The following is a 72,089-nucleotide window of genomic DNA, read 5'->3' as shown; positions in this document are numbered from 1 at the left end:
AATAAACACGCTAAAAGAGCAATAATATAACATTAAAAATATACTATCCAATAATTTAAAATATTTATTAAATCATACAAGAAATGACAATCAAGAAATACATTGAATCATCATGGCAAATGAACAACAAAGAAATAAAAATAAAAACTGTAAACATATATATATATATATATATTTTTGTAATCACTATCATGAATCGAAAACCACAAATTAATTCAATGAAATCACACCATAATTCTGATCTTGATCATCAAATCCATCCTCATAATCAAAGCTTATGGCTCATCAGATATCAATATAATTATCCATGGATAGATGATGATGATTTACAAATCCACAAATTAACTTCTACATTAATCGTCATCCATCCTGATTCCCACTGTCTTCCAAAACCCCATCAAAGTTAATAAAATCCGACCCATAAAATTGGCCTGAAAAATTAGTGCCATATTGCTGCTGCGCCGCCGCCGGAGCGGCGCAATCCGGCGCCGTCGGTGTGGCGGCGCCCCCGCCGTAAAGAGCTGAGGTCAAGAAAGGGAACTCAGCGTCGTTGCTAGAAGATAATAGCTTGGCATACTGCTGAATCCCTGGAAATGTGTTGTGCATCAATGGATCTAATTGGGAAGACATCGACGGCGACGGCGACGACAATCGGGTTTGATGATGACTCGTCGATGACTCGCTGGTGCTGATGTAGCGAAGCTCGGTCCTGCCTTGGACGCGTTCGGGGAAATTGAGTTTGGCTTTGGCGCCTTTGAAGTTGAGGGCGGCTTTGTCGTAGGCTAGGGCGGCGTCCTCGGCTGTATCGAATGTGCCGAGCCAGACGCGGGCCGCCTTTTTCGGGTCCCGAATCTCGGCGGCCCATTTGCCCCATGGCCTTTGTCTCACTCCTCTATAGTGTCTCTTCATAGTTCCTTTGATCATCGAAAGTTATTAGTGCTTAAATAAGACAATGCATTGTATATTGATAGACAACATATGATATAATTATAAACATCTTGTGAACTAATATAGTGCTGATTTGACTGGATCAAAATATATAATATACATAACCGGTATATATATTCACACATAGTACAATATATTGTTGAGTTATAATATAACATATATTGTATTATAAATATGCTGAAATATATATCAATATATTTTAATTATTGTATAGTATACATTGATCCGGTCAAATCAGCACCATGTTGACTTGATCGGATCAGCGGTTGATCCATGTCCATTATAAACAATATAATATTTATAATAATATAATACAAATACAATATATGAAGTAATAACATATGATATAATTTTATACAATACAAACTATCATTGATTTCAACATATAACAAAGTCTCAGAGCAGACAACACATACTGTGTAAAATAAAAATATGTGATGTATACTTATTTTATATGTAATAACGGAAAAACTAGGATAATATTGATATGTTCTTACTAGTATAGTAATTGTTTTCATTTAAATAATATTGTTGTGTTAAATTGTAAAAGTAATTTATAAAATAAATAGTACAAAAACAAAGTCGAAACGGGGACAAAAACTCCTTATATTATGATTTTGACATATCATCAATAATGTGGGTAAGATTTCGTCCAAGAAATCATATGTTTGTATGTAATCAATTTGATAGCTACGAGGGTTTTCATATATATTCTCAATGACTACATGAACAGCATTGTGAAAACGAAATCCACTTAGAAATAACACACCAAAATTGTAACATCAATAAAGGGTGAACACAATTTCAGATCTTGTAAAAAAAAAAAAAAAAAACCCTTGAAGATGAATGATCAATTTATGAGCAAGACATGACAAAAGTATGAATTACTACAGCAAATTATTTCAAAAAAAAAAACCACACACATTTATAAATGTGTATATATATATATATACACATCAAATAATTTCATAGTAGACGTGTTAGGATTGAGTAAATCAGCAAAGAAATTATATTTAAAGAGGCAATTGATGGTGTGTAAACAAGTGTAAGATTCTCACATGTGAGAAAATTGTCCAATTCTTGTCTGAGAGAAAGATCTAGAGTGAGAGTGAGAGAGAGAGAGAGAGAGAGAGAGAGTTGGACAGTCCTTTACGGAAAGTAACATTCATACAATTCATACTACATTCAATGAATTTGGCTAATTTAACCACAAAAATGTTTGCCTCTATTATCACTTCTACATTTTTTTTCTTACATAGTCTACACTTTCACAACTACTCCCCCTAATCTAAACCAAAATTAAAGACAATATAGACATATATAGATACACATATACATACATATATATATACATATGAACACTATTCAGCGATGATGAAATCAAGAATTTTTGGTAGGTTTGAAAGTCGATCCATTTTGTTTCACTTCTTAAAATAGAAGAAATTTTCAAGTTACAAAAAAAGGGTTTTCTTCACATATTGTATATACATACAAATATTTTTTTGTATGCTTGTGTATATATATGTATGTATACCTTGATGTTGTTGAGCTTCTTGAGCAGTCTCCGCCGCCGCCGCCGGCGGCGGCAGCGGCGGAGCAGCAGCATCTTCAAAAGTGTTGCCGGCGCCGGTAATTCTAGTGAGGCTAGGGAACATGGCGGCGGCGGAAGCATCGCCGCCATATGCTCCGCCTAGCGCCGCCGTCGCTTCCATCGGAAGTGCCCTCTTTCCATGCCGCCGATCCACCTTGCAATTCTTTTGTTTTTTTTTTTTTTGAATTTCTAACACCCTTTTTGTAGCAAATCTATTTTCTGAGATTAAATATTTATTTCCCAAAAAACAATCTTGGCAGCAACCCTAGCTAGCTCGATCGATCGATCGATCTATCAATTTTTCTGTTGGCGATTCACATACGGCTGTGGCAAGTCGACATCAAGGAGGAGAATTTAAGGGCAAGAATTGGTGTGGCTAAATGGAAGCTAAGGTGTCTCTATCCACACACGAAAAAAACAAAAGAATAACAAAAAGGGGAGAAATAAAAATAAATTATAGGGTTTGGAATGAGATTTGTGTGTTTGGTTTATCTTTCAAAACACAAATCTATTAAAAATAGACTCCTTTCGTCCCAATTCAAAATTCACTGTATCATTTTTATTATTTTCGTTCATTCTATTTCAAAGTATTCCTATATATTTTAGAAAATTAATGATACACTAATACTAAAATATCTTTGACTTTTATTTAAATTACAAATATATCATTACACATACAATTACTTTATACATAAAATGAAACAGCAAAAATGTCAAAAAATTATTACATATGCTAATAAAATACTATTATTTTTTAATTTACTGGAAAACTCCAAAAAACTCTTTGATTTGGGACGAAGATAGTATTATTTTATCTTACAAAATATCACGTCAAATAGTATAATCAAAACTCAAATCAAACACTCAATTTTAAACCAAATTCAAACAAACTTCCTTGGTGGCATGTGGGCTTTTGTTTTTTTGCTCCCCTCTCACTATTACAAGCCAAATTATAGACTTTCTTGGGATGGGATTATTTCAAGAACTAGAAAAAAGCAAAAAGGGCTCATGGGAAAATATAATTTAAAAATGAATTAAACTCGAAAACACATATGCATACATACATATATATATATATATGTATATAAGATATAGAACATAGAAGTCCTGAGTAGCTAGAGGTGTAGGGATTGTTACACAGATCTGCTTTTGAACTTGGAGATATGTTTGATTTCAGACAAAAGTGTGTGATGACAGAAGAAGACAAGATGGAGGTGATAAGAATACATACATAATACATTCATACATATATATATATATATATAATGTAAATTTTTGACTCGATCTGGTGAGAACACATTCAGGCAGGCAATTATATTATATATATATATCTTTGGACTTTGGTTTTGGTCATTTGTCATGATTCTGAGATGCATGCATTTTATGTATTGTGATAATGAATTGGCATTTGGCCAGTTTTCTGTTTTGTTTTTTTTTTTTTTTTATATAATGTGTGAACATGTGCAAACGTTATTTTTCGATTGCGTTTTGGATAGATTTTTGTTTGAACATGTCCGAATAAATAACAAAAAGAATTTGTGGCAAATTGGAAGTTGAATTGTTCCTCAGTTATAATATACTCATTCCGTTTACAAATTAATGTCTTATTTTTTTATTTGGAACGTTCAATAACTATTGTCCTATTTTTCTTTTTAAACACAACTTTTACTTCATTTACCATTTTTAATCTCTATCTTACCCTAAAGGATAAATTTGTCAATTCACAAGAGAAAAATAATTACTAAAAAATTGCACAAATATATTTTAGAATAATAGAAATTAATAATGATAGTTAATAATTAACTTGGATGGTATATATGCCGCTATATATAGTTTAGATTTTTATTATTATTTTTTTTTACATGGAACTTGTAAGCACTATTTTTAGTGTGCGTTAGGTAAATTTTCGACTAATTGCAATAGCCTGGAAATTGTCGACAATGTAAAATACACTTAGGCAAGTCTTGTAGGGTAGGTAAGACTATTTTTAAACCCATGACTTCAATTCTTTAGAGCATTGGATTATTGTTTTCGATTTTGTTGTAATGTTACTACAATTATTTGTGTTACTTTACATTCAATTTTATACTTCATCCGTCCAACTAAAAAGTATACATATTTCTATTTTGAGACGTTCAATTATAAAATAATATTTCATAAAATACCTTACTTTTTTCACAAATACTCTTACTTTACATCACATTATTACTTTTACACCAAAAAACAAGGGCAAAAATGTCATTACACTACTTTTAACTACTCACTATAATTAAAATATTATTATTTTTTAAACACCGCGCTAAAAGTAATTGTATACTTTATGAGTGGACGGAGGGAGCATTTTTTTTAAATAACGTAAGAATTCACAGCCGCTATTCGTCACACTAATACCCTGCAAACTAGGTCCGATAAGGTAAATTAGACTAGATGAACTATATGTGGCAGGTAGACCAGACATGTGAAAATTTTGCATATTTGATTGTAGGTTTCTTAGGTTGTGTTTGCTTGTAGCGTTTTGAATTTAAGTTTTGAATATTAAAATTTTAGATTGAAATAGTTATTTGATTATGTATTAATATGATATTTTGAATATAAAACTAAAATTTAATGTAATATAATAAATAAAAATTATATATTTTATTGATTTTTGGAAGGATTTTAAAATAATAAAAAAATCCAACTCAAAACCCAACAAACAAACACAACATTGATTGTCAGTATTCTTTTTATTTTCACACACATCAAATTATATATATTTTCTATTTCTATATTAAATTAAAAATTAGTTTTAGATCAAATAATTATTATAATTCAAATGATCATGCTAACTAAACTTACATCCAAACACACCCATCCAATGACTTTTTTTTCCCATCCAATGACTTTGGAAGGGAGTGATGTGTTTCTGCCCTTTTTAAGGTTCTGTTTTTGTGCGAGTTTTTACCATATATTTTTACTATTCAATTTTTTATTTTTATTTTTAAAAAAATATCATATCAAATAAGTTTTTTTTATATTATACTACTAATTTATTTTATATTCAAAACATCACATCAATCTTTATTTATATCGCGTCAAACAACTATTCAAATTCAATTTTTTACTATTAAAAAATTCAAACCCAAAAACTAAAACTCACGCACAAAGAAACCCTAATTGTTTTTTGGATATTGAATTGTTTTATAATAATGTTGCATTTAAATAAATATTGGAAGTATTTTGAAATATTTGTTGTTTGGAAAATTAGTAACAAGTTGAATAGAAGATAGATATTTGCAGACAACTAAATATATGTTATGTAATATTTCGATGAAACTTATACTCACTCGGTCTCATATTACGTTTTTTACGAAGTTTAAGAAATATTAGTATTATATTGAGATATAGTAGAAATAAAGATAAAAAGATTAAACTACTTTTATTGACATTGTATGATATAAAAATAATAGTATTTTTGTAATATATTGTAAATTTAAATGATATTTGTAATGTTAGGTAGATAGCAGAGTTATTAAAAAAAATAGAAATTGATATTTTGTTATGGAACTGACCAAAATAAAAAAAATGAATAAATTGTTAAGGGATGAGGAAGTATTTAGAATGTAATATTTATTGGAGAGATTTTTTTGTTAATAATGAGAAAATAATTACAATACATCAATATAAGAGTATTCTATAATTAAAAGAACGATAGCCTTAATTAGAAAACTTTATTTAGATATAAATACGCGCATGAATCAGCATGACTAATATATATTTATATATATATGTCAATATATTTATAATACAATATATATTATATTATAGCATTATCATATGTTATCTTATGATTATATCTTTATTATGTATAAATATACGTTGATCATTCGTATAATATATGTTGATTCAATCAAATCAACACCATGCTCACTTTACCGGATCAACGAGAGATCCACAGCCTATAAATACATATTATTTCTTATAAATTAAAATAAAGAATTTCCGCTTTACAAATAACACATTTGAATTTTTATTTTTTTATTTAATTTGCACTTTTACTTTGAATATTGTTAATGTGAAATAATTTTTGTGCAATATTTCCAATGAAGGCTAATTCTTAAATATAACACTATTATACAATATATATATATATATTGTAAAATTAAAAATAATATAAGAAAAAACAAATAAACAAACAAGTTAGCAGACCTTAGTCTAATGTACAAAATCTTCAAAACTATATGCCGTGCTTTTATTACATTTTAAAAATATTTTTTTTTTTAATACTATTCTTTGATATAACTTATACTCCTTAATTTCCTCTGGAGAATTTGTGTACTATTAGGTGGGCACAAAAACTAAAAAATTACTTCATTTGTCCCGGTTAAAATATTCCTTTTAGTTTAAGTACGGAGTTGTAGGTATTGTGTAATTAATAAGTAATTAAAAAATATATTAGTGAAAATAATTATAATTTAATAAAAATAATAATAGATTAAGATTAAGATGATAAATAATTTAATTAAAATATAAAAAAATTTAAATTATGAATTTTAAAATATGATAAAAGCATATATATATATAATTATATTTCCAAAAAAGAGCTGACAAATTATGTGGAACACACGGAAATAAAAAAAAAATTGAAAAATTAAGTGGGACGGAAGGAGTATAATCTTATAATATTAAAGTAATATAGGTCAAAAAAATAAAGTAAAAATATATAAAAAAAATTATTAAGGAAAAAAATGGTAAGTAAGTAGAAAAAATAATGAAAATTTTTTTGATTATTTGTTAAAGTATGAATAATAAAATTGTAAGTAAATAAATATTTTTTTTATAAATAGAGTATACATAAGTTTAGTTGACAACTAAAAAATGAATATTGACATAATTTCAGCGGACGGAGGAGATGCTATTTACATATAAAGTATATAATTAAAAAACACACACATTGAATATACAATATTTGAATTTCGATTTAAAATAATAATATATTTGAATTTAAATAATTATATGATATAATATAAATAAGTATTAATATAAAATTTTAATATAAATAAATTAATTTTTAATATAATATAAAAATTAAAAATGATAAATATTTTATCTAATTTATTTTTGGAGGGGAGAGAGAGTAATTAGTATTCTTTCCCTCTCACTTAATTTGTCCAATATAGCTTAGCCACAGAGTTTTAGATATTATGTAATTAGTAGGTAATTAAAAAGTATATTGATAAAAATAATGATAGATTAAGATGACTAAATAGTTTAATTAAAATTAGAAAATTATACATTAGAAATTTTAAAATGTGATTAAAGTGTATAATTATATTTCCAAAAAATAATAACAAATGATGTGGAACTGACAAAGATAGAAAGAGTAGACAAATTAAGTGGTACGGAGGGAGTATATTTTTTTTTGTAAAAAAAAAGGTTGTGAGTATTAACTTTTTTATATAACATATATATGAAAATTACCTTTTAAATATGATGTTTTTCGAAGTAATTAAACAACAACAACAACACCACCACCAACAACAACAACAACAACAATAATAATAATAATAATAATACAAAAAACTCATAGTTAAAATTGATCTAATAGAACCATAATGTGTTTCTTTATCTCAAAACTATGAGGTTTTTACTATTTGGACTCTGCATTTTCATAAAAAAATAAATGTGTAAAATATATTTTGACAGCGAGATAAATAAAAGACAAAAGTAATAATTAGGTATACGTGGAGGATATTTTTTGCAATTTTCCCCGATTATTATCGTCATATAGAGTTTTGAAAATATATATTCCCTCGGTCTAGTTTAAAGTATTATTTTTATTATTTTCGTCTGTCTTATTCGAAAATTATTTTTTCTCACTATAGTAAAAATAATTATACAATAATACCAAAATATTATTTAATTTTCACGTAAATATTTACAACATACTACTATTATACACATGATCAATTTATATATAAAATACAAAGAATAAAAAATATCAAAAATATCATACATAAAATATTATTATTTTTTTAATTTAATGTAAAACCACAAATAACACATTTAAATTGGGACCGAGAGAGTATATGTTTTATTTATTTATATTTTTTCTAATTTAATAAGATTTCGATTACTTATCACCCTCTTTGAATCACTTAGGTGTGGTCATTTTTCTCTTAATTAAACATTAATTTGAGGTTGTTATTGTTCATTTCTTCCTTTGGGTTTTTATGAATTTGTCTTTTAACATTTTGTAAATTTTTTCTATCCAATTTTGGGTTTCACTAATTCGATATAGAGAAATTGTTTTTGTAGGTTAAAATGAAGTTGGGATATTTCAAGTCGCAATTTTGTTACTCTCTCTATTATCAATATGTTCATTTGATCGGGCATGCATTTTAAAAAAAATATATAAAATATAATTATTTTTTTTTTCAAGGCAAAGAAAAAGTAAAAAAAAAAAAATGTATTTTTTAAAAATGAATAAATAAATAACAATAAATTTAAATGATAAAAAAAATAAAAAATGAATGTAATAGTTTACGTACAACTAAAAATTAACGTGGTCAGTAAAATTTAAAAATGAAGGGCAAATGTGCAATATTTCCTTGAACCATAAGTAAATAATATAAAATTTTAAATATTTTAGGTCATGTGCTGATTTGATTAATTTTTTTAGCATGTGTTGAACTACATTCTAACCTTTCAATAATTTTAATTAATTAAAAATTATTTAATTTGTTTAATTTTAACATTCAGCATATAATCTTATCCGGATTTTAAAACATAAAAATTTTCAGCAAATTACGAAATTTACATGGAAATTTTATACTTCTTCTATCCTATGAGAAGAACATCATTTTTTATTTTTGTGCGTCCCAAAATAAGGATATTATTTTCTTATTTAGTAATTGTACTATCTATCTATATAATTACTCCCTCCGTCCCACATAATTTGTCCATATTTTCTATTTTCGTCCGTCCCACATAATTTGTCATTTTCTTTTTTGAAAGTTAATTATACACTTTAATCATATTTTAAATTTTAAATTTTAATTTTTTTAAAATTTTAATTAAATTATTTTGTTATTTTAATCTTAATCTATAATTATTTTTACTAAATAATAATTATTTTTACTAATACATTTCTTAATTGCTTACTAATTATACTTTACCTAAATTCTCGTGTCTACAGTAATAAACTCATATTACATAAGACGGAGGGAGTAATACTCTTACCACTTCCAATATATTACACGAATATTATTACTTTTATATCACATAATTTAATAGGACCATTTGTGTCTTTTTCATTATTAAAAAATATAATACCAATATTTAAAAATTTACGTACAAAAAATAAACGCTACTATTTCTTCGGGACAGAGGTAGTATTATATCGTGTTTAATATAAAAAAATTTAAACAAGACCCTAATAACTTATAAGAGACAAATTAATTAAATTCATAATTAATGACGTGGAGAAACCCTGCTCTCAATCCCTATCCAGTCTATCTGTAGTATGTATGTCTACGTACATGCTGACGCTGCCTCTTCATATCTATATTGTGCACATGGACGAAGCCTTCGACTTTGACTTTGACGATTTTTATATATATTGCTTGTTTATGAATAATATTGTTTCCGTTCCGCCTACTATGTCCATATTGTCGTTTCTGTCCATCCCATATTTCATGTCATTTTTTTTAAAAAAAAATTAGTATAAATTTTAATCTCATTTTAAACTTTTTAATTTAATTTTTAAAATTTTAATTAAATTAATTATCTTAACTTTAATTTATAATTATTTATATTATAGAATAATTATTTTCATTAATATATTTTTAATTATCTATTATTATATTTATCATAATTTTTTGTATCTATAGTGACCCAGACATGTGGAATGTGGAACAGAGGGAGGGAGTAATAATGAATGGACTCTCAAAGACGGTGGATATAATATTATATCACATCAATGGACCATACGCAAAACTTTTGGACTTCGTTTTCGATATGGGCTCAGTAAACATGAACATTTTTTTGTGTTTCTTTTTATTGGCTTGAGATTAAGTTTTATTTGAATTTGGTATTAAAATAATATTTGATTAGATGTTTTATATACTCTCTCCGTCTCTGCAAAAAGAGCATTATTTGTTTTTTGCACGTAAATTTTTTAATATTAATATTATATTATTTTTAGTAAAAAGACGAAAATACCCCTATTAGTATGGTATGTTATCAAAGTGATGACATTTGTGTAATATATTGTAAATTGTAAGGGTATTTTTTAGGTTAGATAAATAGTACAGTTACTAAATTAGGAAATGGTACCCTTGTTTTGAAACGGACAAAAATAAAAAATAGTATCTTTCTCATGAGATGGAAGAAGTATTTTTTAAATAAAATACAAAATTTAAATAATAAAAATTCGAAGCTAATAAAAAAGAAACATACAACAATTTTATTTTATAAAATAATAATATTTTATTTGTCCTACAAATTTAATGATACTTCATTTATAATTATTTAGTAACATTTTTTTTTTTAATAACAAAGAACGTGTCCGTAAATTTGTAGGACGTGGGACTATCCAATCTGTCTCAACTGAGAGTATTCATGTAATTATTTTTATACGTTTCATTCAAAAGTTTACAATTTTTATTATTGTAAGAGTAATAACATTCTAATAAAATATTTTAGTATATAAATTACAAATATATTATTACATGTACAATTAATTTATATATAGATAAAAATATTAAAATTATTTTACATATTTTACTAATTAATAAAATATTATTATTTTTTAATTTATTAAAATAACTCAAAATTGGTTGTTTGAAGTGAGGACTAAAGAATATTGAATAATTATAGTTATATAATATTATACTCCCTCCGTCCCACAACCACAACCAGGCCGGTCATGGGCTAAGAGCCCATAAGGGCCCATATATATATATATATATATATACTCCTATGTATTAATATATTATTATTATTATTAATTTTTTTATAGAATATATAGAATAAAATCTTAAATAAAAAATTTATTTTATAATTATTTATTAAATAAATTATTTCTATATTAATTTTTAAATTATTTATTATCTTTTAGTGTGTTTATTTAATGGTATGATTTTATATATTTTTTTGTAAATTATGTAAAATTAGGAAGATATAATAGAGCAATATTTTATGTGTTATTGTTATTTTTACTTTTATCTTTATATGTTTAAATTTGTATATTTTATTATATTTTTTATAGTATTTTTAAAAATTTGTGTATTATATAAACACGGGGTGTGTTTTCTTAATCTAAACTTTTTAATTTTTTACTATTAAGACTATATATTTCTTGAAAAAATACATTTTTTCTCTTACAAATATTTCATCAAACATTATTTAAAGATCAAACTCAACTCAAACTTTTACCTAAACCAATCAAAATACATAAATTCTTAATAAATATTTTTGTTTGAAAATTTTCTTTTAAAACTTTTGACTGTTTACAAAAATATTCTTTGAAAAATATTAAATAAAATATTTTTTTTATTTTTATATTATACTAAAAATATCATATTAATTTTATATTTATGTTTTAATCTTTTAATATATAAAAAAGTATTTTATTGACACATTTACATTAAATAAATAAATAAAATTTTTATATTATTATTATATAATATAAAAAATATATTTAAGAGCTCAATATTCTAATTTTTGCCCCGGGCCTAATAAAGATCAGGAACGGACTTGTTCAGAACTATAGTCTGGATTGTGTTTGGCACGAAATTTAAAGAATATTGATATTATATTGGCAGTTGGTAAAAAATATAGGTAAAAGATTTTTTTGCCCTTATGAGTGTATTAGTGTAAAAAATAGTGACAATTGTGTAATAATAATGAAAAAGTAATGGTAGTTTTATAGTTATATGATTATTTATAGAAATAAGACTATTATTTTGGGATCGACAAAAATGGTAAACATGACTATTGTATTGGGACGGAGGGAGTATCAGTTATTCAAATATTTAATACTCCCTCCGTCCCGGTGAAAGGTTGTCGTTTACTTTTTGCACGTAAATTTTTTAATATTAGTATTATAATGGATTGTAGTGAAAAAGGCGAAAATACCCCTATTAGTATTGTGTAATATAAAAGTAATGGCAGTTGTGTAATATAGTGTAAGTTGGAATGGTATTTATTATGTTAGGTAGGTAGTACAATTACTAAATTAGAAAATGGTAACCTTATTTTGGGACGGACGAAAATGGAATATGGTAACCTTTCAATAGGACGGAGAGAGTATGATACTTATATGACAATAAATAAAATTTTAATGTTATTATTTTTTAAAAAAATATTACAGATAAAAAATAGTATCATAAATATTAATTTTTAATTTAATTAAACAAAATATTTACTACTTTCCTATATGCAAATGGCAATAATATAATTTGGGGTCATAATTAAACACACCCATGGGTTTTATATGAAATTTTGAAATGAATTGAAAGAATGCTAGGTTGTGTTTAGAAATATTTGGGAAATGCTTTTTAGTTTTGGATAATTTTGAAAATAATAAAAATTTAAATAAAAATATGTATCTGATATAATTTAAACAAATACTAAATGTATATTTTATACTTCTTACATTCGCCTCCAAGGGTTACATCTATTTTTTGTGTTATTGTACTTGATATTATAAATATCTTTATATTTGTATTATTTGTTTTTTACAAATATTTTTTTATTAGTATTATAAGACATTAATTGAAGTATTTGTGCAATTTTTTCTTAATCTGTACTATATTTTGATATAACAATTAGTATTCAAATATCAACACGTAAAACGTAAATAAGACCTTTAGAGTCGAACGGAAGTAGTATATTAATCTATAACTATTTTTAATTTGGGGTCATAATTAAACACACCCTTGTAGTTATTTACAATGTTACTTTATCTCCATTTATGAAGTGGAATTTTAGTGGTATTTTACAGTGTTATGTGTGTTTTTGTTATTTTTTGAGATGTATTGTGTAATTTTTATTTTTTTTAGAAGATAATATATAATTTTATATTTTAAAAAGTTATATGTAATTTTATTGTTTTGAAAAATAATGTATAATTTTATTTTTTAAAAGTGATATATAATTTATTTTTTGGAAAATGATATATAATTTTTTTTTAAAAAAAATACAGTATAAATTACATATGTATTGATTATAATGTAAAAAAAAAAAAAATTAAAGCTGAAGTGTAATTTATAGATATGAAAAGTTATACTATTAAATAATATAAGAAAAAGAATATATAGATAATATAATTTTTATTATAAAAATTGAAATTTATGATTTGAGTAAGATTACTATAAATCAATTGCATTTTATAGTGAAAAATGAATGGTTGGAGATCGCCTAATTACAAAATTCCATATTTACAATACATAAAATCAATTACATGAGATGGAAAAAGTATCAAAAGTGATTCAATAAGATAAATAACACTTTCACAAAACACACATATATTTCTAATAAAAATATATTGTACTCCGTCTGTCCTATAACTATGGATTCATTTGCTTTTTATACGGAGTTTTAAAAATATTAGTATTATATTGGGATATAGTAAAAATAAAGTAGAAATGACTAAAATGACCTTATTAGTATTGTGTGATTTAAAGGTAATAATTTTTGTGTAATATATTGAAAGTTGTAAGAATATTTGTAATATTAGGTAGATAGTACATTTATTTAAAAAAAACGAAATGGATACTTTGTTATGGGACAGACCAAAATGAAAAATAAATACTTTGTTACAGGACGGAGGGAGTATATTATTTCAAAAATTATTTAACAACAACAAAAATAAGTATTTAATACTATTTTCATGTTTTTCTACTAACTAAAGGTAAAAATAGTGGTGGTTTTGATGCCGATTAAATCAACACAATACTAATAGCATAATCATATATGCTAAACAACATATTAGATATATATAACACATATAAAATAAAATTCATATTACATATTAATATTTTTATAGTATGTATTGTATTGATTGATTTTTTATATGTAGTATAGAAAATTGTGTCAAAAATATGAAAAATATTTTATTTTTTTAAAAAAATCGAATACTCGTTACAAAAAGTAAAAAAAAATCAAATATTCTATTTAAAAAAATTAAGATGAATTTTATTTTTTTGGGAATCACAATTCCATATTTCGTCCGCTAAATATTTCATATTTTTTAATATTTTTTATTAAATTTATCTTATTACTAATTTTGTAAAAAAAATAAATAAGTAAAAAATATAGTAACATTTAATTATTACATTATATTCAACATTTATGTAAATTATCTTTTCATTTTCTTCGGTTACTACCTAAATATTTAAAAATATCTCAAATTATTTTTTTATTTATTATTTTTTAATAAAATATTTTTTTTTCACTTCCATGCCTCAAATGTGTTAATGTTGGGAACCCGCAACCGCTATGCGCATTAGGTAAACCTTCCGTCGATCCTAACTGTGGAAAGAGTGTTTTTGGATAAAATTGAAAATTTTCATTAAAAAATGGGGGAAAAAATCTGAAAATAGACTAAGCTCAAATATTGATGTTTTTATTTTTGATTTTTTTTATTTGTTTTATTTGAATTTTTTACATAAAAATAAATATTTTATTAAATATAATAACTTTTGAATAATAATTAAAAAAAAAAAAAACGAGTATAGAACAAAGTAAAACAAACAAACCAAAAAAAAAAAATTAACTTGCAGCAAACTAATGGGCTCGTTGGAATGGGCTGAATGGGCCAACTCATGTTTTCTTGGGCGATTATTCCTTTAATTTAATTATAATTAAGATAATTACTAATTTACTCCTCAATTATTATTATTATTACTATACAATTATTACTCATTTTGTTCAATTAATAAATATTTATTTATTTATTTATTTGTGCTAAGATTAAAAAATACTCATTCCGTCTCACTCATCTTGTCCACCTTTCCATTTCGTATGTCACATTTATTTTTATTTTGTCACTTTCTTTTTTTAAAAGTATTATACACTTTATCTCATTTAAAAAATTTTAATTTAATTTTTGTTTTTAATTTTAATTATATTAATTAGTTATTTTAATCTTAATTTTAAATTATTTTTATTAAATAATAATTATTATTTTTATTAATATATTATTAATTATTTATTAACTACCAGAATACCCGTGCTATGGACGGTGAAATCAACGAAAAAACTATAATTATATTTTTTTTGTTTAATAATAGTTTCTTTATATATTATATATATATAATTTTTAATCAATATAAAAAAAATAAAATAAAATCAATGAATTATACTGTCTCCGTGAATATTAAATTTTGTAGCATTTTATTTTATTTTTTAATTAAATATAAGATATAATAGTATTATTTAAAATAATTTTAAATGCAAAATAAATTACATTTTAAAATTTTAATATATATTTTTTTATATCTTCTTTATTAATTACAAATAAAAATTATTTATCAATATATACGTTGTAATTTTAGAATAAATTTAAAACATAAGTCTATGTTTTTTTTAAAACATATATATGTGTTTATATAATTATTTTAAAAATTAGTAAAATATATGCATTTAACTTTGGATAGTACTATTCATTTATTTGCCGCCGGATTTCTGCAAACTCGAACTAAAAACATCATCATCTACCATCATCCACTAATTCTCGGCCAAACACATGCACCAAATAGAGCCAGCATCTGTCCACCTCTTCATAAACTTTTCCCAAAAAAAATATGTAATATAAATTATGATTTACATTATATATTTGGAATAAAATATACAATATAACTAAAATAATTTAATATTATAATAACAATTTAATTTATTATAAACAAAATCAATTAAAATAATTTAATGTTAAAATCAATTTAATTTGGATGTGTTTATAACTTAATTGATTATGAAAATAAAATTATTATTTATATACATATTACAATTTTTGTTTTTTACAACTTAAAATATAAAATCAATTCCCAAGATAACTTAATATAAATTATGATCAATTGCTAATAAGAATTTAAATTACACTTAATATATAATAAAATAATTTTTATATATTACAAATTAAAAAATCACATAACCTATAGCTAACAACTTCCGATATAAACAATTTAGAAAAAACAAAAAAAATCTAAAAAATTATAAATATATATATAATATTATCAATAAAAAAAATTATCAAAAAATTATTTGAAATTTCAACTTTATGACTACACAAAAAAATACAATAAAATAAACAATTTAGAAAAAACAAAAAAATTTAAAAATTATAAAAATATATATATAAAGAATAGCAAAACAACTCAATATTATCAATAAAAAAATATTATCAATAAAAAAAAATTATCAAAAAAGCAATAATTGTAAATGCATCAATGATAATAAATTTCAATATTCTTATTCTCACCTCTAGTCGTATCATCATTCTCTCACATGTCTATATATATCAAAAAAAAAAAAAAAATCAGTTAAAAAAAAAAATCAGTTTTTTTTCCACTAACATTGAAACCACACCATCCCACTATTTCAAAACTGCCATTTACACCCTCTATCATTTATTTTGATAATTAAAAAATAAAAAATAAACTCTAAATCTAAAAATAAAAATTAAAAAACTGTAATTTAAAAAGTATAAAAATATATATATAAAAAAATATTATCAATAAAAAAGAATAACAAAACAATTTAATATTATCAATAAAAAAAATATTATCAATAAAAAAATTTATCAACAAAGTATTTGGGATTCCAACTTTATGGATGCGCAGACAAAATACAACAAAATAAACAATTTTAAAAAAATAAAAAAAATCTAAAAATTATAAATATATATATATATAAATATTATTAATAAAGAAGAATAGCAAAACAACTTAATATTATTGATAAAAAAATATTATCAATAAAAAAATTATCAAAAAAGTATCTACAGAAAGAATACAAAAAAATAAATAATTTAGAAAAAATCTAAAAATTATAAAAAAATATATATATAAAAAAATATAAAGAAGAATAGCAAAATAACTCAATATTATCAATAAAAAAATTTTATCAAAAAAGTATTTGGGATTCCAACTTTATGGTTGCGCAAAAAAAAACAAATTAAACAATTTAGAAAAAAACTAAAAGAATCTAAAATTATAAAATATATATATAAAAAATATTATTAATAAAGAAGAATAGCAAAACAACTCAATATTATCAATAAAAAAAATATTATCAATAAAAAAAAATTATCAAAAAAGTATATTCCAACTTTATGGCTGCGTAGAAAAAATACAACAAAATAAACAATTAAAAATCTAAAAATTATAAAAATATTATTAATAAAAAAGAATAGCAAAACAATTCAATATTATCAATAAAAAAAATTATCAAAAAAGTATTTGAGATTCTTATCAAGAAGAATAGCAAAACAACTCAATATCTTCAATAAAAAAAAATATTATCAATAAAAAAAAAATTATAAAAAAAGTATTTGAGACTCCAACTTTATGGCTGCGCAGAAAAAAATACAACAATTTTGAAAAAATAAAAAAATCTAAAAATTATAAAAACATATATATATATATAAATATTATTAGTAAAAAAGAATAGCAAAACAACTCAATATTATCAATAAAAAATATTATCAATAAAAAAAATTATCAAAAAAGTATTTGAGATTCCAACTTTATGGCTGCGCACAAAAATACATTAGAAAAAACCATAAAAATCTAAAAATTATACAAAAATATATATAAAAAAATATTATCAAGAATAATAGCAAAACAACTCAATATTATCAATAAAAAAAAAATATTATCAATAAAAAATTTTTATAAAAAAGCAACAATTTATTGTAAGTGTATCAATGATAATAAATTTTCACCGTATTACCCTTCCCTCACATGTCTATATATATAGAAAAAAAAAAAATCAGTTTCCTCCACTAACATTGAAACCGCTGCCATCCCACTGTTTCAAAACTGTCACCATCTATCATTTATTTTGATAATTAAAAAAAACAATAAACTCAAAATCTAAGAATAAAAATTATAAAACTGTAATTAAAAAAAATCCAAAAAATCTCAAAATTCTGAGATTGCAGAATTGCATAAATTTACAAAATATGGGATCCACCTTTTGAGTTGTTTTATATATATATATGATTATACTTTTTCTAAATTTTTGTGTTTACTGTAAATGAGACATCATACGGACAAAGGGCATAATACTTTTTCATCCCAAGATAAATGATTTTTATCATTAGTAATAAGGTATTTAAGAAAATATTAGTATTTAATTAGTTAATAATAGTTATTTATGATACTCTCTCAGTCCAGCTAAAAAGTATACATATTTCTATTTAGGGATATCTAATTATAAAATTTACATTTCATTAAATACCATACTTTTTTTCCACAAATACGTTTATTTTACATCACATCGTTACTTTTACACAAAAAAAGTAAGAGAAAAATGTCATTACACTATTTTTAACAACTTACTATAATTAAAATACTATTATTTCTTAAACATCGCGTCAAAAGTAAATGTAAACATTGTAAGTGGACGGAGAGAATATTATTTTATTATTTTTTATTTAATTAATAATATTGATGATTTCAACTTAAAAATAATTAAAAAAATATATTTAAATATTTTAAAATTATATCGCAATAAAAAAATACATACAATATGAATATCAATTTTTTTAGAAAATAAAATTTTTAATAATAAAAATAAATTAATAATATTTAATTTATTTAGAATTAATATAAATTAATTTTGTAAAAGACAAGAATTTTAAATATAGACAAAAATATTTATTTTTTCTAAGAAAGAGATATAAATAAATGAATTTGGAATAGTCTTATATGTAGTTAATTAAATTTATTTATATTTATTAAGTATATTTTGATTTAATAAATTTTACCTAAAATACAAAAATAAGATTGAGGGAGTAGTATTTTAATTGTAACGTTGGTTAAAAATAGTGTAAAAATTATCTTTATCTTTTAGTATAAAAGTAATTATATCATAATACAATATGAGTATTTAAAAAAAAATGATATTTTTGAAATAGTTACTACTGAAGTAGTATTATTTTGCAACTTTTTACTTGGAGGGCGTTTCTGAACTCACAAAAAAATCAGAGGACTAATGTGCAAAACTCGCTCCATCTGAACTGAGCATTTATATTTATTGCTCAACAGTCGGTTTTCTCTCACTTTTGTTACTGTTGAGAGACGAAAGCAACGTGACTCTGAGAATCTCTTTCACAGGCAGCGTCTCTGAAGATCCACTCCTCTGTATCCATTGCAGGTCGGTTCAGTTGGTTTTTTCTGCTTCTAGGATTTTATGAATATGCAGAAATTTGGTGGTGTTGTTTGATTAAAATCCTTCGGTGTTGAGTGTATTTGCGTAGGAATTTTCTCTTGTTTCGGTGCTTTTGCCTTTTGTTTTGCGGTTTCGCTCACCAGGCGTTTTCGCGTTCCAAGTTTATTGATGAATGAGAGTTGCTTGCCTGTGGATTGCGATAACAAGAAACATTTTATGTTTTAGTTCGTCGTTTCTATTAGTTTTCTGAACTTTAGTGTATTGCTGCACATTATGCCGATAGTTTTCGGTGCATTCATCGAAATTTTGTTGTTAATGTGGATTGTGTGCTAGGTTAAAATGAATTTCCTCCTGGATGTCTATTTATTTCCTTTGGAATATTGCAACGTCAATGATATCAATGAATAAACATGACAATGACATTTCTGAGGGAAAAAACGCTAAAATAGAGCTCTGAATTCTGATAGATTGTTTTTTTTTATTTGTTGGTATCTACGGATTGTTAAAAACTTAATCGTAACTGAATACTTGAAAATGAGAATTAAGATGGCATGGATACTCCAGATAGTCTTTTCCACACTCGGCCAAACTTACAACACTTGATTGTTTCTTGGTTAAGAACGCCTTCCTTGGTTAAGAACGCCTTCCTTGGGTAAGAGTTATTGGTTCTGATTTGGAGCATTGGCTTTGTTATGTAGTAAAACTGCAAATAAACATCCTACAGTTTTCAGTCCCAATGATTCTGTTAGATTGAAGAACTGCACTATGAGTTTGTGAGAGTTGAAATTATGGTTGTCGTCACAGTGGCTATCATAGAGATCAATTTCCGTTCTCCACTGTAATGATGTGGAGAGGTAGTCAATGATTTGAATATTTGTGTTGCTAGGCGCATTTCTCATTTCTTCAATACACAGACAGATTGAACTATCTATAGTAGACACAGTGTGTTATGTTATGCACACTGTGATGATAACCGATATAACCTCCCGTGATGGCGGTGGTAAGAATCGGTCAGACGAGGGCAAAATGAAACTTACACCTGCAGCTAGTGTTCACACAAGATCTTTGCTCTGATGCTATGTAGATTGGAAGGAAATTACTTGTTTATTAATCTCAATCAAGAATATATATATATATATATATACATACACAACTGAAGACCTAACCAAATTTGGGAAACTAGAATAATCAGAGTCTCTTCTCTCCCTAAATCTCTAAATCTGATGTAGCAAAAGCAATGCCATTTACACAGCCAACACTATGCAATCAAATTGATAGACACCATTTGCTTCTTTTCTGTTGTCTATATTTGCTATGAGTTATTATACTTCATACAAATTTCTTGTACTATCCATGCTTTCTGAAAATTCTACGTGTTTTCTGGTTCTAATGCTGGTATTCTAGCGAAGTATTTTCAACCACTGCACTGAACATGGAAGCTGACAATTGGGGTGTGGCGGGATCTGAAACAGATGTCATGACATCCAGCAATAAGTCACCTGAAGTTAATAGCTGGACAGATGTTAGAGATGATGAGATTATGCAGCAACAATATTCCATTCGTGACGAGGAAGCTAAAAAAACTCCATTTGTTGGTGACAAGGCAAGAAAACTTTCTAATGTTTGGACATGAAGTTTTACTAGAAACCTGCATGCTATGTCGAATATATTTTAAGTTTATGGTTGCCTCCAGTTATCAGATTTTGGGTGATGACAAATAGTTTATCTTCTTTCGACAGTGGATTTATAAGTTCTGCCTGTGAATATCATATAATCTGCACCTTATCATCTGTATTCTTTTAAGGTACGAAGATGTTTTTGTGTTCACAAATAGTAGAAATCTCACCGGCCAAGATTCTGATTCATTCAGCACTTCTTGAAGAATTTCTATCAAATAGATGATACATTTCTTTATACTATGGTGAACTAATTATAAAACAAACTACCCTTCGTTGACTATAGGTTTTCAGTTCAAATTTGGTCATGTCTCAATTCTTAAAATGAAAGCTGGGACCCTTTTAAGCTTATGCTTTTGAACTTGCTAGCTGAACCTTTTAGAGACAGCAATTTGTTATGTATTCATGGAAAACTGGATAACAGATTTGCTAACTTGAAACATCCAAATATTTTAGCTCGTCATATATTTGAGAATGCCTTGAATATTTGCAATTTCTTTTGGTTGTTCGTTTTGAAATTATAAATGATCTTGGGAGTATGTCTGCAGGAGCTGCTTTCCTCATTAGCTGCTGAGTACGAATCTGGAAATCCAATTTTACTGGAAAAAGTCAAGGTCTGCTGAAACTCTTAGACAGCAATCTGAATTATGATAATATATGATGTGGGTAACTTCTAATTGTCATTACACCTGCAGATCCTGGCTGAACAATATGATGCAATTAGGCGAACTCGTGGAGATGGGAATTGCTTCTTCCGTGGCTTCATGTTTGCTTACCTGGTCTGTTTGATTATTTGCATCTTCAAATCTTGCATTTTTTTGTCTTGTGCATTTCTTGTCATTATCCTGTGGTCACTTAAAATCGATTGTTCAATCCCACAATTTAGGAGCATATTATGGAATCACAAGACCATGATGAAGTTGCGCGCATCACTGCAAAGATAGAGGAATCTAGAAAGAAACTTATCAGCTTGGGCTATATCGACTTTACATTTGAAGATTATTTGACGGTAATGATATAGTTGCCTCTGTATACTAGTGCCGACATCTTTTACACATTATTGGGTTATCATTCTGTACAATCATAGGACATAGTATCGATGCTAAACTAATGGGTATAACTCATATTTCGTATTTTGTAATTTAGTGATGAATCACTTTGTTTAATTTTATTTTACCCCGGTTGTCTTAATTTTTACGACACCCTCTAAAGTTTTATTTTCATGCCCTGTGTTGCTTCAGGTAACTCTCGAACTACTTCAAAGTGTGATTTCTGGGAATGAAGCTTCCATAAGGTTCAAAATCTCCTTCCCCTATTCTTTTCTTTTGTAGTTGTCATTCTCTCTTCGATTTTGTCCGTTTTACTTCTTCCATCAGTGTGGCTAATATGTTACATCACGGTGACAGCCACGATGAACTACTACAGAAAAGTCGAGATCCGGTCATATCTGATTCTGGTGAGTAGCACAGATGGAGCATTATATATACCCTTGACATAATCCAATACGGTATTTTAATTTTAAATTTTTAATATCCCGTGCATGTATATATATCTCAACTAATGATATTTGTTCGACAGTTGTAATGTTCTTCAGATTCATCACCTCCGGAGAACTGAAAACACGCTCGGACTTCTACGAACCATTTGTTCAAGGATTAACAAGTACCTCTGTACAGCAGGTTGGTCTCCTACCATCTGCAGACATTGCTACTCCTAATGACGAATTTATGATTCGAAATTTTCGTAACACATTTATGATTTCGCTGCTTCTATGTATAACATGCATTTGGTGTGCAGTTCTGCAAGTCTTCAGTGGAGCCAATGGGCGAAGAGAGCGATCATGTTCACATTACTGCATTATCCGATGCATTGGGCATCCCGATGCGCATAGTATATCTTGACAGAAGCTGCGACGATAAAGGCAATGCTGTGGTAAACCATCATGACTTCACTCCTGTCGTCGGCGGCGACGAGTCTGATTCTACCAATGCTGATAGCGGTGGTGGCGCCACCGGGGAGGTGGTCAAGCCATTCATCACCTTGCTGTACCGACCTGGCCATTACGACATTCTCTATCCGAAGTGACTTGTTTTCGGATGGAAAAGTTGGTTCGTTCCATTTCTTGGGACGACGCTGATGACTGAACCTTCGAGGTATGTTGCTCGATTCTTCTTTACTTTGGCCTCGTCGTTAAAAAGTAAAATTTGGGGACCTAAGATAGAAGTTTGTGCACAGTTTGCGTAATCGTAGTCGAAGTAAACTTCAGAGTTGTGGCGTTTTTTTGAATATGAAGATAAAACTTTACGTAATATCAACAGCCCTGCTCTATAGCTTGCAAAATTAGGGTGCGTTTGTGTGGTGTTTTACACTTTTTACTTTTTACATCAATTAGGTCAGGAGTCTGTAAGTAAGTAGTTATGATATATTTGTAGATTATGTGTAATGTTGAAAGATATAAATTTTAAAAGATTATAAAAGTTATTTGATTAAAATGAAAAGTACATTCAAATAAAATAAATATAAATTTGATGGGACAAACAAAATTTTATTTTTTTTTATAAAGATTTATAGTAAAGAATTAAAATTTAAATTATTATTTCTATTTGTTAGCTCCTGCTTGATTAGTTGAGATTATTAAATAATACTCCCTTCGTCTGTACTATTTGGAGTTGAAATTTAGTATTTGGAATGAAATACGAGTTTTAAAATTTTAAACATTCAGTCGGATTATAAGTTTAATAAACGAGTCCATCCCAAACCTTATTAAATTAATATTTTTAAAAATTAATATTACATGTTTATTAAGGTTAAGTTTCTTTTGATAGTTTTGAGAAAGTTTTGGTTTGAGTTTGATATTAAAATAATATTTTATGAGATAAAAAAAATATATATATATTTTTTAAACGTAGAATCATGCTTTGAATAAATCTCACACTTTGGTCAAATTTAATACTTCCTCCGTCCCATCAAGTAGTTTTAAAAATATTAGTATTATATTGGGCATTTGTGTAATATATTGTAAATTGTAAAGGTATTTGTAATACTTGATTTGAACACATAATCATAGTCTTATAGCTTTACCCTACCAGATCAGTATTATATTTTTTTATCAGAGCTATTTTATCTTACTTTTGTTTTTGTTATCTTACTTGTAAGTTGTATAATTATGTCATATGGAGACAGGTAAGATTCCACTGTTCCATCGAATAAGATGATTAAATTTGTAACAATAAATAGGAGAGAAAATATATATATAGTAATTAGTTAGATTTAGATATATTTTTTGAATTCTATCTTCATTATTTTTAATCTTTTCATTTTATTTTAAAATTAAAAATCAAATAAAATTTATATTCTATTTTAATTTTTATTATCACTAATTTATATATTTTGTATATATATATTTTTTACAAAATACCACACTATAAAAAAAATTAATACAAAGTAAATTCTTAAAAATATATATACATATATATATTTAAATTTATTTTTATCTAATATTATAAAAATCTATGTTTTTATATTTTCTCCCATACTAGGAATGTCATTTACTTTTGGCATAAATTTTTTTGTATATTAGTATTATTTTGTTTATAATACAAATTGATATAAAATGATTTATACCCTAAATAAAATATTTCTACTAGAAGAAATATTTGATCTTTAATGATTTATGCAAATTGTGAAATAAAACTAACAAAATAAAAATTATACTAAAATGAGGTATAATTTTATTATGCTATTTTACAATTTAAAATGACTAATATACCATAGTAAAAATTGATATAAAATAATTTTATTGTGCTATTTTACTATTTTTTTTTAATAAAATATTATAACTATGTAAGTAAAAAATATATATATCCTTAAAGTATTATACTTCCTTCGTCCCCGCAACTTTAGTCTTGGTTGTATTGAGCACAAAATTTAAGGAATGTTGATATTATTATGTTGACAGTGGATAAAAAATATAGATTAAAGACATTTTTGTCCTTATGAGTGTATTAGTGTAAAATGCAGTGACAAATTGTGTAATAATAATGAAAGAATAAGGGTAGTTATACAGTGATATAGTTATTTACGGAAATAAGGCTATTGTTTTGGGTCGGAAAAAAATAGTAAACAAGACTATTGTATTAGGACGGAAGGAGTATAAAAAATTGAATGTATTTAATTTTTATATAGTTTTGCATGTGATATTTTGTATAAAAATAAATAATTTTTACAGAAATGGTAAAGTAACATGAAAAAATTAAAATTAAAATTAGATATAATATTCGTTATATTTTTATAAACTTTTGAAAACTGAATATGCAAAATAACAGAAATTGAATTTAAAAAATATATCTAAATGTAACTAAATGCTACACTATACTCTCTCTTATTTATTATTACAGTTGCAATTATTTTATTGGTGGAAATAAGGGGAATAGACAAAATTTTGGAGTAGAAGATTCGATCCCTCCTATTGTCTTATATTTTGCATTTCTTTTAATCAAATTATGTGATGTATACAACAAACGATTTTTTATTTTATAAATCAGTACAACAAATCATTATTTAAATTCAAATACAAGCCAAATATTAAGAATGCATGTTATAAGAAAATCCATTTCAAGGCCAATAAAGAGTGCATAAAACCACTGCCGGGAGTACGCATTTTCGGGGTAGTGATTGCAAATTCGTACATCATTCAAAAAAAAAAAAAAGAAAAGAAAAGAAAAAAGCATAAAACCAAAAATGGGAATATCAACAAACAGCCATAGAGTCAAGTCAAGAAATCAGCTCCTCCCCAACATAACTTATAAAAAGGTTTCATAAGAGATTCATACAAAATAACAGCCATCATCCATTCATCATCAATCACAGCAAAAATTCCTCCTAAAAGAGTTCGCCACTTCTCTTACCAAATCCTAAAAACGACGACACAATCGAAACCCGGGAAAAATGGAGAAACAAAAACAGCGCCACGAGAGCCAAAAAAGAAAAACAGAGCAATGCCGCGGAATCGCCACTTTCCACAGCAAAATTTACCATCAAAAACTCTATACAGACCACCAGCAAAGACAATGTTCAAAATTTCGAAGCTCCTCAAACTGCTCCCTTTACCTTCACAACAAAATCGACAATTCACCTTCTGCTTTGGGTCAGATAAACATCGATCCATTTCCCATTGGTCCTCAAAATTCGCCAGAGCATATTATTTGAACTACGCCACCGTCACCTTCATCAGCCAACCACAAAATATACAGCAATGACAAAGAAAGACATTTAAGTAAATTTCTAGGCTGAGCTTTTAGTCTAGGAGGTTAGTGAAAAAAAAAAAATAATCCGAAGGCTACTACAACTCAATCTGAATCTTTTCCCGAACCAGAAGAAGAATCTCCGTTGCAATTTTCCTCTCCGGAGAGAGAATTTGGGAGGATTTCTTGATTGCTTTCCTCCAGGGTGCCGCTTCGAGTTTTCCCTGGCCTTGGTCGGATATTAGACCCCATTGGGAAGGGAACCTGCATTTCAGCGAGTACGTAAAGTTAAGACATCCTTATACGAGCGTATTTTCCTGAAGTATCCGGAATGTAATAAAATTGGTACCTGATCGCCCGCGTTAGGACCATCAGTATGGAAGAGAATAGGACGGCAGCGCTTGTCTTCGTTCATTAAGCTTGAATTCTGAAAGTGTGCAATGAGCGCAGACTTTCCCTGAATGCGAGCATATGCCAAAGATGCCACTTTCTCGCTGTTGAACTTCTCCCATTTCTTTCCGTTGAATGTCTGCAAAAATTTGAAAAAAAAATAAATCAGATGTGTGCAATAAGCTATATTCGAAGGATACTGTAGGGCAATATGTACCTGATAAAAAGGAACTATGAACGAAGGATCTGTCATGTTTATAAATGCATAGCCCACATTGCATTTGTTCTGCAACGAAAAGAAATATATGATGATAAAAAGGATAGATGCATGCAAATAACTTCCTACTGTAAAATCAAACTAACCTTAAAATCAATAGGCAAGTAGATGAAATCATAGGTTCCTTTATGGCGTTCGTCAATTGCAGCCAAAAGCATCTTTGAAGTGTACCTAATATTGAAAGAACGACTAAATTGAATTTCAAATAGGAGAAAAGCATAATACTACTGAGTTATTTCTTCAATTATAGATATGCCTGAAATCACAAAATATTTATAAACCTCAAAAGAACAATAGATTAGCACATACTTGTTAGGAATGTTCTTAATCATAAGAGTCGTGCGCTTATCTTCTCCTCGTATAATCCGGTCTATGTCAAGCTCAAACTGTTTCTTATTGTCAGGCTGGCTTGAGCTGCCCTCGCTCCTACGGGTTCTAGCCCGTTCATTAGCCGAATCAAATGAGCCAATCATAGGTAGCATTTGGCCCCTCGCCGGATACATCAAGCCACGCTGATGAAGGGGGTGCAATCCAATATTCTTCGATTGCATAGGCACTTCCATACAAGTTCCGCCGCTATGCTGAAAGATGTTACGAGGAACGAATTCCATTGGATGTGGCGAATTACCTGAAATGCCCATGTTCCCGAGCGATCCCGGGTGAAATACAGCCGCATCAGGTGACTCTCCATAAGCATGACGCCGATCCCAGGGAGAGGGATTAACAGATGGCGCGGACCCCACGTGATGGTTAGTTAGAGGCATAATAGGATTTATAATATGCGACGGGGCTCGAGCAACAGCATGCAGTTGTTGGGGGCGAGAAGCTCCGATCCCATTGACAAGTGTCGGAGAATTTGGCCATAAAATGGATTGAGCTTGCCCATGATGCGAATTGTTCCAGATGTAATGATGCCCTGGAGGGGGGCCGCTCCCGTTTCCTGAGGAACCGAAAACTAAACAGCAATACAGCCCGATTAACTACATTTTTTTTATCAGTAGCGGCTAAAGGGGATGACAAGCATAAAGAAAAACTAATCGAATAGATTTTAAGCAATTTGTACCTTCAGTTAACTCAATCGGCTGCCCATTAGAGTTGACTCTTCGAAACTGTGGGCTGCCGATCATTTCTTGTGGACGAGAAGTTATGCTTGCAGCCCTGTTATTCGGAGAGCCAAAGGCATTACCGTTTGCTAAGCCATCACGGTATTCAGGAAGTGAATGTGGGTGAAGATTTGACAGCCCTTGGCGCTCGTATTTCAGGTGGTTGGGCAATAGGCCTGATTCAGTGAAGCTAGACGGGTTTCCTGGTTCAACTCTGACTACATTTGGTAGCCCGTTGGATGGTACTCCAGGACGACGGATATTTTCCAGGAGTGGATTAATTAGGCCTCCATTTGATGAGAATGGACCGAGTGTTGTTCCTTTGTCTGTGCTGGTTGCTGAGTCCCCGAGTGAAAGCGATCCTAGTACAAATAATTAACATCGTGAGAATATTGTTAAGTGAAGTTCGACGAACTGTGTATGCAAGAAATAAAATTACCAGAAAGTCCTGCTGTTAAGTTACTAGATGAGATATGTTGATGAAACATTAGAGCAGACTCTTCCAGCTCCTTAGTAGACAATGGATGCAGTGATAATCTATACGTGGGAAAAAGGTAATACGTCAAAATAACATAAAACCAATATTCGGCATAGAAACAAACTCTACTAAGAAACACTAAAGTGATTTTCATTGCAATATTTAGGTAAGGGACAGCATAAAAAGGTCGAAGCACCTTTTAGATCCACCAGGATGACCAGGTTCGAGCTTAATCTGCTTTCCAGAAATTTCACTGTTGTTTAGGGCATGAAGTGCAGATTCTGCAGATCTGACATCAAAATACTCGATAAATTTGCAATCAGATCCGTGTAGCGACTCTCGAACCTGCAATGAAAAACATGTGTTAGTGATTCCAGTTAATGTGAAGTGAAACCACCTAAGAATATGGAACTTGAGGGCACCTCTTTAACTTCTCCATGGGCACTAAAAATTTCAGAGAGTCGTTTGTTTGAAACAGAAGAATCAACGTTGAGAACCAGAAGCGTGCCCTGATTTAAATCCTTTTCTGATGGATTCTCCTGTAAAGCGTCGTGAGCTAACATCAGAATACATGGTTTGAGACTTAGAAGTGAACCAGAATGTAGCAGGAAATTACCTTGGGAATCGAAAAATGTATGTCGAGTTTCCTTCGCCTCAATGGTTTATGCTGAAGGGCTTGCATTGCATTCCCAGCAGCTCTTATATCGTAGTACGAGATCATAACAAACCCCCGGTGTTTACATGCTGTGTACAGAGTCCGAATTTCTCCATATTGCTGCAGATACAAAATTCAACAATTAGTGTTCGCCTGTAAGGAAGTGAATGACGAAATTCATATCAGCTTTTAACAATTGAATCAGGGAATTGATCATACCTCAAAAAGCGCTCGTAATTCAGAATCTTCAACATTGCTATTTATATTTCTCACAAAGAGAGTTCGAGAAGGATTCTCTCCAAAAGGGTGTTCTGCGCCATTCAGACCCGGAGACAAAACCAGCTGTTTGTTAGATTTCACATCAGAAAATTCAGAAGCCCTTTGTGAGAAGCCATCATCTCCGAGCTCCAATCCTCCAACATTGCTAAACAGGTCTAGATCTTCCATATCTTCTCCATTATTAGTTCGAACACTACTACCTAACCCATCAGTCACACCCGAAAGCAAGTCATCATCATCTGGTAGAAGATTTCCAATTGTTTTAGCTGCAAGCTCTTCAAGCGATTCAAAAGCTTCATCTTCCTCATAATGGGAGGTAAGAGGAACAGCAGGCACAACAGAGTGCCTGGGTTCGACATTATTTGATGATAAATTTACTGCAAAATAGATACAAAGAAAACATCATTAAATGGTGATAATTATAAAAATAGTATCAGCCAACGATGGTAGAAGACAGAAACATACAGTTTCGGCTAAATATATCTGACAAAGAGCTCGAAAAGAGACTGTTCTCGTGCTGAGCACCCATGAGATTTAACCTCTCGCCATCAAAAAGGTAGGATGTCGAATCTGTATTTAGTCTAATTCTGGAACCCAAATCATGATCAACAGCAGTCGGCAAGGAACGACTGGCTTCCCGTTCCGCTCCAATGATATGCCTCCGTAATGGAAGGTTGAGATTTCGACCACCGTTCATATAATAGTCAGGAAGAGTAAAACCATTCGCCATCGGTGATTCTGACGGCACCCTGTTCTCAAGAGATGATGAAGCTGGTGCTTCCATTTTCAATCCTCCCTCTGATTTCACACCTGAAAAACATACACAAAATGCAACATTCGTTTCAGAAAGACCTGTACACACCGATGGGTAGATATAATGATTTCAAATCATCCGTTACAACTCAGAATATATATCTTTATCGACATATTTAATAACGCACAGCTGGAGTTTGACTATTTTTCAGTAAAGTGTATTATTACAGAAATAAGATTAATTAAATCGTGCAATCTAGTTGAGACTAATAATTCACACTCTCGAAATCAATGCTCCATAGAAGTCAAAGTAAGTCTGAGATGAAAACCATTGACAAGAAAATTCACCACCAACCAAATTTATGATGTTCTACAGTTAATTTGTAAAATTATTCAATTCTTGATAAGTCATACCAAAAATTATGTTGCCATAATTTGAAAGGAACCAGTTGATTCACGAAAGCTTAGTATCAGACACAATATGACAAGGATATGGAAACAATCATTATGGCACCGCTAAAATTTTAATTAATTGAGCCAATAATTTAGCTATTGTAGTCATTCTAATATACATTTAGACACGAACAAATATAAGCGGCCCAACCCAACCAATACCATAAAGTATAGGATTGAAGTCCATCTGAGTGTTATTACAGAACTAATTTCAGTGGATCTTGCATTTAGATGCATCCAATGACTACTAAATTCACAGAACAATAGCCATCAGCTGAAGGTATATGGAACCCCACCACATGTTGTATATCATGACATGATTCCCGAACTATGTCGTGTAATGATCCTATGATGTTACGCAGTTCACAAAGAAAATAGGTACATGGTACCACCAATTTGTAGATTCAGGTTTCTCTTTTTTTTTTTTTTTTATTGCTTCTTCCATGTTTTAATATCTTACGTTGCTTAACTAACCAGCAAACAGTCTGAAGCACAATAAATAGAAGCAATGCAACATAAACAACAGAAAATCAAGTGGTGTTTTGTTTCTTTGTAGAAGAATGTCTTATGAATTGAATATATATATATATATATGTATATATACACACACACAAATAGACATGATTTATTGCACGGAGTGTCAATCTTTCTCTTTCCAACAAGAGAGAATTCATAAGATAATAAAAGTGAGACCATGAGACCAAATCTAACTATATAGAATTATAACACCTCTGAATAACTCAAACTGAGAGGCGGAACTGCCCGATCACAGAAGATGTTTTCCAAGGGCAACACTGCTTATTACTTATTGCTTCCTACGCCAACAAAACTGTGGATAAAGTCCATATTTAGGCCTAACTTAACAGGATGGATTCAGATAGACGAAATTTTAACTTCTTTACATTTCAATTTCACCTTCCAAATTTAGGGTGTGTTTGTTTGGAGGTTTGGATTTTGAGTTGGGATTTGAATAGTAAAAATTTTGAATTTGAATAATTGTATAATGTGATATAAATAGGTGTTGATGTGATGTTTTGAATGTAAAATTGATTTTTAGTATAATATAAAAAATGAAAAATAGGTGTTTGATTTGATGTTTTTGGGGGAAAAAAATTGGATGAATAGTGAGAAAAAAAAATCCAATCCCTCAAACAAACACACCCTTAATGAACACAACTCGTCTGGGATTTCTTGCTTTTCTGTATAGTAAAATGATAGATTCTGCACGTCAAGTGTCATGTTACTTGTTTTAGTTTCAACAGTATTGAACATCTCAATACACTAGGGCTAAGTGTTCTAGCTTAAGCCAAACCATCGAATATCATTCGAAGATAACCCTTTAATCCTGTATAAAAATGAAGGTTATTGACCATAGTATCATTAGAGTTCATTCTATTTTGAATTTAGTCATACTCAAAATCATTTCTGTTCTAAAGAGGGTTAGTTTGACCACACAAGGTCAAAGAACTGACTTGTCATGCAAATTTTGACTTTGATTTTCAATCAGATTTACATGTAACATGTTATTCTTATAACAAGTTATTAAAATATGAAACTGCAGTGAAATGAATAAGTTCAAGTAAATACAACCATGGTACAAGGGGGAAGACATTAGGCCAGTCTAAATCATATCTTGAGATGGTAGTAACCTAACAAGCATATATCTACGCACGGCCAACAAACCGATCATCGCTGATTTCTTGGCAAATCAAATGGCATGAAATGAAGTAGGGACAACTAGCAATTTTCATATAAAACAAAACTAACGTCTACTCAGCTTCCCTAATTGAAGTAGAATGTTCGGAAAAAGTAACAGTAGTTGATCTTAACTACTAACCAGAGTAATTATTCATGGAAAATCCCGCGTTCCTCGTATCGATCTGCCTCTGAAAGACAAAAAACCAAACCAAAACAAAGCATGTCCAGTTAACAAATAGAACATATAAACAAAAGACCGCTGCAATTATTGGTCTATCCACATTGCACGTGCAGATATGGTGAGCATGCCGGGATGTTACCAAATCCCAAATCAACTTTGGGCATCCATCCAAAGATTCAAATTTGGCGTTATCAAAGCAATAAACACGCACCTCTTCAGAAAAGAATGATGAAGACGAGAACCCAGTGTTCATCATCTCAGCTATGCTGGCAGATACACGCCAAGTCAAGACCTTTAGCTTCTACCAATGCACATACACATCAATTACAGTAAGGAATTTTAAGATGATCCTCCACTCACCGACAAAACCTACAAAAAGAAATTTTGAAGCGGATACACGTATCAGGCACCTTAAAATGGAAACTAAGGACACGTGGAAAATCGAGAAAACCGATGATAAGTACTATGCAACAAAAGAGCTATCCATCTCTCTTAGTTTAAAGCAAATACAATTGGGGCTTTCAATCTTGATTAATATGTTGGCAAAAACTAATGATGAATGTTTCATACTAATTCATATGATGAAATTGCATTTAAGATCTAGCAGCTAAAAAGGGCATTTAAGTTGAAGTTGCAGAATATGAAATATGTTCGAAATTTGAACAATTCAAAAGGGAAGCTTTCAAACAAAATTCTTCAGTTTCGCAGATCCAAAAGAGAGAATCAGATTATAACTATAATTCAAAACTAGAAAAAGAAGAGGAAAAAAATCCCCAACAATTCGGGTAATTAAATCACAATTCCACATAGAATCACACAGTAAAAACCCTCGAACACAAAAGGCTGCTGCTTTGAACTGAAAAACACCAAATTGTCCAAAATCTCTAAGTTTAAGGAACCGAAATTCAACGCAAATATTCAATTTTCAAAGCAAACCTCACCTCCAAGTTCATAACTCCATCGCCCAGAATTAGCGAAGAAATCAGCAGCGAAATACTCAAGAAAAAAACAAAAACAAATAAATAAGGGAAACAGAAAGGAAATGGCACAAAAGGTTAGCAGGAGATAAACACGAGGATTTGATGAGAGATTTGAACAAGAGAGAGAAAGATGGAGAAAATAATCAGATGAGAATTTAAGAGAGACAAGAAAAGGAATAAATTGCGGCAAAAGGCAAGGGCAAGGGAGATTGCAGAAGAGATCTAGGAATCTGTGCCGTGCAAAAAACCTCCTCCTCCAACTCCTCTTCCTCCTCCTTCAAAGCTTCTTCTTCGATGCCTTCCTTTCTCGCTCTTCATTTTTTCCTCGCTGTTTTCCCTACATTGCACGTTAACCACATGGTATCATCTCTCTCCTCTCTCTCTCTCATGTTTTGAATTATTTCTCACCCCTTTCTTCTATAAAATATTCATACAAATCCTGTCCCCTTCTCTCTCACACCTTCTGCTCCCTGTCAGAACTGATCAGCAAACTCCTGCTCGCGTTGTCTCCCAGCCGCCGCACTCCCGACCGGAGATTGCTTGCTACCTCGGCCCCGCACGGCGGAGATCCTGATCGGCGCTCCCCAGTCCAATTGAGAGAAAAAACGAAGTTAGGAAATCAAAATTCAGAGGTGGTGCGCAAAGAAAAGCAGCAGATCAGACGGTAAAGCAGGAAGCTTGGGCAGGAATCAAAAACGGAGATGGATTTTTCTTTGTTGTTGAGGGTTTGAAATGAGGACGGAAATTGAAAGAACAGACAGAGAAAGAGAATGGTGGAGAACAACATTAGACCATTTTGTAATTACTATTTTTTTTTATTATTAATAAATACGGAAAATATATATATATTTTTTTAAAAAAAAAATGCAGTTTCGATGCGTTTAGGCTTACCCATACGCATTGTATTCAAAATATTGAACGGCTTACGTGTCAAAGATACTAAGGACGTGTTTGTTTGGGGGTTTGGATTTTGAGTTGGGATGTGAATAATAAAAATTTTGAATTTAAATAGTTGTATGATGTGATATAAATAGGTGTTGATGTGATGTTTAGAATGAAAATTGATATTTAGTATGATATAAAAAATAAAAAATATGTGTTTGATTTGATATTTTTGGGGGAAAAAATAGAATGAACAGTGAAAATTAAATCCAATCCCCAAACAAACACACCCTAATAAGATAATTCATAATTATATATTGAATTAAATTATGAATTTATTTATCCACTTACAAAATTTAATATATTTTTAATTAATATTATAAAAAAAAAAACGCAAAGTTGTGTGTTTTATAAATTTTATCAAGATTTTTATTATCCAATTTTTTTTAAAAATATTAAATTAAATAATTATTTTTTTATATTATATTATAAATTTATTTTATATTTAAAATATCATATCAATATCTTATTTATATTATATCAAATAATTATTCAAATTTAATTTTTTAAGTATTCAAAAATTCAAAAAACCCACAAACAAACACTCTGTAAAATTTTGATTTTAAATAATAAAATTTAAATTTGAAATAATAATTTAATGTTATATAAATATGTATTAATATGATAGTTTTTTATATAAAAATAATATCATATAATAAATAAAAATTAGATATTTGATATTATAATTTTATTATTTAAATATGCACGGAAACAAAATACTAACAATCAGATTAGAATAGGGAGTGTATTAAATGTTTTGGATTTTTTCTTTTATAATGTTAAATCAAAATCAACATTATTCATTTGATATATATTTTAATATAATTGTATTATTTATTTTTATAAAATATTATTTAAATAAAATTTTCAATCAATACTTATTTTAAATCAATTTCAAACTTCCCTAAAATAAATTCTTTATATTTCAACTATTTATTTAATGCGGTTGTGTTGTTTTGGAATTTTCTATTATTCAATTACTAAAAAAATATTTATTTTTAATATTATTTTAAAAATTAATTTATATTTAAAATATTATATCAATATTTATTTATATTAAATTAAATAAAAAAATTTATTATTTTAAATCCAAATCCAAAAGTTGAGAATATTTTGAATTTTTTTTATTTTAATTTTGAATAATAAAAATTTAAAATTTCAATAATTATATAATGTAACATTAATAGAATATTTATTTGTATATTTTATTATTTTAAAATTACTTTAATTTACATAAATAAAAAAATAAAAATTTTAGTTTGTAATTGACCTTTTTATCATTTTAGTTATATAACTAAAACTTGTCCTAAACTAGTCTTGTAAGTGAAAAATTTTCGTAGTTTTAATCATCCGGCGTAAAAAATACTTGCATGACACCAGCTTGGCTCACCGGAGGCGACGTGTCCGCCACGTCAGCAATACTTGACGGACAAATGATTATTTTTATTTTTTAAATTTTTTAAATTTATATATTTTGGGGTATTTGGCAAATAGCTTTTTGAAGAGCTTTTAGCTTATTGAACAGCTTGACCAGTTAAAAAACTAATTTAGGTGTTTGGTAAATTAGCTTTTTGAAATAGTTTTTTGGATCCAAAAAGCTAATTTCTGAAAAGCTAACTTACCCGGCGTTTTGAAATAGTTTTTTCTGTAAAAAAATATATATATATTTTTACACAAATAAATATATTTTGATTATTTATTAATTATATTAGAATATTTTATTATATTATAGTTTTACTTTTATAAATTTAAAATAATTAATTTTTATATAAAAATTATTTTAATTGTAAAATATATAAATTTATTAAAATCAACATAAAATAAAAAATATAAATATTAATAATTTATTTTTATATTAAAATTACATTATATAAATTTCATACTAAAAATAAATTAAATAAATTAAATTTATTGAAAATTATAAATATAATGAACTAATCGATAACTAACGTAATAAATATATACACGAAAAAATTATTATTTTATATTTTACATCATTTTCATTAGAAAAAAACTATTTATATATTTTAATAAAAATATATTATTTTTTCAATATAATTGTAATAAAAATAAATACTTTTATAACACTTTTACAATTTTCAATAACTAATAACAAAAAATTTTAAACATTCTAAACTCAAAAGAACATAATTGAATATATTAAAAACAAAAATAAAATAGAAATGTCATCAATTGTCATTTTACGTATAAACAGCTAATATCAAATAGTTGTTTTATCAAACATTTTAATACAAACAGCTAATCGAATCAACTAGTCAAACCAGCTAATTGAATCAGCTAACAACTAACAACTATCAGCTAATTGCCAAACACACCATTTGTCTTTTTTGGGACCAAAAAAACAAAAAACAAAAACAAAATATATAAATTTAAAAATGAAATAAAATAACCCACGTATCTGTCAGGTGTCGACACTCGGAGAACACGTGGCCAGCAGTGAGCCATGCGGTTGCCACACATATGCATCTTCAGTACTAAAGGGCTAAAAATATAAAAAGTATCCACTTACAAAATTAGTTTGGGATGTGTTGATACATGACTAAAATAATAAAAGAATCAATTACGGGATTAAAAAAAATATACCTTTAAAATATTATATTATGAATATTTATTTATATCATAAAAAATAACTTTTAATATTAAAAAAGATTACTAAAATCCAAATAAACCCACCCTAAATCAATACAATACAGCTTAGGTGATAAGATTTAATTACAATAGGAAAAAACAGGTTATGTTTGGGTGGACCTGCTAATCTTTAAAAATTGTCACCGATTTATCAATTTATATACTTTATTTGGTTTGTTTGATTTTAATTTAAAAATACAATATTGATTTTAATTTGAATTTAAATATTATTTTGATGTAATATTTTAGAAGTCAAAACAGTTTATCATTTATTTAAAATAAAAAAACATTCACACCCTTGAAAATTTGAATGTACTTCTGTGCTATTAATATATAAAATTTTTTATTATTATATAATAAAAACAACAATATTAAATAGATGACAATATATATTTAAAAATAATAAAATAAATATATGACAATATAAAAATATATAATTAGTTAAACATGTATATTAATTATTTTTTTTTGAAGAAAAAAAAATATAAATATATAATCCTTATATAACTTTATATATATATATATTTGAAATATCATGTCTACAAAATTAAAATAAATTAAAAAATGATTAAAAAATACTAATCAGTTATATAAAAAAAAAGGTTTAAATAAAATTTTTTAAAATATATTATTCATGAAACTCACAATGTTCTCGTATGTTTATCTATATATTTATGTATAAATAAATTATATATATACACATATATGATTGTTATAAAATATTTATTCAAAAATGTGATAGACAAAATTAAATCATAACTTACAAATGTAATTATATATATTGATTGTGATCATTATAAATTTGTTATGTATATTATTATGGTATATATATTATGAATATTTTAATATAAATTTATTTTTTAAAAAATAAAAATAGAAAGAAACAATAAATTGATATGAGATCCATTTTTCATACATATAATTAAAATATATTTTCAAATTATCATGATTAATTATAATTTCATAAATTATATAAATTATAATTATATCAATTAATATAATTATTTAATATCAATTATAATGAAAAATTAGAAAAATTTCGTTATCCATTATTTACCTATATAAATAAAAATTAAGAAAAATATTAAATTAATTTTAAATTTTTTTAAGAATTTAAAAATAAAAAAAATATATATAATTATGAAGCTTATTTGCGTTTTTATATATATTAAGATTACAAAATATAATTAATGATAATTTTAATTTTATTAATTTATTAATATAATTATTTTAATTATAAAAATAAATAAAATTACATTCCAAAGTTATTACATTTTCAATAGCCTTAATTACGGGTATAACAAAATTATAATTTACTTAATCATAAATTAAATCAATTATTTTATTATATTTAAATTATATTAATTATAAGTTTATTAATTATGATATATTTAATGACATTTAATACATATTTATTTTATTAAAAAATAAAAAATAAAAAAAATTGACAAAAAAGATTTGATGAGGTGGACCCCACACCGATCATATATATATATTACTATTTTTATTTTTATTTTTATTTTTAAAATTTCACATTAAATCATCATTTTACCTAAAATATACATATAAATAAACGATGACTGTGACTGTGTGATCCTGATTTTAAATTGAAATCAATATTATTTATTAACAAATTCAAATAAAAATACAATATGTTATCTTCTAAATAAAAAATTAAAATATAATTTAAATAAAAGATCATATCAAAATCTCATTTCAAATCAATTTTAATTACAGTCAAACAATTTATTTGTTTCTTTGGAGTTTATTTGAGAAGATTTAATTTGATTTTTATATTAAAATTATATTTATAATTTGTAAGAAAAAATATATATTTTTAAAACAACGCATAATTAAAATATTAAAATTGGATTAATAAATTTTAAAGAAAATAGCAAATTAATGGGTTTATTTAGTTTTAATTTGAAATTAATATTCCATTTAAAATTTTATTTAAATAATAGTTTAATGTGATAATTAGTAAATATATATATATATACTAAATTTTTATTAAAAAAATTAAAAATAAATAATATTAATTTGTATTTGAAATACAAACCAAACAAATACTATAACATCTTATTGAGCACAAATTAGTCGTACAAGTGATAATTCAATTAAATGAAATAATAGATTGATTGATTTTTTGTAATTATTAAATGAAACGTTTCGAGTACAGTGTTGATGTCTTATGTAATTATTAGTCCCTCCGTCTCATATAATATATGTGTATTACTGTAGACACGGGAATTTAGGTAAAAATATAATTATTAAATAATTAAGAATTGTATTAGTAAAAATAATTATTATTTAGTAAAAATAATTATAGAATTAAAATTAAGAAAATTATAAAATTTAAAATTTAAAATGCGATTAAAGTGCATAATTATATTTTCAAAAATAGAAAGGACAAGTTATGTGGAACAAACGAAAATAAAAAATAGGGACAAATTATGTGGGACAGAGGGAGTAAATAACAATCGTCAAGTTTTATTTCAAGGATAATTAATTTCATATTTAGGAAAAAATTAATAAGTGAGCCATAGCAGAGACATTATTACAAGAGAGAATGTGATTAACTTATAAACACAACAATTGGTTACTTTTATTATTGTGTTTCATATTCTCAATATTTAATATTAGTGTTTTTGACTAAATTATATTTACTTTCTTATAATAAACCAAAGATTTAATTTTGTATTAAAAATATTCGTGGACACAAAAGAAAGATTCAAAGTAATAGCCAATTAATTGAATTAATTTTGTTTCACAATATAAGCCTATATAAACAACTATTTAATTAAATTGTACTTCCTTCGTTCCAAACATCGAGCAATATTTGATTTTGGCATCATAATTTATGTTAATAGTATTAAATAAGATAATTTAAGAATTAAGTGATTCAATAAGTTGAAAAGTCTATATTTAATTTTTTTTAGTGGGATTGTGTGATAGGATAAAATATCGGTTAAAAATTAAGTTAAAAGATTAAGTATATTTGATTATTTTTATTTGAGAAATATTATAAAATATTTGGAACATACCAAAAAGAGAAATATTGTAAAATATTTGAGATGGAAAAACTACTATGTTTGATGGTTTGATTTTATTGTAGTTTGCTCATATAATTAATTAAAATCTTCAACATAGCCGTCTGTGCTCCTAATATAAAACTATAAAGACCATTATGTTCATTTTGGGATGCGAAGTGTGATTATATCCTAAAATTTATGGTGATTTGGATATGATTTATATATGATTTGGATATTATATCTTAAATTTAAAGATATGATTTGAATATTATATTTTAGATTTAAATATGTCATTTAGATATTATTGGTATATGCTTAGGGTATAAATAGACATGTATTCTCACTTTAACATGTGCTTTACGTATTCTATAGTCAAATTTCTAGTTTGGCATCAGAGTCCTTAGGTTCGTTTGAGTAGGAGTCAAGATAGGTGATCGTTCTGCTGTAAAGGTATTCGATGAAATAAACTTCAGTTTTTGGAATATGTATATAAAGTTTACTTGTATGGTAAAGATTTAAAGGATATGGATGAAGCCGAATACAAGAAGATCAACAAGAAGGCGATGAGTGCAGATCGACTAACCATTTCGGAAAATGTCTCATTTCACACGGTTCAGGAAGAATTGAAATTGGAGATTTCAAAAATCATATCAGATATGTACAAACAATCGTGTGATGCAAATAAGGTTTACCTAATGCGAAAACTGTTCAACATGAGGATGGTTGAAAGGACTCATGTTGTTGTGCATCTGAACTAATTCAACATGATCACTGCGCAATTGCGGTAAGTGAATCTTGAATTTGATTCAGAGATTAAAGTCGTAATCATGCTATCGTCTTTGACAAATAGTTGAAATTCGGTAGTAACAGCCTTAAGTGCGACTTCTTCAGGGAAGAAAAAGGTGGATGGAGTTTGATGCAGTCAGAGATTTAATCTTGAGTGAGAAAATCCGGAGAAGTTCAGATAAGAATATTGACTTTGGATCTGGATCTGCCATTAGTGCCGAAAATAAGGGTAGATTTGAGGTGAGAGGAAAGGGATCAACAATGATCAAAATCGAAGCTAAAAAACAAGGACAAGAAAAATGCAAGTCATGTGGTATATTGAAATTGCAACAAAAATAGACATTTGAAATGACAGTGCAGAGCGTCGGAGAAGGATTAAGGTTTAGCAACGCAACGGAGGAAATATTCGATTAGCTGATTCTCAGCGTCAACAATCCAATAGAGTCATGGATCTTGGACTCAGAAGTGTCATTCCACTTATGCAGTGATTCGAGAATCATAGAATCTTACACCACATGTAATTTTGGTGTTGTCTATCTTGCAGATAATGAGCCATTGAAAATTGTAGGCAATTGGATTGTTCGAATCAGAACACTGAAAAGAAGAGTACGGAGACTGAATGACGTGAGACATATCCCGGGTCTAAACCAAAATCTGATTTCTGTCAGACAATTGAATGAGGTAGGTTACTCGACAGTTTTTTAAACTAAGTCGTGGAAGGTAGGTAACCAAAGAATCCATTGTGGTGGCTCAATGGAGAAAAGATGGACTTCTCTACATGACGAAAAGCATGTGCGACGGAATCGGTTATGTGGTTATGAATAATGACACAAATTTTTGGCATTCTTGTCTTGGATACATGAGCGAGAAAAGGGACAAGGGAGCTCGTTGTAAATGGAAGATTTTTTGGTATCAAGACCGTCGATATTGGAGTATATGAGGACTGTATCTTTGGGAAGCAAAGAAATGTGGCATTTTCAAAGGGTGAGAGAGACCTGAAAAAGAAAAAGTTGGAGTTGGTCGATACGGACTTGTGGGGATCAACTCTTGTACCGACCCTTAGAGACTTACAGTACTACACTACGTTCATTGATGATGGTACTAGAAATGTTTGGGTATATTTCCTTAAGTGTAAGTATGATACTTTTAATACTTTTAAAAAGTGGAAAACACATGCAATGTGAGTAGTGAGCCGACTTATGAGCAATCCTGAAAGGCAATAAAAGATGATGACCTTAGATGAATTGATATTGTGTTCAACCTCAATTGGCCTAAATGAGTAAAGAAATGGGCTTGACGTTGTTATTACCGATGAAGTAAAATGTTATATTGGAAAATGCAATCAGTCTTTAAGTGAGAGATTGTTGGGATATAAAGCTGTGATTATATCTTAAAATCTAGGGATATGATTTTAATATGATTTATATATGATTTGGATATTATATTTTTAGATTTAAAAATATGATTTGAATAATATTGACATAGACTTAGGCTAATAGACATGTATTCTCATTTAATATGTGCTCTACGTATTATATAGTAAAATTCTAAGTTTGACTGCGGCCTCAAATATCCAAATCGCGTTTGAAATCAATCTCTAAAAAATGTTCAAATCGAGTTTTAAATCAATTATTCTTCTTTGATTTGCAATAAATTTTGATAACAAAAAAATAAACAAGGGAGAGAGAGAAATAAAAATACATAAAAATATGAAAACTTCGAAGAAAAAGAAAATCACACTGAACATGCTCACGGTAGGAAATATTGTTGGAATATATGGGTATTGCAAGAATAAACTCTACCGTGAAACCGAGTCGAGGATAGATCCTCTTTCCGAAAATTAGATACGCCCCGGTAGTGCCTCCGGTGGCTGGCGTTCTAACGCAAAGATAAAACGGTTTCGGTCTCCAATGAAAATGACACCTCTAATCGTTGGAGTTCCGACGAACAAAAACGAGAGAGAAACTGAGCTGAGAAGGTTGTCGAAAAGCTATAAAAGATGAGAGAATTGTTGATGTTAGTGTTTAGAATGAATGAGGAGGCCCTTTATATAGGTGTCTCCACTCGGTCAAAATGGCAGGGGATCAATTACGATCATAATTACAACCTTAATTATCGATATAATTTATTTTAAATTCAAACCTTCCATTTGAAGCAGTCGTAATTGATTCTAATTACAAACTTTCAGTTTGTGACAATCGTAATTTATTCTAATTTCAAACCTTCCGTTTGAGATTATAATAAATCTATCAAACTGATAATATTTTATCCAAATAAAACTGCGACTTAGGCCATATACCCGAGTTTAATTTGGGGTTGTACAATTTGGTTTGTCTCGAGACAGAAAAAATAGCCAAAATATTAACCAAACCTCATACAAAAATAAATAAATATTCCAAATTAATCTAATTAATTTGGTACACCGGCCCGTCGCATTTTCACTCACAAAATAATCGATTGCAAAATAACCGATTATCCAACAAATATTGCAAATAATTAACTCATATTACGATTTTATCCTTATTTCCACCGGTTAATTAAAAGATAATCCGACAAATTAGAGCTAATTAGCACATTACTAATTAGCATGATGATCGCCCCTAAATAATATTAGTGTACATTTATATCTAATTATTTATAAAACTTGAAAGGTCTGTTTGTTTTGAGTTTTGGATTTTGAGTTGGGATTTGAATAGTAAAATTTTTGAATTTGAATAGTTGTATGATGTGATATAAATAGGTGTTGATCTGATATTTTGAATGTAAAATTGATTTTTAGTATTCCTTCCGTCTCATATCTATATATCCATTTTTTTTTTCACGGAATTTTAGAAATATTAGTATTATATTGAGATAAAGTAGAAATAAAGGTAAAAATGACTAAATTACCTTTATTAGTATTGTATGATATAAATGTAATGACATTTGTGTAATATATTGTAAATTGGAAGAGTATTTCTAATGTTGGGTAGACGGTACAATTCCTAAAAAAAAAAGAATTGATACTTTGTTATGGGACAGACCAAAATGGAAAAATAGATAGATTGTTAAGAGACAGAGAAAGTATAATATAAAAAATGAAAATTATGTGTTTGATTTAATAATTTTTGGAAAAAAAAAATGGAATGAGTAGTGGATTTAAAATCCAATCCCCCAAACAAACACATCCGTCCGAAATGTTCCTATAAAAAAATAAAAAAAGATAGAACGTGTATTTGTTTTGTCAAATAATTTGAATGAGTATTTTTTCATATGAAGAATGAAAAATAATGTAGAAAATATAAAAATAATGAATATATATAATATCTTAATATTTTCGGAAAATCGTATGAAAGAAAAAAGTTTGAAACAACACACTCGAAAATTGTGCAGTAATAACCAAAAAAAAAATGTTAAAATAAAATAGCCTTACTACATTCCAAATTAATATATTTGTTTTGTAACATAATTTGAATAGACATTTTTATGAAAAATTTTACTCCTTTCGTCTCATAACAAAATATCTATTTGTATTTTACGTCATTATACTTAACATTGAAAATATATTTATATTTGTACAATTTTTTATACAAATGTCATTATATTAGTATTATAAGACACCAATAAAAGTATTTTTGTCATTTTATCTTTATTTGTAAGACGATTTGATATAATAATTAATATTCTAAAATCTATACGCAAAAAGTAAATAAATACCTTATTATTCGACGGATGGAGTATATAAAATATAAAAGTAATGAATAATGAATATATGTCACATGTAAACATTACAAATTTATTATCTATTTAAAATGCTATGTTTTTTGTTTTAGTAGAAAAGTTATACAATTCTGCATAAAAACAAATTATATATATATGCTATATTATATATTTTATTATATTATTGTATATATTTTTAACTATGTTTTAATTTGTAAATAATTTTGAATAATATCTGAAATTTTATTTTTTTAAATATTTTATTTTTTTACTTAAAAGACAAAGGCTATTATAATACTCTTTAATTAATTACTTAAATTATGATATTAAATATGGTAGGGTGTGTTATTTGGGAATTTAAATTTTGGATTGTGATTTAAATAGTAAAAAATTTGAATTGAAATAGTGATGTGATATGATATAAATAAGCATTCATGTAATATTTTAAATATAAAATTAATTTTTTAAAATAATATAAAAATAAAAAATAAATATTTAAGTTAATATTTTTAAAAATATAAAAATAATATAAATAGTACAAATCTTTTATTATCCTCCAAACAAACACATCCTTAGTTTATTTTAAAAATCAAACTCATACGAGTAGCGTAAGCGTAATTAATAGTGTTGGCAGAAGGACAAGTTACATAACTGTCAATTACTGACAGTCGAACATTAATTATTGGTATTATCAAAATTGAAATCGTCGAACAATAGATTATAGGGTGTGTTTGTTCGGGGTTTTGGATTTTGAGTTGGGATTTGAATATTAAAATTTTTGAATTTGAATAGCTGTATGATGTGATATTTTGAATGTAAAATTAATTTTTAATATAATATAAAAAATAAAAAATAAGTATTTAATTTCACATTTTTTTTAAAAAAAAATTGAATGAATAGTATATTTAGGGTAAAATCCCCCAAAACAAACACACCCTGTTTGCTTATTTTGTGTTTTGATTTTAAAAAATATATATAGAAGTATTTTTTAATATGAAATATATAGAATTGTATAATAATAATATAATATAAAAAATATTTCTTTCATTTCAAACCTAAAATACTTTTTAACCATTTTTGTTTGTCTTACTTTAAAATATCTTTTTCATATTTTATTAAAAGTAATAATGCATCAATACCAAAATACTATTAATTTTTACTTAAATTACAAATATATAATTACATATACAATTACTTTTTACATAAAATCGAATGGCAAAAATGTCAAAATTTTTTACAAATTTTTACTTACTAATAAAATACTCTTATCTTTTAATCTATTACAAAACTTCAAAAGAATCCATTTGAATAATAATAAAAAAAACTAATATTTTATTTAAATATTAATTTATGTAAAAAAATAAAATATATACTATTAAAATTGTGTCGAAAAAAAAAAATCCAAACATATCCAATAATAATAATAGTAATAATATAATAATAATGGGCAGTGAAGGAAGATGATTGGAGAGAATAAGCAAATGCCCCCGCATATTATAACATATAAATGGAAGTTTTGTACCTTTGCCACTTGAATTGACAATGTTACCCTTTAACCTATAAAAAAATAACATATAAATAGAAGTTTTGCCGTGATCGCCCCGTCGCCGTTCATCCATCCTTTAACTTTTCACCTTATATAAAATTTTTTTATTTTATAATTTAATTACGTTATAAAATTTAAAAATATTATAACTAATTATTAATTATAAAATACGTCCCACCATAATTGACACTATTTTCATTTTTGTCTGTCCGTAATAACTGATACATTTCCATTTTTGGTAAAAATTATTAAATAAAAAACATATTTAACAAATATAAATCAAATTAATTAACTACATAACATATAACATCATAAATGACGTATGACCCACTCAAAACCCCTTTATTTCTATATTTCTTTAAAAAAATAAATATTTTTATCTATATTTAAAACTACACATCTTTTATAAAATTGATTTATGTTAATTATAAATAAAAAAATATTTTGTATTTACTTATATTATAGAAAATTTTATTCTCTACAAAATGATATTTATATTACATATATATTTTAATTGTTATATAATTTTTAAATATTTAAACATATATTTTGATTTTTTTAATCATATATATTAAATTTACTTTAAAACTATAATATTATTAATTATATAAAAAATAATATCATAACTAATTATTATTAACTAATTAAACATCCTTATCTTAAATAACGTGTCCATAATCAGAAGATTCAATTTCGGTGGGACGGAGGGAGTATAATTTTTGTATAATTAAATATAGATAAAGTAATACTCTCGCCGTCCAGCTAGAAAATATACATATTTCTATTTTTGGATGTCCAGTTACAAAATAAATATTTTATTAAATACTTCACTTTTTTCCACAAATATCCTTACTTTACATCACATCATTACTTTTACACTAAAAAATAAAGGCAAAAATGTTATTTTACTACTTTTAACTATCCACTATAATTAAAATACTACTATTATTTCTTAAACACAGCGCCAAAAGTAAATATTTACTTTGCGTGTGGACAGAGGAAGTATATAATATTAGAAATATAATAGTAATTTTATAAATTAAAAATATAAACATATTTCATTTCCTTCAAAATTCCCCCAATTTTGACAGAAACAAGATAAAGTTCATTTTAATGAGCTTTGGTTGCGGATATGGATTCGTCGGCATCCACTTTTCGAATAATGACACAAATTTTTGGCATTCTTGTCTTGGATACATGAGCGAGAAAAGGGACAAGGGAGCTCGTTGTAAATGGAAGATTTTTTGGTATCAAGACCGTCGATATTGGAGTATATGAGGACTGTATCTTTGGGAAGCAAAGAAATGTGGCATTTTCAAAGGGTGAGAGAGACCTGAAAAAGAAAAAGTTGGAGTTGGTCGATACGGACTTGTGGGGATCAACTCTTGTACCGACCCTTAGAGACTTACAGTACTACACTACGTTCATTGATGATGGTACTAGAAATGTTTGGGTATATTTCCTTAAGTGTAAGTATGATACTTTTAATACTTTTAAAAAGTGGAAAACACATGCAATGTGAGTAGTGAGCCGACTTATGAGCAATCCTGAAAGGCAATAAAAGATGATGACCTTAGATGAATTGATATTGTGTTCAACCTCAATTGGCCTAAATGAGTAAAGAAATGGGCTTGACGTTGTTATTACCGATGAAGTAAAATGTTATATTGGAAAATGCAATCAGTCTTTAAGTGAGAGATTGTTGGGATATAAAGCTGTGATTATATCTTAAAATCTAGGGATATGATTTTAATATGATTTATATATGATTTGGATATTATATTTTTAGATTTAAAAATATGATTTGAATAATATTGACATAGACTTAGGCTAATAGACATGTATTCTCATTTAATATGTGCTCTACGTATTATATAGTAAAATTCTAAGTTTGACTGCGGCCTCAAATATCCAAATCGCGTTTGAAATCAATCTCTAAAAAATGTTCAAATCGAGTTTTAAATCAATTATTCTTCTTTGATTTGCAATAAATTTTGATAACAAAAAAATAAACAAGGGAGAGAGAGAAATAAAAATACATAAAAATATGAAAACTTCGAAGAAAAAGAAAATCACACTGAACATGCTCACGGTAGGAAATATTGTTGGAATATATGGGTATTGCAAGAATAAACTCTACCGTGAAACCGAGTCGAGGATAGATCCTCTTTCCGAAAATTAGATACGCCCCGGTAGTGCCTCCGGTGGCTGGCGTTCTAACGCAAAGATAAAACGGTTTCGGTCTCCAATGAAAATGACACCTCTAATCGTTGGAGTTCCGACGAACAAAAACGAGAGAGAAACTGAGCTGAGAAGGTTGTCGAAAAGCTATAAAAGATGAGAGAATTGTTGATGTTAGTGTTTAGAATGAATGAGGAGGCCCTTTATATAGGTGTCTCCACTCGGTCAAAATGGCAGGGGATCAATTACGATCATAATTACAACCTTAATTATCGATATAATTTATTTTAAATTCAAACCTTCCATTTGAAGCAGTCGTAATTGATTCTAATTACAAACTTTCAGTTTGTGACAATCGTAATTTATTCTAATTTCAAACCTTCCGTTTGAGATTATAATAAATCTATCAAACTGATAATATTTTATCCAAATAAAACTGCGACTTAGGCCATATACCCGAGTTTAATTTGGGGTTGTACAATTTGGTTTGTCTCGAGACAGAAAAAATAGCCAAAATATTAACCAAACCTCATACAAAAATAAATAAATATTCCAAATTAATCTAATTAATTTGGTACACCGGCCCGTCGCATTTTCACTCACAAAATAATCGATTGCAAAATAACCGATTATCCAACAAATATTGCAAATAATTAACTCATATTACGATTTTATCCTTATTTCCACCGGTTAATTAAAAGATAATCCGACAAATTAGAGCTAATTAGCACATTACTAATTAGCATGATGATCGCCCCTAAATAATATTAGTGTACATTTATATCTAATTATTTATAAAACTTGAAAGGTCTGTTTGTTTTGAGTTTTGGATTTTGAGTTGGGATTTGAATAGTAAAATTTTTGAATTTGAATAGTTGTATGATGTGATATAAATAGGTGTTGATCTGATATTTTGAATGTAAAATTGATTTTTAGTATTCCTTCCGTCTCATATCTATATATCCATTTTTTTTTTCACGGAATTTTAGAAATATTAGTATTATATTGAGATAAAGTAGAAATAAAGGTAAAAATGACTAAATTACCTTTATTAGTATTGTATGATATAAATGTAATGACATTTGTGTAATATATTGTAAATTGGAAGAGTATTTCTAATGTTGGGTAGACGGTACAATTCCTAAAAAAAAAAGAATTGATACTTTGTTATGGGACAGACCAAAATGGAAAAATAGATAGATTGTTAAGAGACAGAGAAAGTATAATATAAAAAATGAAAATTATGTGTTTGATTTAATAATTTTTGGAAAAAAAAAATGGAATGAGTAGTGGATTTAAAATCCAATCCCCCAAACAAACACATCCGTCCGAAATGTTCCTATAAAAAATAAAAAAAGATAGAACGTGTATTTGTTTTGTCAAATAATTTGAATGAGTATTTTTTCATATGAAGAATGAAAAATAATGTAGAAAATATAAAAATAATGAATATATATAATATCTTAATATTTTCGGAAAATCGTATGAAAGAAAAAAGTTTGAAACAACACACTCGAAAATTGTGCAGTAATAACCAAAAAAAAAATGTTAAAATAAAATAGCCTTACTACATTCCAAATTAATATATTTGTTTTGTAACATAATTTGAATAGACATTTTTATGAAAAATTTTACTCCTTTCGTCTCATAACAAAATATCTATTTGTATTTTACGTCATTATACTTAACATTGAAAATATATTTATATTTGTACAATTTTTTATACAAATGTCATTATATTAGTATTATAAGACACCAATAAAAGTATTTTTGTCATTTTATCTTTATTTGTAAGACGATTTGATATAATAATTAATATTCTAAAATCTATACGCAAAAAGTAAATAAATACCTTATTATTCGACGGATGGAGTATATAAAATATAAAAGTAATGAATAATGAATATATGTCACATGTAAACATTACAAATTTATTATCTATTTAAAATGCTATGTTTTTTGTTTTAGTAGAAAAGTTATACAATTCTGCATAAAAACAAATTATATATATATGCTATATTATATATTTTATTATATTATTGTATATATTTTTAACTATGTTTTAATTTGTAAATAATTTTGAATAATATCTGAAATTTTATTTTTTTAAATATTTTATTTTTTTACTTAAAAGACAAAGGCTATTATAATACTCTTTAATTAATTACTTAAATTATGATATTAAATATGGTAGGGTGTGTTATTTGGGAATTTAAATTTTGGATTGTGATTTAAATAGTAAAAAATTTGAATTGAAATAGTGATGTGATATGATATAAATAAGCATTCATGTAATATTTTAAATATAAAATTAATTTTTTAAAATAATATAAAAATAAAAAATAAATATTTAAGTTAATATTTTTTAAAAATATAAAAATAATATAAATAGTACAAATCTTTTATTATCCTCCAAACAAACACATCCTTAGTTTATTTTAAAAATCAAACTCATACGAGTAGCGTAAGCGTAATTAATAGTGTTGGCAGAAGGACAAGTTACATAACTGTCAATTACTGACAGTCGAACATTAATTATTGGTATTATCAAAATTGAAATCGTCGAACAATAGATTATAGGGTGTGTTTGTTCGGGGTTTTGGATTTTGAGTTGGGATTTGAATATTAAAATTTTTGAATTTGAATAGCTGTATGATGTGATATTTTGAATGTAAAATTAATTTTTAATATAATATAAAAAATAAAAAATAAGTATTTAATTTCACATTTTTTTTAAAAAAAATTGAATGAATAGTATATTTAGGGTAAAATCCCCCAAAACAAACACACCCTGTTTGCTTATTTTGTGTTTTGATTTTAAAAAAATATATATAGAAGTATTTTTTAATATGAAATATATAGAATTGTATAATAATAATATAATATAAAAAATATTTCTTTCATTTCAAACCTAAAATACTTTTTAACCATTTTTGTTTGTCTTACTTTAAAATATCTTTTTCATATTTTATTAAAAGTAATAATGCATCAATACCAAAATACTATTAATTTTTACTTAAATTACAAATATATAATTACATATACAATTACTTTTTACATAAAATCGAATGGCAAAAATGTCAAAATTTTTTACAAATTTTTACTTACTAATAAAATACTCTTATCTTTTAATCTATTACAAAACTTCAAAAGAATCCATTTGAATAATAATAAAAAAAACTAATATTTTATTTAAATATTAATTTATGTAAAAAAATAAAATATATACTATTAAAATTGTGTCGAAAAAAAAAAATCCAAACATATCCAATAATAATAATAGTAATAATATAATAATAATGGGCAGTGAAGGAAGATGATTGGAGAGAATAAGCAAATGCCCCCGCATATTATAACATATAAATGGAAGTTTTGTACCTTTGCCACTTGAATTGACAATGTTACCCTTTAACCTATAAAAAAATAACATATAAATAGAAGTTTTGCCGTGATCGCCCCGTCGCCGTTCATCCATCCTTTAACTTTTCACCTTATATAAAATTTTTTTATTTTATAATTTAATTACGTTATAAAATTTAAAAATATTATAACTAATTATTAATTATAAAATACGTCCCACCATAATTGACACTATTTTCATTTTTGTCTGTCCGTAATAACTGATACATTTCCATTTTTGGTAAAAATTATTAAATAAAAAACATATTTAACAAATATAAATCAAATTAATTAACTACATAACATATAACATCATAAATGACGTATGACCCACTCAAAACCCCTTTATTTCTATATTTCTTTAAAAAAATAAATATTTTTATCTATATTTAAAACTACACATCTTTTATAAAATTGATTTATGTTAATTATAAATAAAAAAATATTTTTGTATTTACTTATATTATAGAAAATTTTATTCTCTACAAAATGATATTTATATTACATATATATTTTAATTGTTATATAATTTTTAAATATTTAAACATATATTTTGATTTTTTTAATCATATATATTAAATTTACTTTAAAACTATAATATTATTAATTATATAAAAAATAATATCATAACTAATTATTATTAACTAATTAAACATCCTTATCTTAAATAACGTGTCCATAATCAGAAGATTCAATTTCGGTGGGACGGAGGGAGTATAATTTTTGTATAATTAAATATAGATAAAGTAATACTCTCGCCGTCCAGCTAGAAAATATACATATTTCTATTTTTGGATGTCCAGTTACAAAATAAATATTTTATTAAATACTTCACTTTTTTCCACAAATATCCTTACTTTACATCACATCATTACTTTTACACTAAAAAATAAAGGCAAAAATGTTATTTTACTACTTTTAACTATCCACTATAATTAAAATACTACTATTATTTCTTAAACACAGCGCCAAAAGTAAATATTTACTTTGCGTGTGGACAGAGGAAGTATATAATATTAGAAATATAATAGTAATTTTATAAATTAAAAATATAAACATATTTCATTTCCTTCAAAATTCCCCCAATTTTGACAGAAACAAGATAAAGTTCATTTTAATGAGCTTTGGTTGCGGATATGGATTCGTCGGCATCCACTTTTCGAATAATGACACAAATTTTTGGCATTCTTGTCTTGGATACATGAGCGAGAAAAGGGACAAGGGAGCTCGTTGTAAATGGAAGATTTTTTGGTATCAAGACCGTCGATATTGGAGTATATGAGGACTGTATCTTTGGGAAGCAAAGAAATGTGGCATTTTCAAAGGGTGAGAGAGACCTGAAAAAGAAAAAGTTGGAGTTGGTCGATACGGACTTGTGGGGATCAACTCTTGTACCGACCCTTAGAGACTTACAGTACTACACTACGTTCATTGATGATGGTACTAGAAATGTTTGGGTATATTTCCTTAAGTGTAAGTATGATACTTTTAATACTTTTAAAAAGTGGAAAACACATGCAATGTGAGTAGTGAGCCGACTTATGAGCAATCCTGAAAGGCAATAAAAGATGATGACCTTAGATGAATTGATATTGTGTTCAACCTCAATTGGCCTAAATGAGTAAAGAAATGGGCTTGACGTTGTTATTACCGATGAAGTAAAATGTTATATTGGAAAATGCAATCAGTCTTTAAGTGAGAGATTGTTGGGATATAAAGCTGTGATTATATCTTAAAATCTAGGGATATGATTTTAATATGATTTATATATGATTTGGATATTATATTTTTAGATTTAAAAATATGATTTGAATAATATTGACATAGACTTAGGCTAATAGACATGTATTCTCATTTAATATGTGCTCTACGTATTATATAGTAAAATTCTAAGTTTGACTGCGGCCTCAAATATCCAAATCGCGTTTGAAATCAATCTCTAAAAAATGTTCAAATCGAGTTTTAAATCAATTATTCTTCTTTGATTTGCAATAAATTTTGATAACAAAAAAATAAACAAGGGAGAGAGAGAAATAAAAATACATAAAAATATGAAAACTTCGAAGAAAAAGAAAATCACACTGAACATGCTCACGGTAGGAAATATTGTTGGAATATATGGGTATTGCAAGAATAAACTCTACCGTGAAACCGAGTCGAGGATAGATCCTCTTTCCGAAAATTAGATACGCCCCGGTAGTGCCTCCGGTGGCTGGCGTTCTAACGCAAAGATAAAACGGTTTCGGTCTCCAATGAAAATGACACCTCTAATCGTTGGAGTTCCGACGAACAAAAACGAGAGAGAAACTGAGCTGAGAAGGTTGTCGAAAAGCTATAAAAGATGAGAGAATTGTTGATGTTAGTGTTTAGAATGAATGAGGAGGCCCTTTATATAGGTGTCTCCACTCGGTCAAAATGGCAGGGGATCAATTACGATCATAATTACAACCTTAATTATCGATATAATTTATTTTAAATTCAAACCTTCCATTTGAAGCAGTCGTAATTGATTCTAATTACAAACTTTCAGTTTGTGACAATCGTAATTTATTCTAATTTCAAACCTTCCGTTTGAGATTATAATAAATCTATCAAACTGATAATATTTTATCCAAATAAAACTGCGACTTAGGCCATATACCCGAGTTTAATTTGGGGTTGTACAATTTGGTTTGTCTCGAGACAGAAAAAATAGCCAAAATATTAACCAAACCTCATACAAAAATAAATAAATATTCCAAATTAATCTAATTAATTTGGTACACCGGCCCGTCGCATTTTCACTCACAAAATAATCGATTGCAAAATAACCGATTATCCAACAAATATTGCAAATAATTAACTCATATTACGATTTTATCCTTATTTCCACCGGTTAATTAAAAGATAATCCGACAAATTAGAGCTAATTAGCACATTACTAATTAGCATGATGATCGCCCCTAAATAATATTAGTGTACATTTATATCTAATTATTTATAAAACTTGAAAGGTCTGTTTGTTTTGAGTTTTGGATTTTGAGTTGGGATTTGAATAGTAAAATTTTTGAATTTGAATAGTTGTATGATGTGATATAAATAGGTGTTGATCTGATATTTTGAATGTAAAATTGATTTTTAGTATTCCTTCCGTCTCATATCTATATATCCATTTTTTTTTTTCACGGAATTTTAGAAATATTAGTATTATATTGAGATAAAGTAGAAATAAAGGTAAAAATGACTAAATTACCTTTATTAGTATTGTATGATATAAATGTAATGACATTTGTGTAATATATTGTAAATTGGAAGAGTATTTCTAATGTTGGGTAGACGGTACAATTCCTAAAAAAAAAAGAATTGATACTTTGTTATGGGACAGACCAAAATGGAAAAATAGATAGATTGTTAAGAGACAGAGAAAGTATAATATAAAAAATGAAAATTATGTGTTTGATTTAATAATTTTTGGAAAAAAAAAATGGAATGAGTAGTGGATTTAAAATCCAATCCCCCAAACAAACACATCCGTCCGAAATGTTCCTATAAAAAAATAAAAAAAGATAGAACGTGTATTTGTTTTGTCAAATAATTTGAATGAGTATTTTTTCATATGAAGAATGAAAAATAATGTAGAAAATATAAAAATAATGAATATATATAATATCTTAATATTTTCGGAAAATCGTATGAAAGAAAAAAGTTTGAAACAACACACTCGAAAATTGTGCAGTAATAACCAAAAAAAAAATGTTAAAATAAAATAGCCTTACTACATTCCAAATTAATATATTTGTTTTGTAACATAATTTGAATAGACATTTTTATGAAAAATTTTACTCCTTTCGTCTCATAACAAAATATCTATTTGTATTTTACGTCATTATACTTAACATTGAAAATATATTTATATTTGTACAATTTTTTATACAAATGTCATTATATTAGTATTATAAGACACCAATAAAAGTATTTTTGTCATTTTATCTTTATTTGTAAGACGATTTGATATAATAATTAATATTCTAAAATCTATACGCAAAAAGTAAATAAATACCTTATTATTCGACGGATGGAGTATATAAAATATAAAAGTAATGAATAATGAATATATGTCACATGTAAACATTACAAATTTATTATCTATTTAAAATGCTATGTTTTTTGTTTTAGTAGAAAAGTTATACAATTCTGCATAAAAACAAATTATATATATATGCTATATTATATATTTTATTATATTATTGTATATATTTTTAACTATGTTTTAATTTGTAAATAATTTTGAATAATATCTGAAATTTTATTTTTTTAAATATTTTATTTTTTTACTTAAAAGACAAAGGCTATTATAATACTCTTTAATTAATTACTTAAATTATGATATTAAATATGGTAGGGTGTGTTATTTGGGAATTTAAATTTTGGATTGTGATTTAAATAGTAAAAAATTTGAATTGAAATAGTGATGTGATATGATATAAATAAGCATTCATGTAATATTTTAAATATAAAATTAATTTTTTAAAATAATATAAAAATAAAAAATAAATATTTAAGTTAATATTTTTTAAAATATAAAAATAATATAAATAGTACAAATCTTTTATTATCCTCCAAACAAACACATCCTTAGTTTATTTTAAAAATCAAACTCATACGAGTAGCGTAAGCGTAATTAATAGTGTTGGCAGAAGGACAAGTTACATAACTGTCAATTACTGACAGTCGAACATTAATTATTGGTATTATCAAAATTGAAATCGTCGAACAATAGATTATAGGGTGTGTTTGTTCGGGGTTTTGGATTTTGAGTTGGGATTTGAATATTAAAATTTTTGAATTTGAATAGCTGTATGATGTGATATTTTGAATGTAAAATTAATTTTTAATATAATATAAAAAATAAAAAATAAGTATTTAATTTCACATTTTTTTAAAAAAAAATTGAATGAATAGTATATTTAGGGTAAAATCCCCCAAAACAAACACACCCTGTTTGCTTATTTTGTGTTTTGATTTTAAAAAAATATATATAGAAGTATTTTTTAATATGAAATATATAGAATTGTATAATAATAATATAATATAAAAAATATTTCTTTCATTTCAAACCTAAAATACTTTTTAACCATTTTTGTTTGTCTTACTTTAAAATATCTTTTTCATATTTTATTAAAAGTAATAATGCATCAATACCAAAATACTATTAATTTTTACTTAAATTACAAATATATAATTACATATACAATTACTTTTTACATAAAATCGAATGGCAAAAATGTCAAAATTTTTTACAAATTTTTACTTACTAATAAAATACTCTTATCTTTTAATCTATTACAAAACTTCAAAAGAATCCATTTGAATAATAATAAAAAAAACTAATATTTTATTTAAATATTAATTTATGTAAAAAAATAAAATATATACTATTAAAATTGTGTCGAAAAAAAAAAATCCAAACATATCCAATAATAATAATAGTAATAATATAATAATAATGGGCAGTGAAGGAAGATGATTGGAGAGAATAAGCAAATGCCCCCGCATATTATAACATATAAATGGAAGTTTTGTACCTTTGCCACTTGAATTGACAATGTTACCCTTTAACCTATAAAAAAATAACATATAAATAGAAATTTTGCCGTGATCGCCCCGTCGCCGTTCATCCATCCTTTAACTTTTCACCTTATATAAAATTTTTTTATTTTATAATTTAATTACGTTATAAAATTTAAAAATATTATAACTAATTATTAATTATAAAATACGTCCCACCATAATTGACACTATTTTCATTTTTGTCTGTCCGTAATAACTGATACATTTCCATTTTTGGTAAAAATTATTAAATAAAAAACATATTTAACAAATATAAATCAAATTAATTAACTACATAACATATAACATCATAAATGACGTATGACCCACTCAAAACCCCTTTATTTCTATATTTCTTTAAAAAAATAAATATTTTTATCTATATTTAAAACTACACATCTTTTATAAAATTGATTTATGTTAATTATAAATAAAAAAATATTTTTGTATTTACTTATATTATAGAAAATTTTATTCTCTACAAAATGATATTTATATTACATATATATTTTAATTGTTATATAATTTTTAAATATTTAAACATATATTTTGATTTTTTTAATCATATATATTAAATTTACTTTAAAACTATAATATTATTAATTATATAAAAAATAATATCATAACTAATTATTATTAACTAATTAAACATCCTTATCTTAAATAACGTGTCCATAATCAGAAGATTCAATTTCGGTGGGACGGAGGGAGTATAATTTTTGTATAATTAAATATAGATAAAGTAATACTCTCGCCGTCCAGCTAGAAAATATACATATTTCTATTTTTGGATGTCCAGTTACAAAATAAATATTTTATTAAATACTTCACTTTTTTCCACAAATATCCTTACTTTACATCACATCATTACTTTTACACTAAAAAATAAAGGCAAAAATGTTATTTTACTACTTTTAACTATCCACTATAATTAAAATACTACTATTATTTCTTAAACACAGCGCCAAAAGTAAATATTTACTTTGCGTGTGGACAGAGGAAGTATATAATATTAGAAATATAATAGTAATTTTATAAATTAAAAATATAAACATATTTCATTTCCTTCAAAATTCCCCCAATTTTGACAGAAACAAGATAAAGTTCATTTTAATGAGCTTTGGTTGCGGATATGGATTCGTCGGCATCCACTTTACTCGAACCTTTTTCGAAGTTCTGGCTTCTGGTTCACGCTCACAATCTGTTCGACAAAATGACTCTTCATCTAAGTTTTTCCTTTCAACCCCATTTTTCACCCCACTGTCCACTTGTAACGGGTGAGATGGTTCCTCCTCGATCACCTTCCCGTCGGTTTAGCAATTCTTAGACTCCCTCGAGAACTCGCTAGTGCATCCTCGTACACATCTCTAATGTACGCTAAAGTAAGAACACTATAAATGCACCCGGCAAAATAGAATGTTTTATTAACTCTCAAAACTGAAATGAAGTACTATTTCTTATTTATAGTATGGCGTAGCCTTACAATATATAAAACAGTAGTCGCCAAGAATCAGTTATTGCTTTCAGATCATTGGCGAAATTTCTCACCTCCAAGATTGGCCCACTATCGCCTTCTCCCCAAAGGAAACTTCAAGCCTTTATGCAGATTTCCGTTTCAATATTTTTTGTAGAATTTACTCACGGTTATTGCTTTTGGGAATGAACGATCGATCAGGCAGATGTGAGGAATAAGATAATCTAGAAGTACAACGGATTGGCGATAGCTCAAATTTGGAATAATGGTTTTACTTTATTCTCAAATTTGATTACGCTAGCACTGGAGTGTGCTGTTGCTATTTTATTTTCAAATTCGATGACGTTCAGGCCGGAGTTCAGATGGTATGCTTGTGATTTTAAAACATTTTTCAGATTTTGAAGCATTTCGTTTTGCATTTTCATTGAACGTGTAATTTTGCACTTCATAACTTCACTAAGTACTTACATTAAGAGCACACCATGTAATACTTACAAAATATATATATATATTTCTATGCAGATTTTCTTTAGAACTATGTTTACATGTTAGTCAAAATTGATTTTTAAAGTATATTTTTATAAATAGTAATTTGCACTATGAAGGTGAACCATAGAAGGATGCGAGAAGATGAAGCGGGAGTATTTTCAGCAGCTTATTAATGTTGTTTCTATTGCCATAGCAGTCAACATAAGAGTCTTCTATAGATATATAAAGATAGTTCATGTGACTGCTAACTTATTTCAGTAATACTTAAATTCATATGCTGAATCTTTCTAATGATTACCTTTGACGATGCAGCCAGAAAACTTTTATTTTGGATGCTGTTGGAAACTTCAAAGTTTCCGATTTCTGATTAAGCGTTTTATCCAAACAAGTTAGGTTATATATATATATTTATATATCCAAATCTAAAAATTAGTTGAGTTTTGTTTCTCACATATATTATGTCCCAAAAAGTTTCTTGGGTTGAATTTTATATTTTTGCCTAAGCAAACACACATATTTGTTATCGAACATTTACAATTTGTTTCATTTTTTCCTATGTATACACACATTTAGGGGAAATGACCTTTTTACCCTCAATACAATATCACACATCATAATGCAATAATATGCAAGTAATGGTGATTTTTCATCCATTGCATATATTGGTTATATTGCTTAATATTGAGAACAATACTAATTGCTAACATTGTTCTAAAGTTAAATTTTTCAATATTTAAATTCACTTCCTAATGTTTCTCATATTGGTTACACCTCTTAAAATCTCAAGTTAGGTTCTAGCTTTTCAAGTTCCAATCAAAGCATATAGATCCCTATAGGAACAAGGCTATCTACCGCTTTTAACCTCAAAAGGGACACTAATCATTTACGAGTGAGGATGACACCAACAGAAAAAGGCGATTCAAGAAAGAACTGATACCTTAACTTTATGAATAATACTTCTTTTAAGGTTGTATGTGTTTGTTAGTAATTTAGATTTACTATGGTATTTTAACTGAGAAATGGTTTAAGCGGTTAGGTGAAATTGGTCTTATGCATTTTTGCCTTTTTTTTTTTTTTTTTTTTACTTACATGGCCAGTAACTAATTAATTTAAACCATAATATTTTTTTATTACATGTAGTTGGTTTACATAGAATATATTATGACTTTACTGATGCTTGTAGATGTTTCATTACTTACATTTGTGTTTGTTTGGGGTTTGAATTTCGAGTTGGAATTTGAATAGTAAAAATTTTAAATTTTAATAGTTGTATGACGTGATATAAATAGGAGTTGATTTGATATTTTAAATGTAAAATTGATTTTTAGTATAATATAAAAAATAAAAAATAGGTGTTTAATTTGATATTTTTTTTCGGGAAATGGGATGAACAGTGGATTTAAAATCCAATCCCCCAAACAAACGCACCTTAAAGAAGATTGGTAATAATCATATAACATATCTTCTTTTTGCGGAATTTACTAAAAGATCATTTTGTTGTCATCCACATGTTTTAAAATTTTTGGAATAGAAGATGTCTGTCTTTCTATTTTACTTAGAGTGCGTTTGGCAATTAGCAGATAGTTTTTAGCTGCTTATTCAATTAGTTGTTAGCTGTTAGTTGATTCAATTAGCTGGTTTGACTAGCTGATTCAATTAGCGGTTTGTATTAAAGTGTTTGATAAAATAACTATTTGATATTAGCTGTTTATATATAAAATGACTATTAAGGACATTGATATGTTATTTTTTAAAATATTTAATTTTGTTCATTTTGGTTTGAAATTTATGAGAATTTTTTTGTTATTAATTTTTTAAAATTATAAAAATATTATAAAATATTTATTTTTATTTTTATTATTTAGATTTGAGAAATTTATTTTTACTAAAAAATATTAATTTTTTATTGAAATTACGTAAAATATAAAATAATAAATCTTTCGTATATATATTTTTATTATGTTAAATTATTGTTTTAATATATATAAATAAATTAATAACCTTTATTTTTTTTATTTGATTTAGTTTTAAAAATTTATATATTTTACAAATAAAATAATTTATGTGTAATAATTAATAATAGTAATTATTTTAAATTTACAAAAATAAAAATATAATTTAATACTAAATATATTAAAAATAATTAATAAATACAACTATAAAAATATATTTATATGTATAAAAAAAAATAATTAAGTTTTAAAGGTAAATAAGGAATAACCAAAATTAAAATGAAAAATTCTTTCAAAAAGCTGGGTGAATGAGCTTTTCAGAAATTAGCTTTTGGATCCAAAGAGCTATTTCAAAAAACTAATTTACAAACACCTAAATTAGCTTTTTAACTGATCAAACAGCTAAAAGCGGTTAATAAGCTAAAAACTACTAAAAAGTTAAAAGCTCTATTTCTCATACACCCTCTTAAACTGAAATCATTTTATGGAAATGGACGTCTATGGTTTAGGCTTAGCTTTCTTTACTTTCAATCTCACTTCCAACCACTAGCAATCCTGATATCTCCAAGTACAGTAAGTGACCTAAAATTTGCATCACATTTTAAGTTAAATGTTGAGATTGTTTTACTTTGATTTTGTTGCAATCATATCGAACTTGTTTACTTGTTTTACATGTGTATGTATATGTTTTATACGAAATTATTTTATTGTACACACCGGCGCGGCATCGCGCGCGCCGGGTTCTAGTATATATATATATTTGTCCTTAATCAAAATGATTATTTTGAATTTTGTAATAGATTAAAAAAAAATTTTTTTTTTCGTTTGGTTATAAAGTAAATATTTATTTTTCATGAAAAATTTTAGAAAATTATAATATTTTAATTATAATGAATAGTTAAAATAATATAATAATATTTTTACCCATATTTTTTTGGTGTAAAGTAAGAGTATTTGTGAAAAAATAAGGTATTTAATAAAATAGTTACTTTGTAATTGGACGTCCAAAATATAGATATGTATGCTTTCTAGTTAGACGGATTGAATAATAATATTTTAACATTTAGTGGAAGTGTGTAAGAATTTTTAACATTTTTGTTTTTTAGTTCATGTATAAAGTAATTATAAATGTAATTGTATTTTTATAATTTAAGTAAAAGTGTAAGGCATTTTAGTATTAATATATAATTATTTTTTCTAAAATATAAAATGAATATTTTAAAGTGAAATGGACAAAAATGATAAAAAAAAAATTACTTTGAAATGGTAGAAAAAAGAGAATTGAACAGGGAATCGAAAATTGATTACCTTTTTCTAAAAAAAAATAAAAAATAGAAAATTCATTTTAAAATAAAAAATCAAAATCAAACGAAACAAAATAATTGACAATAACATTGTAAATTAAATAAAATACTCCATCTCTCCCAACTAATTTGTCCATTTTAGTCATGACACAAAATTTTAAATATTATATAATTAATAAATAATAAAGAAATATACTCTCTCCATCTCCAATCTATCTATCTATTTGCTTTTTGGACGGAGTTTTAGAAATATTAGTATTATACTGGGATAAAGTAGAAATAAATGTAAAAAGACTAAATTAACCCTATTAGTATTGTATGATATAAAGGTAATAACATTTGTGTAATATATTGTAAATTATAAGGGTATTTGTAATGTTACGTAGATAGTACAATTACTAAAAAAAAAGGGAACAGATACTTTGTTATGAGACAGACCAAAATGGAAAAATGGATAGATTGTTAAGGGACGAAGGGAATATTTAACAAATATTATGATATAATAAAAATAATTATAAAGTAAAATTAAGATGATCAAATAGAATAATTAAAATAAAATAATTTTAAAATATAATTAAAATATATTACTTATATTTCCATAAAAAATAGACAATTTATGTAAGATGAACAAATATTGAAAAAGTAGACAAATTAAGCAAAAAAAAAGACATTATATTTTAGCAAATAATATGAGAATATTTAAGTTAGTAAATTATTTATTTTATTTTATTTTTATTTTGAATTTTTTTATTTGAATGGTAACTTAAATATAATATTTTATAAAATAAAATGTTTTTATTATAAAAATTTATAAAAGTTAAAAAAAAATGTTAACCAAACAAAATTTATTTTTATAAAAATTTATAGAGTAAAATAGTAAACAAAAATAAATTTAAAATCACCGTACTCTCAATTATCAAATTATCTGCATTTCTTTTTATTAAGAGTGTGTTTGTTTGGGATTTGAATTTTGAGTTGAGATTTGAATAGTAAAAATTTTGAATTTGAATAGTTGTATGATGTGATATAAATAGGTGTCGATGTGATGTTTTGAATATAAAATTGATTTTTAGTATAATATAGAAAATGAAAAATAAGTGTTTGATTTGATATTTTTGGGAAAAAAAATGAGATGAATAGTGGATTTAAAATCCAATCCCCAAACAAACACACCCTAAGTGTTTGGCACGTAAAAATAAAAAAAAAATTTAGGACGTGTTCTTTAGTGGATTTTACTATTTTTTTAGTATTCAAATTCTTTTTTCCGTAAAAAACTATCACACCAAACAATTAAATTTTTTTATATTATACTATAAATTTATTGTCCATTCAAAATGTCACATTAATAATTATTTATATCATATCAAACAACTATTCAAATTCAATTTTTTACTTTTCAAAAATTCAAACTCAAAATCTCAAACCCACAAACAAATACACCCTTAGTTTAATTATCTTGTTTGATTGATACTTGATATAGAAAATTCATAACTGAAAAATAAATTATTTTGTATTCTCTAGTTTTATTTCTCTCATGTATCCAGTTAATGAGAGATAAATAAAATTGTGTGACTGAGTTTGCGTTTGTTTATTTATTTATTTTATATTTAAGTTTTACGATTGATTTGTGTTTATCTTCTATTTTTATTCTTCTTACTACTATTTTCTATTTTTATTTATTCTTACTATTATTGATATAGATAATAAAATTGTAAAAATATGGCAGTAAAAAATAGAATTGCAAAGAAAAATAATAATAAAGAATGATAATTATTTTTTTTATTTAATAAAATAGATAATTTAATTGAAAAATTTAAAAATATAGCAACAAGGATAAAGCAGAGTAAATTTTAGTGAGCGAGAATCTATACATCAAAAAATATTATTGATAAAAAAGAATTTGTATGAACAATAAATTAGATACAATATTTTTTTAGAGATCATTAGTGTAATTTTTAAAAACATAAAAATTTAATATTTGAATAATAAATTAGCTACGATATTTCATAATATATGATTATTTTAATTTAAAATAAATTATAAAAATTAAATAATACAAATAAATACATTGACATTTCTTTCTAATTCTCTGTATACAAGAGAAAAATAAAAATAGAGAAAGAAAAATTATTTAATTTTTAATTTTGATTTTTCTACTCAATCAAACAAGATAAATAGATATTTTCATCCTCTATAAATTAATTTATTTTTTATTTTGTTTGAAAATTAATTTAAATTTGATTATATGATATTTTTTTGAAATACTTTAAAAAAAAAAAAAAACCAAAACACAAAGTCTTAACAATAAAATTTTAAAAATTTTATTTTTTTTAAAAAAAAACACATATATAACTTCCCATATAAAACATCTTAAATTAAATACTACTAGAGAATTATTTTATTTTTTTTTTGCGTATTTTGGATGCTTCCCCGTTCAAATTCAAAATTTTGAGGGTTTGGATTTTAGGTTGAGATTTGAATAGTAAAAATTTTGAATTTGAATAGTTGTATAATGTGATATAAATAAGAATTGATGTGATGTTTTGAATGTAAAATTGATTTTTAATAGAATATAAAAAATAAAAAATAAATATTTAATTTGATATTTTAAAAAAAAATTATGGAAATAGTAAAAATCCCACAAAATCCCTCAAACAAACACACCCCTAATTTATTTTTATATAATATAATATAATTTTTAAATTTTCATAGAAAACGTATGATGTTTTTTTTCAAGACCGTGAGCTACTTTATGGAGTATATAGATAGGGTTTGCTCACTCTACAAAAATTTGTTTCAACAATGTTTTTAATATTCTTCCTCCGTCCCAAAAGAAGTGTCTTATTGAAAGTTGGCACAGAAATTAAAAAATAATAGTATTTAATTGAAAGTGGGTATAAAGTAGATGTAAATGACTACAATGCCCTTGCTTTTTGAAGGATTTTAAAGAGTATGTTAGAGTAATAATTAGGGGTAGTATGAAAAAGTATGAATAATTTTGTTATAAAGTGGGGACCACGACTACTACATAAGGAAACAAGACAATTGTTTTGGGATAGACGAAAATAGAAAAACAAGTCAAATCTTTTGGGACGGAGGGAGTATACAATATTTATATACTACCTCCTTCCACTGCCAATTTATCTATTTATTTTTTGCATGTTAATTTTTAAATATGATTTATTATATCAAAATATAATACAAATTAAGGAAAAACGACAAAATTATTTTTATTGGTGTCTTATAATACTAATAAAATAAAATTTGTACAAAAAATTATACAAATATAAGGATATTTTTAATGTTAAATGACGCCAAATACAAATGAATAGATTGGTGGTGGACGGAGGTAGTATATTTTTTTTAACAAAAGTCAACAATAAAATCAAATACTTTCTAACGTCGGTCACATTTACTTTTTGTGTCATTGTATTTAACATTAAAATATTCACATATTTGTATAATTTTTTATACAAATATTTTTCTATTGATATTTTAAGACACTAATAGAAGTATTTTTGCAATTTTTTCTTAATCTGTACTACGTTTTGATATAATAATTAATATTCAAATATCAGCACGCAAAAAGTAAATAAGATATTAGAGCCGGACGAAAGTAATATTATTTTTGATATTATCGATACGATCCTTCATACATTACATAAAAATATATCTCAAATTAAAACATTAAACAAACAAATTCATATTATGATCAAAAATTTTGTCCTTGTAATGAAGGAGGCCCATCTTTCAAATTTATCCTAAGACTTAAGGCCAAAACACTTTATTGAATCATTTACAATCACAAATATAGAGTTTGTTTGGTTGTGTTTTAAATAAATTTAAAATAAAATATTGATTTATATTTTTATTTAAATAGTATTTTGATGTTATATTTATATAAAAGTAATAATGTTAACTGTGTTTTATTAAAAATTATACAAAAGAATTAATATTAATTTTTGTTCGAAATTAACTTATAATAGTATATAATTTGTTTATTTATTTAGACGTAGGACTTAATATTTAATCGGAAAAAGCAATACATTGAATAAAAATTTTAATGAAAAATTTAAAATATATAAACGTGTTTTTTATTTTAATTATAATTTAAATAATATTTTAATGTAATACTCCCTCTCTTCTTTTAGTTGACACTTTTTATTAGAAATAAAAATGAAGTTTAATCTGTTAATTATTTAGATTTATAATATCATTTTATTATTCTTTTTTATAATTAAAAATATTAATAGTTTTTAAATAATTTTAATATATGATTAAATAAATTAAAACATATATTTAAATATTTTAAAAATTATATTACAAAATATATGCAATATGAATATTATTTTATTGATAATAAATTTTTTTATGATACAAGTAAAATAAAGAATATTTTTATTTATTTATAATTAAAATAAATTAATTTTATAAAAGATGTGAAATTTTAAATATTGATAATTTCTTCTTTTTTTTTAAGAGATAGATAGAGATATAAAAGTTTTGAATATCAAAATGGGTTGAGCTGCCAGGTTGGTATCTTCCGCCCCATTATTAAAGAAAATTGAGTTTTAATATTTTAAATCCTTTAAAATGCGGGTTTAAATGAGACAACTCACACGAACGAACGGTAGGTTGAGAGTGGATTTGTCGGCAGTAAAACGAGTTAACCTTTGGGCCAAATAAAAATAATTATAATTATATTATATATTTAATATATCAAATTGATCTACATATTTAGTTATTTTAGTTTTATACATTTAATTTATTTTTAATAGTCGTACTTACTACATAACTTTATAAAATTCTTACCATTTATATATAATTACAACAAAAATCATCATTATTTTTTAATACTAATATTAATGAATTTTAATGAAAAGTAAACAAATATATGATAATTTTTAATAATATTTTATATTAAATTAAATCAAATAATTAATTTATTAAAAATTTTCATATTATGTTAAACTAATTAACCAATATATATTGTTTGCGGAGATTATTCTTTTTTATAACTGTTTTGATGATGTCCTTATTTTCTTATTTTTTAATCTTTTTCGTTTATTTAATTCATTTTTTATTGTTTTTATTTTTTTTTAAAAGATCTACCAGAATAATATATATTTATTATTTAAATATTTTTTATTAACAAATTTTAGAAAAAAAAAACGATATATAATATTTAAAATTTTGAATCAATTTAATTTACATATTTATTTTTAAATATTTATTATTTAACCTTTAAAATATAACTATTTTTATATTAAATATTGTATTTTTAATATTTTTTAAAGTCGGTGAGTTGGCCCGTTTGGTTCGCCACCCGCCGGTGGATTGGGCGGGCTACCTAAATCTTAGTCCCCTCTGCTCCGGGTTGGTCCGTAAATAATCGAGCTATTTGCATGTTATGATGGGTTGTGGGCTAATCCACTCTGCCAACCTGTTTTGAGAGATCTAGAGTCATATGATGTTATTTGTTATATAATTAATTAGTTAATTCATATTTGTTAAGTATGTGTTGATTTAATAAATTTTACCAAAAAAATAAAAATGGTGTCCATTGTAATAAGTAATATATTTTTATATTTTACTCCCTCTATCCATTAAAATTAGACCATTTGGGTTCGGCACAGGAATTATGAAAAATGAATATTTTATTAAAAGAATGATAGGTAGTTGAGGGTGTTTTTGGAAATTTAGTTAAAAAGTAAAGTAAATGAAGAGAGAGAATGTAATAAAGTTAGTGGTATTTGATGTAAATAAATGTTAAATGAAGGGTAATAATTAAATATTGATTTGTTGACTTTGTCAAAATAGTAATGGGATAAATTTAGTGGACGGATTAAAAAGAAAAGTAAGAATAAATTTGGCGGACGGAGGGAGTATTAAAATATATTCTCTCCGTCCCATTTCTATTGTCTTCTTTTCCTTTTTTCTCCGTCTCATTTCAATTGGCATCTTTCTATTTTTAATAAAAATTACTAAATTTATACATACTGTGGATAAAAAATTGTGTTATTTTTAATACACACAAAATTTATATAAATTATATTTGATTTGAATTTATAGCAAGTTTTATTCTCTAAATGAGTCATTTGATTCTCCTTCGGGGTCAATTTGTTTTCCAACTTGGTTTTCGATGGCTTCTTTGATCCGAAGAGATTTGGTCTTCGGTTTGATTTTCCGGACTTTGGAGAGCTTTGGTCTCCGTGCAGGCAATTTGATAATCGGATTTGGATTTGATGTCCTCTTTGGACGATCCGAGGCTTTAATCTTTGATTTGACTTTCCCGCCTTTTTTAGGGCTTTGGTCTCCATGTAGGCGATTCGATCATCGGCTTCGGATTTGATGTCTTCTTTAGACAATCCGATGCTTTGATCTTTGCTTTGGCTTTGCCTCTTTTGGAGGACTTTGGTCTCCGTGTGGACGATGATATTTGATGTCTTCTTTGGACGATCTGTAGCTTTGATATTTGGTTTGGCTTTGTTGCCCTTTGGAGAGCTTTGGTCTCCGTGTAGACGACTTGATCGTCGGCTTTGGATTTGATGTCTTCTTTGGACGATCTGCGACTTTGATCTTTGATTTGTCTTTTTCGCCTTTTGGAGAGCTTCGGTCTTCGTGTGGGCTATTTGATCATCGGCTTTGGATTTGATGTTTTCTTTAGACGATCCGCAACTTTGATATTTGGTTTGGCTTTGTTGCCTTTTGGAGAGCTTTGATCTCCGTGTGGGCGACTTGATCGTCGGCTTTGGATTTGATATCTTCTTTGGACGATTTGCGGCTTTGATATTTGGTTTGGCTTTACCGCCTTTCAGAGGGTTTTGGTCTCCGTGGAGGCAATTTGATCGTCGGATTTGGATTTGATGTCTTCTTTGGACGATCCGCAGCTTTGATTTTGGGTTTGGCTTTGCCGCCTTTGGAGGGCTTTGGTCTCCATGCGGACGATTTGATCCTTAGCTTTGGATTTAATGTCTTCTTTGGATGATCCGCGGCTTTGATATTTGGTTTGGCTTTGCCAACTTTTGAAGAGATTCAGTCTCCGTGCAGGCAATTCGATCGTCATCTTTGGATTTGGTGTCTTCTTTGGACGATCCAAGGCTTTGATTTTTTATTTGGCTTTGTCGCCTTTTGGAGAGCTTTGGTCTCCGTGCGGGCGATTCGATCGTCGGTTTTGGACTTGATGTCTTCTTTGGACGGTCCGAGACTTTGATATTTAATTTGGCTTTGCCGCTTTTGGAGGACTTTGATCTCCGTGTGAGCGATTCGATCGTCGGATTTGGATTTGGTGTCTTCTTTGGACGATCCGCGACTTTGACCTTTGGTTTGCCTTTTCCGCCTTTTGGAGAGCTTCGGTCTCCGTGTGGGTGATTTGATCGTCGGCTTTGGATTTGATGTTTTCTTTGGACGATCCGCAACTTTGATTTTTGCTTTGTCTTTGCCGCTTTTGGAGGGTTTTGGTCTCCGTGTGGGCAATTTGATCTTAAGCTTTGGATTTAATGTCTTCTTTAGACAATCCGCGGCTTTAATCTTTGAGAATGTGGATTTAGTGCTCCATAATGCTTTTAGTGGCATGTCCTTTTGACTTTTGGATCGAAGAGGGTTGAGTTGATGCTTTGGTAAAGAACGCGATGAGCACATCGAAGCTTTGGATGAACTTTGGATGCTCTTCTTTGGCTTTGATGGCTTTTTCAACGGCTTTTGGAGCTTTGATCCTTGAAGATGTGGATTTGGTGCTCTATAATACTTTTGGCGGCGTGTCCCTTTGACTTTTGGGTCGAAGAGTGTTTAGTTGATGCTTTGTTGAAGAACGCGATGAACATTTTGAAGTTTTGAGAGGAACTTTAGAGACCTTTCCTTGACTTTGACAAATTCCTCAACGGTTTTGGGAGCTTTGATCTTTCCTCCGACTTGGATATACGACGAAGAACATTAACTCAATCGATTCGTTAACCAATATTGGATCATTTGTCCAAATCAGTGACTTTCGATGAAAAACGCTTCAAATGACACGAAGAACAATACATAGAGAGTCTAAAGATTTACCTATTTGCTTGAATCCTTGATGTAACTTTGGTGTGTCAAATGAACTGAACATGGCTCTTATTTATAGGGGAGGGGTGACCTTGGCTTCCTTTTTTGATGGTGCTACGTGGCGCGTCTTGATTGACCAATAAGAAGATTTTATAATATTTCCTTTTTCATCAGATGTCGTTTCCATTTTTTAAGGATTTGATTGCATCCCTTCATTTCTCGCCAAGATCTTTATATCATTGCCGAAGATATTAATTTATATACTTCCTCTATTGACAAGATTAATTTATTTTGCTGCTAAATTTATTATGGCTCTATTTATGCACGTAATATTTGTACGATATCTTCCATTTTAAGCAGATTTTTGCATTAATAGTTGATATTTATTGTAAAAAATTAACATATGTGCATAATTAAATATCATATATTTATTTTATTAAAATTTTATTTTCTTAAAAAATACATGATATTTAATTTAATTTTTAATGCCTACACATACTTAACAAATATAAATTAATTTAATTAACTTAATAACATATAACATAATACATCACGTATTACCCACTTAAAATCCCTTTATTTATATATCTCTCATCAATAAACAAATATTTTTATCTACATCTAAAACTCTAATTTCTTATAAAATTAGTTTTATCTTAATTATAATTAATAAAATATATTTTTTATTCATTTGTATTATTTAAAATTTTATTCTCTACAAAATGATATCCATATTGCATATATTTTTATTAAGACATACTCCATCAATCCCTTATCTATGCATCATTTTCTTTTTACACGGAGTTTTAAAAATATTAGTATTATATTGGGGTGTTGTATGAATAAAGTAGAAAAGACTAAAATAACTTTATTAATATTGTTTGATATAAATATATGATATTTGTGTAATATACTGTAAGTTGTAAGAG

General features: G+C 26.5%; 3 protein-coding genes across 3 annotated transcripts; 1 reads left to right on the top strand and 2 right to left on the bottom strand.

Annotated features, from left to right (window-relative positions):
- Positions 1-120: 120 nt before the first annotated feature.
- On the bottom strand, positions 121-3,055 carry LOC127245664 (ethylene-responsive transcription factor ERF113-like). The gene is made up of 2 exons (XM_051266669.1): positions 2,483-3,055; positions 121-914 (listed from the first exon to the last, which is right to left on the bottom strand). The coding sequence occupies exons 1-2, from the start codon at positions 2,658-2,660 to the stop codon at positions 361-363; spliced, it is 732 nt and encodes a 243-aa protein (XP_051122626.1). The 5' UTR covers positions 2,661-3,055; the 3' UTR covers positions 121-360.
- A 16,758-nt stretch (positions 3,056-19,813) lies between these two features.
- On the top strand, positions 19,814-24,590 carry LOC127245487 (OVARIAN TUMOR DOMAIN-containing deubiquitinating enzyme 1-like). The gene is made up of 9 exons (XM_051266407.1): positions 19,814-19,903; positions 21,323-21,521; positions 22,143-22,208; positions 22,290-22,373; positions 22,481-22,603; positions 22,836-22,888; positions 23,001-23,050; positions 23,173-23,273; positions 23,392-24,590. Exons 2-9 carry the CDS (start codon positions 21,351-21,353, stop codon positions 23,677-23,679), a joined length of 936 nt encoding a protein of 311 aa, XP_051122364.1. The 5' UTR covers positions 19,814-19,903; positions 21,323-21,350; the 3' UTR covers positions 23,680-24,590.
- A 1,772-nt stretch (positions 24,591-26,362) lies between these two features.
- LOC127245382 (protein MEI2-like 4) lies at positions 26,363-34,867 on the bottom strand. Its single transcript, XM_051266213.1, has 16 exons — positions 34,046-34,867; positions 33,316-33,473; positions 33,063-33,111; positions 30,485-30,829; positions 29,960-30,396; positions 29,702-29,860; positions 29,508-29,624; positions 29,282-29,430; positions 29,047-29,144; positions 28,568-28,969; positions 27,814-28,459; positions 27,591-27,675; positions 27,445-27,513; positions 27,187-27,366; positions 26,966-27,101; positions 26,363-26,818 (listed from the first exon to the last, which is right to left on the bottom strand). Exons 2-16 carry the CDS (start codon positions 33,358-33,360, stop codon positions 26,775-26,777), a joined length of 2,961 nt encoding a protein of 986 aa, XP_051122170.1. The 5' UTR covers positions 33,361-33,473; positions 34,046-34,867; the 3' UTR covers positions 26,363-26,774.
- Positions 34,868-72,089: the final 37,222 nt, after the last annotated feature.

The sequence above is a fragment of the Andrographis paniculata genome, unplaced genomic scaffold (assembly GCF_009805555.1).
Source record: "Andrographis paniculata isolate CXL003 unplaced genomic scaffold, ASM980555v1 Contig22END, whole genome shotgun sequence".
Lineage (NCBI taxonomy): Eukaryota > Viridiplantae > Streptophyta > Magnoliopsida > Lamiales > Acanthaceae > Andrographis > Andrographis paniculata.
This window is presented reverse-complemented; position numbering and strand designations above follow the sequence as displayed.

What these genes read in the sequence shown, in the direction of transcription:
- LOC127245664 (XM_051266669.1), bottom strand. Translation starts at nt 2,660, where the DNA reads ATGGAAGCGACGGCGGCGCTAGGCGGAGCATATGGCGGCGATGCTTCC. An exon ending in AGAAGCTCAACAACATCAAG is followed by an intron (nt 915 to 2,482) that starts GTATACATACAT and finishes CGATGATCAAAG; the next exon opens with GAACTATGAAGAGACACTAT.
- LOC127245382 (XM_051266213.1), bottom strand. Translation starts at nt 33,360, where the DNA reads ATGATGAACACTGGGTTCTCGTCTTCATCATTCTTTTCTGAAGAG. An exon ending in CATCATTCTTTTCTGAAGAG is followed by an intron (nt 33,112 to 33,315) that starts GTGCGTGTTTAT and finishes TTTGTCTTTCAG; the next exon opens with AGGCAGATCGATACGAGGAA. An exon ending in GCCGATTGAGTTAACTGAAG is followed by an intron (nt 28,460 to 28,567) that starts GTACAAATTGCT and finishes ATTGCTGTTTAG; the next exon opens with TTTTCGGTTCCTCAGGAAAC.
- LOC127245487 (XM_051266407.1), top strand. Translation starts at nt 21,351, where the DNA reads ATGGAAGCTGACAATTGGGGTGTGGCGGGATCTGAAACAGATGTCATG. An exon ending in CTCCATTTGTTGGTGACAAG is followed by an intron (nt 21,522 to 22,142) that starts GCAAGAAAACTT and finishes GTATGTCTGCAG; the next exon opens with GAGCTGCTTTCCTCATTAGC. An exon ending in GCTTCATGTTTGCTTACCTG is followed by an intron (nt 22,374 to 22,480) that starts GTCTGTTTGATT and finishes CCCACAATTTAG; the next exon opens with GAGCATATTATGGAATCACA.